Genomic DNA, 60,948 nt, shown 5'->3' on the forward strand with positions numbered 1-60,948 from the left:
TCAAACCTACATCCCCTGTCTCTCCTACATTGACAGCTGGGTTCTTTACCACTAGCGCCACCTGGGAAGCCCCAGAACATTGGGCAAGTTATCTTAAACACTTTATGCCTTGATTTCTACATTTGCAAATTAAAAATTGTAATAGCAATTCCTTTATAGGGTCAGAGAGAAGAAGTGAAATCATTCAGTCATGTCTGACTCTTTGTGACCCCATGGACTGTAGCCCCCCAGGCTCCTCTGTCCATGGGATTTTCCAGGCAAGAAGACTGGAGTGGGTTGTCATTTCCTTCTCCAGGGGATCTTCCCAACCCAGGGATCAAACCCAGGTCTCCTGCATTGCAGACAGACTCCTTACTGGCTGACCCATGAGGGAAGTCCTTTATAGGGCCATTGGAAAATTAAAAGGATCCATTCTGAATGTATCTGGGCCACAATCTGTGGCCCATGAGCAGAGCCTGGCCCAGGTCGTGGCTGAGAAAGTGAGTTGGAGGCTGGAGGTTGGCTGTGCCCTGCAAGCTGGGCAGGCTGGGGGAGCTGGGTGGGTTTCACTAGGGAAGAGGGCAAAGGGCCACAGCAAAGTCTGCACTGGGGGTCGGAGTCGGGGGGTGTCTCATGGGGCAGGCTGCTTGACTCCAGAGGAAATAATTGAAGACAGACCTCAGAGGCTACTGAAACACAGGGTCTGCTTCCCCCGCTAATGGGAACTCTTCACCCAGGACCCCTCACTATTAATCAATAAGCAGCGTCACCCCTGAAGGGGAAGTTGAGGTCTTTGGGGAATCATGGGCAGAGAAGGAAGATAATGCTCTGGCTTTGTGGCCTTACAGGAACCACTTCGCCTCTCTGGCCTGCCATTTTCTCACTTAGGAAAGGAGGAACTTGGTATCTTGGAAAGACTATGAGGCTCACAGGAGTAAGAGACCTGCCTTTAACTGGCTGCATGGCTTCGGGGAAGTCTTTCACATTCCCAGGCCTCAGTTTCCTTATCTGTAAAATGACAAGGTGAAGGAGGCGTACGCCAAAGGTCCCCCACGCTCTGGCATGGGTCACGTGCACCCACATGCACACACACACAGGGAGGTGGGGTCAAGTTTAACCCAGAAAGGGGTTTACAGGAAAGTGAACAACCTGGCATATTAAAATCTCATATCTGAGATTTAAATTAAAAAAAAAAATTACGTGACAGGATGACTTCAGAGAAGCTGCCTACAAGGTATAAGCAGGAAGGCACCGAGCAGGATCCTCCCTGGACAGTCACAACGGCACGGATTGGCCTGCCACAAAACCTGAGACGCCGCCAATGCCCCCATCCACATGCACGGAAAATGCCATGTCCAAAGCGAGGCTAACCCGCTAACCCTGAGGGCATCACCTCTTCAGCTTGGCCCATTTCCCAACCGACTATAAGCTAAATCCTAGGTGGACAGGTCGCAGATGGGACTGAATTTGAAGTGACCACATGTGTGCCAAAGCAAACCACCTGCAACGTGGGAGCTGGTAAGGCCTTCCCAGGTCATCAGTGACCAACACCACCTCATCTCCTGCCTGCTCTTAAGGTAAGACCATCCCTGTTGCTGGGCTAATGGGAAGGATTCACTGACCCCTTCCACAATAATGGTCCAGGGCGGTTAGGTTGCTTATTCAGACTGGTGATGAGGCTGAGACCTGCAGAGATGAGACCTCCTTGCCCTGAGCCCCACAGGGGTCAGGGCAGGGTCTCAACCAGATAAAAATGGTGACAGTAGCCACCTCTTATTGGATCCTTCCTAAGGCCAAGCCCCGTTCTGCCACCGACCCTCACGACACGTGTAAAGCAGGGACTGTTCATACGCTGCTGTCACAGATGAGGAAACCGAGGTAGAGGTGAAGAAAGTATCCCAGCTGCTGAGACACCCAGCGCTGGCTCCAGGCCCCAGGTGCTGCTCTGGGGGCTGGCCCTGGTCCTCAGACCCTAGTCTGGGCCTCAGCCCCATTGCACTGACCCTCAGACCCCGGAGGTTCTGGAAGCTGCCCTTCTTCACCCCCTCAGCTCCTCCTCCCGCTCCACTGAAAGCGAGCGGCTGCAGCAGAAAAAGTGTCAGAGAAAGTGACAAATGAAGGCTGACCCCAGGTCAGGGCGAACACGGTCCAGCTCCCTACCCCCTGGAATCGGCCCGCCTCCCTCATACCGACATGACAGGCAGGACACAGAGCCCCAGGGCGGGAGTGGGGGGCCAGGGCACGTCTCCTGGGGCCACCCCAACATCCCTGGGGCACCTGGGCAGGCACTGCCCTGCCCCACCTATTCCTGCTGCGGGGCTCAGTCCCCTCCCCGCCGGAGCTCCTGGGCCGGCCAAGCCATCCTTCAGGCCCGGATGACACGCGCTCTCTGAGCGCTGGTGACAGGCGCCCCGCTGGAAAAATGATGGACTCTGTAATGGGGGCAAAGTGTGGGTTTTTCTTCATCAGAAATGGCAGCTGCAGCTAAGGCTGGAGGCAGCCGTGACAGGACAGCCTCACACAGGCGTGCGTGCACACACGCTCGTGCATGCCTGCCCTCCCTCATGCACGCATAAACACACCCCTGCTGCATCCAGGCTGGTGCATAGGAGCCAGGAAGATGAAATATCAGCACGTACATAGGGAGAGGGGCGACTGCCACTGTCTCTCTCTGGGACACAAGCAGTAACAGCGGCGGCGCCTTCTACGCAGACTGTCCCCTACAGTTTGCAAAGCACTTCCACGCCCACAGGATCAACAGAAAACTGGATAGTCACTTTTAGGCTAGGAGACGAGAGGCAACCTCTCTGTGTCTCTGTTTTCCCATCTATAAAATAGGACTAATGCTAGCCCTGGATGCAAATGATGGCCGTTGAAGAGTTAGGATGGTTTCATGGAAAGCCCAGGAAAGACCATTCAACTCTGCCCCCACCCACCCGATTCAGCTGCTGATGGATGCAGCTTGCCAACGGCCCAGTACTCTAAATTTATCACCTTCCACAACAGGCACCCTTCTGGGCTTCCTGGCTGAATTTCTGGGCGGAGTGAGGCCAGCCTAGGCAGGAAAGACCATGGTAAGCCATGGGATATGCACACACGCACCACACACACGCGGTCACTGCCGGCTTGGGTGTCCAGTGGTCTCTGCGTGGCTTGGTGCTGGGCAGAATCTCCAGCCTACCACAAGGAGTCATGGGGTAAGACTGGGAAGAAATAAGGCCACACAGCAGGGCTGCCAAGAAGCTCTTGCAAGTTTGCCAGTGAGAGCCTTTAGTGTGTAAAGGTCGGTGAGGGGGTCAGTGTGCTCATTCATTCCAGTGTTTCAGGAGGATGGAGTGGGCAGGTGCTGGGGAGGATGCTGCCCAGACAGACCCAGCTATAGACAGAGGAAACAGAGATCTTCCCAGCATCCACCACAGTGCCTGCAACCATCACCAGGAAAAGCCTGTAGCCATTGTGTCCATGTTTGTCTATGGAAACAATGGAAAAATTCTGCTCCTCTTCATGGAATTATTCCTCTTTTTAGTTGTCTACATGGACAGTCTTAGAATGTCAGAAAGAGATGGAACTTTGGAGAGTGTCTAGCTCTTCCAGCTTCAAACAAATTCTAAGCCAGTGTGTTAAATGCACAAAGGTGGAATAGATGTCCTTAGGCTGGGACAGGAGGGAGTAAGGAGGGCTAAGTTCAGTGTCCTTGGACTATTTTGCCCTTGGTGGCTCCCAAGTTCCCTCGAAGAATTTGAAAAGCACTTCACAAGATGTTTCCTAAGGGTTGGGTTCAACTGCAGGTAACAAAGACTCACAAAACGGTGGCTTAAAGAGGATAAGGGTGTTCTCTCTGACCTAAAAGTCAGATGCAGGTGGCACAGTGCTGATGGGGGTGTCCGTAGTCATCTGTTGCAGACAGCTTGCAGGCTTCTCCTCACAGTCTAAGGTGGCGGCATTTGATTCCAGGCAGCTGAGTGGAGGAAATGACAGAGAGAGTTTCTGAGCACCCTCTACTCACATCCTATTGGCCATGATTTACTCACATGACCATATATAGCTGCACAGGCTGCTGGGAAATGTAGTTTTGCTACTAGGTGGCCAACGGGCTTCCCAGGTGGGGCTAACGGTAATGAACCCACCTGCCAATGCAGAAGACATGAGACAGGAGTTCAGTCTCTGGAGCAGGAAGATTTCCTGGAGGAAGAAATGGCAACCCACTCCAGTATTCTTTCCTGGAGAATCCCATGGACAGAGAAGCCTGGCGGGCTACAGTCCATAGGGTCACAAACAGCTGGACAGGACTGAAGCAATTTAGCATGACCATGGGCTCAGCTAAAAATTCTGTAAGGATGAAATCAGGGGAGAATGGCTATCAGGGTGAGCCGTTCGTGACCGCTATCCTATAGTCCAGTCTTTCACTTAATAAATGAATGAAATGAGGTGCTAAGGTGATTGTAAGATTGGCCATGAGGCTGCTGCTTAGTCACTCAGTCGGGTCTGACTCTCTGCGACCTCATCAGCTGCAGCCCACCAGGCTCCTCTGTCCATGGGATTCTCCAGGCAAGAATACCGGAGTGGGTTGTCACGCCCTTCTCCAGGGGCTTTTCCCAACCCAGGGATCAAACCCAGGTCTCCTGCATTGCAGGCAGATTCTTTACCACTGAGCCTCCAGGGAAGCCCAGTTAGGGCCATACTTCCCAAGAAATCTCTCCCCATAGGGCTTGACTTAGAAAAAATTTTAAAAATGAACTCTGCCTCCTCAGTGAGGAGAAAGGCATGCTGACCAGCACTTGTGGCATGATAAATGATGTCACAAGGCTAAGGGCAAAACAGTGAGATGAAAGCACCAAGTTTATCTGTGAGGTTCAGGGAAGAGGTCAACAAAAGAGAAAGAGAGAGAGAGAGCTTCCCAGCTGAGACTGGACTGGTGAAAAGGTTGTCTGTTGAGTGGACAAGAATGGCAGGGGCAGAACTCAGCAGAGGGAACTGCAGGCCATGTACAAAGGCCCAGAGGCAGGACAGAGTGCTGAATTTGGAAGCTAAAAAGAGGTGCAGTATTTCCAAAGCCTAGAAGGCAAAGGGGGTATGATGATTAATTTTATGTGTCAACTTGGAGGGTGTTTTCTGATATGATTAACATTTAAATTAGTAAACTTTGGGTAAAATAGACTATCCTCCCTATTGTGAGTGAGCCTCATCCAATTGGTTGTAGGCCTGAATAGGACAAAAAGATGAACCTCCCCAAGCAAGAGGGAATTCATCAATGACTATCTTCAGACTTCATCTGTACCTTCAGCTCTCTTAGGCCTCCAGGCTACCAGCCCACACTGTGGATCCTGGACTCACTGGTTTCCACAGTCACATGAACTGAGTCTTTATAATCCCTCCTCTCTTTCTCTCTCTCTCCTCTCCCTCTGTATGTATATATATATATATATCCTATTGTTTCAGTTTTCCTGAAAAATCCTAATATCAGAGTAGATTGCAGAAGATGATTGACTGGGCTCACGTGGAAAATTGGAGATTTTGGAGCAAGAGAGGGATCCTACCTGCATGTTAAACCACACTTAGGGGTGCAGTGGGGTAGTATATTGTGGGCCTACTGCATATGATGAGCACTCTTCTAGGAGCTTTAGACCAAAGGGTCAGGGCCAGCAGCAACGAAATAAATGACATAACCAGATGTGCTGGTGCTGGAAAGGGAGGATGGTGACTGTGACCCCCAGGTCTCTGGCCCAAACAGCTGCATTCAGACAGGGACTGACTCTCTTTCCATCCCCAGCATTTGGCCCTGGGTCTTGGCACGATGTCTGCATATGTTTAGGGAATGAAAAATGAATAGAGAAAGAGATGAAGACTCTGAGAAAGTAGAATTTCAGGCCAAGAATAACATTATAAGCAAATGGGCCCTAATTCAACTCAAATGCTTGTTGACTGAATGAATGGATGGATGGATGGATGGCCCCGGAATGTTAGATGCAGCCCTGTTACTTGTGTTGGCCTGATATGCCTTTTAATCTAAAGGAAGCCCCTGCCAGGAAAAGCAGGCTCTTGGAAGAGGGCATCCCAGATTTCAGGGATGCTGCCTTCCCCTCCTTCTTCTCTCAGCTGAATGGATGAAGTTCCACATCCCCAAGTCTTCATCCAAGTTCCACTAAACGCAAAAATCCCATGGGCAAGGATCCCCTCTAAGCTGTTCTAAGTCATTCACACCCAGTGTTAATGGCAGCTCTGAGAGTAGGAAGTGGCGGGGCAAGCAGGGGTAGGAATTTGAGGGGAAATTGAGGGGAAACAGAGTAGAGAAAGGGAGGCTAAGCCAGTTGCGCAGAAGAACGGGCTGGGCTCTTTGAAGAGAAAGAAAGCAGAGCTGAGAGACGGAGGCCAGGCCCATTCCAGTCTCCGTTGCCCCTTCGAAGGAGACCCAAGAGCTACGGATGGAAAGATTAAATCCAGTGACTAAACTTGGTGGCAGGCCCTTACTGTTGACACAAGGGGACCTTTTCATACCACGTTTTAAATATATTTCTGCCTAGAAGAGGCAGCTGACAGGCTCAGAAAAACCTAATGGAAAACGGTAGCAAATACTGCAAGTCAGCAAAGATTGTCATCCTGGGCACCATCATCCCTCACCTGCTCTTTCATTTTTATAGAGATGGCTCAGAAACAGAGAAGAGAAATTTCAAAAACCAAACAAAAAAATCAATACTGTGGGAGATAACCCAGCATTATCAAAAACCAGGGAGGGCTTTTTTGTTTCCGGCGTCGACAGGGCTATCTATCACACTGGATAGGTTGGGGAGGCCACCTTTGCTTGGAAGCCAGCAGGAAGCATTGTAGTTAGGATGCCAAAGAGAGCTGAGTATGGGTGGAATGGGGTCTAAACCTGGGCAGGAGGGAGAGCCCATGGGCCCTGGGCCCCAGGTTGCCCTCCTAGGATTCATGGGCCACAGTCTCCAGGCTGAGGTTGTAAAAAAGAGGGACAATGAAGGTAGAAACAGACAGCTTTAAGAGATAAGCTAGATGGACAAGGAGAGGTGAAGGAGGAACGCACTGAGATTTAGAGAAGGCATGTGAATACTTTCAGGCTCCAATGCTGTGTCATAAAGACCAAGGCTCCACACCCACTGGACCATTTATTCCAAGACCAATGAGGACCAAACTCAGGCACCCAGTTCTCAGGGATCATGGGGTCCTGGAATTAACCCATCCCTCAGAAGGGACACAGAGCAGGCCTAGCTGGCTGTAAGCCCAGGCTCTCTCTGAAGGCCCTCGCCCATGCCTGCCTCCCTGATCCTCCTCATCCCATATATTCAGAACATAAGTGTGCTGGGTGGTGAGAATTCCATAGGCCTTGGACGTAAAGCACCCAGGACAGAAAGAGGTGCCTTCCTCACTTCTCATTTCTCAAATGTGCTGCCTCTTCTCAAACCCCACAGTCTTGATCAGGGCCTCTCTGACAGTGCCTTTGCTTTTCCATCCAAACCCCACCTCCCATCACTCATGATGATACCCTCATGGACGTGGCTGGTGGGTTGGTTGTCCCTCCCGGGGGACAGGAGTTCTCAGGTCTGTGCCCAGCACCAGCCCAGGCAGAATCGCGTTCCATGAGCAGATCACCTATGACGTGGTTTCCTTCCTGCACTTTCTTCACGGGGCTCAGCCTGGAATGGCTTCCCTCTCCTGACCTCTCTGTTTATAACTACTCACTTCCTCCAGGAGTCATCCGTGGGCTTTTTGTTCTGCACAAGTCTTTTCTTCCCTGATCTTTGAGAGTTAAGGGTTCTGTGGGTGCTGTCTGAAGTCACAGAAAGTATCACAGGACCTTAAACTTGCAGGATGGTCTCATGATCTCTTGGGGAGCTTTACAGAACAATGCCAGGCCGCAGTCTGGGACAATTAGATCAGATCACTGAGAAGGGGGCTCTGGTGTTGGTATTTTTAAAAACTCACCAGATGACTATAATGTGCAAGAGTTAGGAACCACTGTCTAAGCCAGCCCACCCAGGAACTCTACATACATTTGCTCAGTTTGAATGCTGCACAGCTCTGGAGGGTACCATTCATACATCTGGAGGCCGCCATTCACCTGTAATCCTTGCCAGGGGTGCTCTGGGAGGAGTTGTGCAGTGCAAATTTTAAAAGGAGACTGAGGTTTGAGGCAAAGTGCTTTGGCCAAGGTCACAGAGTAGGTTAGTGACAGAGCCCCATTGAAACACATGCCTCCCAGCTCCTCATTCAGGCCAGTCTGCTATCTCCCACCCAGATACCCAACATGTGGTCCTAGGTCCTAGGTCCTAGGTCCTAGGCCCTAAGTATAGCAATGCAGAATCTCAGGCTCCATCTCAGACTGCCTAAATCAGAATCTGCACTTTACCAAGGCCTTCAGACAATCCAGGGCACATTAAATGTAGGAAAACACTGTCATCACACTGCCCACATCTTCATGGAGGTTGGGCTGTCTTTGCCATCCTCATGAACCATCCTTGCTCATAACAGATAATCACTATCTGTTGATTGATTGGCTGATTGACACATCTGTAGTCTGCAGGATATACAGGCCCCCTGAGTGTTGCCATATTGGAAATGACCTACTTTTCAAGTTCCTGTAATCAGCAATTACTGAAACAGGGGATCCCCACTCACCACGCTGGAAGCAACCCTCTGCAACTGTAAAAACAGTCACACTGGTAACAAAATGATGTCTTGCTAAGCACGCCCAGGGTTCAGTGGATGGTTTCATCTGCCCCTTGCCCTTTCTGTAAATAACCTCTAATTATCTTCGCCAGCTTCATTTGGATAATGGCTTCTTTTTCAACTCCACTCAGAAAAAAAAATTAATCCCAAAACAAACAAATGAATAGAGAGCATAAGAGTTCTTCAGGAAGGAAACAGCAATCCACTCCAGTATTCTTGCCTGGGAAATCCCAAACAGAGGAGCCTGGCGGGCTATGGTCCATGGGGTTGCAAAACAGTCAGACATGACTTAGCAACTAAACAACATAAGAGTTCTTCAGGACTTAGGACATCCATTGATTAGAGTTTATTTACTGACATTAACCAACCTGATTAAAGTTAACCTGATGAAGAGGAGTTTCCCTCCTGCGCCTCCATCTCCCTCCCCACTCCTGCAGGCTCCTGCTCCATGTAAGATGTTGACTGAGTCCGCAGTGCTCCATGGTCAGTGGGCTGGACAGCCAGTTAGTGGTTCTGGCCCTTGTCACCTTTAACGGGGTGGTGCCCTTTCTGTTTGTTTGTTCCATGTGCCAGCCATTGTCTTCATGCATGCAGGCCCACTGGATAGTTGACTCTCATTGGAAGACAGAAACTCCTGGCCAATTCAATTACCACCTTAACTTGCAGGATCAAATCTCTGATTTCATGTACTCATCAAATAGTATAGCCCCCAACTCCTGGCCAAATGATACAGATCAAAATGTTGATGGGTAAAAAATAATCTGGAGATAGAATTTAGCCATTCACTGGCTATGAACCTTTGGCAGAAAGGTGTGGGCATGTAATTGTTTAGTCACTAAGTCATATCCGATTCTGCAACCCCATGGACTATAGCCTGCCAGGCTCCTCTGTCCTTGGGATTTCCCAGGCAAGAATACTGGATTGGATTGCCATTTCCTTCTCCAGGGGATCTTCCTGACCCAGGGATCGAATCGATGTCTCCTGCATTGACAGGTAGATTCTTTACTGCTGAGCCACCAGGGAAGTCCAGGCATATAAACTTGCAGTCTAAATTGTGCATGCAGTGTGAGGGGTTAATAGGCCACAGAGAGGCCAATTTAAGGACCCTGTCCCAACAATTTCAAGATGTTGACCTGGGCTGAGCAAAATCATCAGAGACCTTAATGCATGGACCATATGCTTGGGTGTTATTTGGAAATACTCTTTAGTAGAAAAAACTAAGGTATTGGCCATTAGCTACTATTCAGAGGCATTCCAAGATTCATTCCCATGATTTATTGAAATTACATGACTGAGATGATTGTTCATTGTGTTAAACGGCTTCTTCTTTGAGAGAATCCACAAGAAAAGTCTCTTTCTGGCCTCAGGGCCAGGAAGTCTTATTCTTCTCCACTGCAACTGCTTTGTTTTCATTTGATGGACATGACAAGTCCTTTAACCCACCAGGTTTCCGTCTTTGCATGGCCTGCCAGGCATCTCAGAGCCTAACCACGGCCTGAGTATACATGCCTTTTTTGAGTAGTAACCTCATTTGGAGTATTAACCTCATCCAGAAATCAAATTTTCTCATTTATTAACTTTCTTTCGACTGTTGTTTTGTGTGTGTGTTTGTGTGAGAGAGAGAGAGAAAGAGAAAGTGAGAGAGAGTTCTTCTTTGGAACATGGTAGAGTTAAAATAAAACAATTACATAATTATTCCATTTTTGTTGCTCTTGCTCTCAAGGATTAAAGCAAAAGGCAAAAGTGTAAATGGATAAACACATCACAAAGAGGTCAGACCTATATTTGCAATGTGAACAAGACAAGTTTGGAGCTCTGAGGATGGAGAGGCTAAAAATTACATTGAGGGGAGGAGTGATAAAGGAGGACGTCCTAGAGAAAAGACACCTGAACCTTACATGCTGAGCGGGAGTGTTTCAATCAAGACCACTGGATTTTGCTTTTTCCCCTCTATCTGGAGGACACATTCTTTGGGTTGCTTTTCCAATAATTAGAATTACGTTGACAGGAACACAGGAGGGCAGGAAGAGCTCGTGTAGGTCGGGGAGTCTTAGACAAGTCAATTAACTGGCTTGTTCCCTAGTGACCTGAACTATTGAAGAGACTAGCTGCCCTGCCTCAAAAAGAGTTTCTTTAAGGATAAAATGGGGCTTCCCGGATGGCTTAGTGGTAAAGAATGCTCCTGCCAATGCAAGAGACGCGGGTTCGATCCCTGGGTCGGGAAGATCCCCTGGGGGAAGGAAATGGCAAACCATTCCAGTATTCTTGCCTGGGAAATCCCATGGACAGAGGAGCCTGGTGGGCTACAGTCCCTCGGGTAGCAAAAGAGTCAGACGTGACTTAGGAACTAAACAACAGCAACAAAGATATAAGAGATGGATGAGAGTTGTGAACTAAATTGACCTAATGGTGAAGTTACTCAGTTCTTTTCTGTGCAAAAGAGAACACCTGCCTGGAGGCAACCAGGGTTTAGAACACAGTCCTGGGCTGTGAGACAGACATTTTCCTCCCTGCCAAGCCTCTGACTATACATGTGACCAAATGAATTGGGTCTTGACACTTGCTTCTTATGATATCAGCTACATACTCACAAATGGTAGAAGGGAACGGTGCCTTTAATCAGAATGCCAGCAACCTTGGGAGATAGTGGACTCAGTGTCCCCCCAAAACCACCTCTGGAGATTCTGCTTGGCCATGAAAATTTTAAAGGAAAGCAGGAACATAATCTGAATTGATCATTGAGATAAGGGGTCACCGTCCCCCACTGTGTGCAGACTCGTGTGCAGGCTTGTCAACTCCTCCTGCTCTTCCTCTAGATGCTGTCTTGTTCACATAGTCTGAACACAATTTGTTCAAGACGTTACTGAAGGGGAACCTAGAAAAGAAATCTCGCTATCATTTTATCACTTATTCCTCATTTCTACTTGTTTGATCTAAGGAAAGAACCAACAATTTAGGCAAGGTATTGCGTGATTAATAGATTTGAAAGTGTGCTTGGGCTGGAGCAGAGCATGGAGTGGTTGTGGGTTGGTTTTTGTCCAGTTGCTGTGTCTGACTCTTTGCAGCTCCGTGGACTACAGCATGCCAGTTTCCTTGTCCTTCACTATCGCCTGGAGTTTGCTTAATCATGCCTGTCTGTGTATAAAAACTCTGTAACCCCTTTGTTCGGGGCTTCGAGCTTGGAGTGTTAACTCCTCTGGGCCCACTGGCATAATAAACCAGAGTTCTCCAACTCTCCGAGTGTGGTGCTTGGTTTTTCAAGTACCGGTTTCTGCAACAACATAACTAGGGGTTGCTTGGTGTTGTGGGCTTAGACTGAGCATCTCCTTCCCTTTGAACCTATAAGAATGTAGAACAGTCTGCCTGCCACCCAGATCCAACAATAACACCCCCGGGATCACATCACCCCTGCCAAATGCTTTCCCTGGCCATTCTTCAGCTAAGTTCAGCTCCAGCCATCAGACTCCATGGATTTGTCTAGTTTCATGCTTATGCTCTCCTCTGTGGGCCTTAATTCCAGACAATCTTCTCATCACCCCCACACATACCACATGATACTGTTTCATTTAATCCTCATTATAACCCTAGGAAGCAGATTCTTTATTACCTCTATTTTAAGGATAAGGAAATAGAGACTCAGAGAGGTTGAATAATTTTCCTGTGGTCACACAGCTCCTTGGCAGAACTGGGATTTAAAATAAGTGGTGTTGTGTGGAAGCTATGAAATGCATAGCTTCCTGGGTTTTCTGCTTTCTGTTTATGTAGTCACACTGGGTTAATTATGTCCATCTCACAGTTGTGTGAGGATGAACTAGCTCTCCAAAGGTTTAAATTTTTTAAAAGCCCTGATATAGCATTGGTTGATTTGGGTGGGGCAAATACGCAAATATTCCTGAATATTTAACAGCTGTCTCTCACTACCCAACACACTGCTATATCTGCCTCCTCTCACTTTTAAGATTTTAAAGAAAGGCCTGTGTCTCATTTCTCTTCATATCCCTAGCACACAATATTGTGCTTGGTGAGTAGGAGGGCTCAGGAAGTGTTTGAGAATGAATGATTCAGTGAATGCAGAATGAGGAGTTAGTCTTGCCCCTCTGATTGGCATGAATGTCTGCAAGTTATCTCTTAACACATCTAAGTCAGGGCACAACTGCACCCACCTCCAGCCCTTCAGCTGTGACACATCCCCCTTCACGCATTCCCAGAGCCAAAGGTTTTCCACGTGCTATGTAGACACGCATGCACTAAAGACATAAGCCAAATCACTCCTGAAATTGTCATTGACGAGAGCAGGATGTAGATCATTCAGGTGGTGCTATAAAGCAAGTGTTCCCATAGTTAAAGCTTGAGGCATCTGCAAGAGCTGTTACCTTATTGCAATGAGCCCCTTCAGGTGGAGGTGCGGAAGTCATTATGCCTGTTAGGGTGGTTTATAGCCTGTGGGGCATATGTAATGCTCACTATCCAGGATAACCTGAATTACCCTCCGGGCTGGCTGGGAGCTCCCGGTCTTGTTAATTTTCTCTTCTTATGGGGAGGCATTCCCCGAGGCCAGCTTGATGCAAATGGTGATGGTGTGGCTGTTACCCAATATTCCTTCGTCTAAAGCTGATCCTGCTTTGGGTCCTAGATATCTACTTAATGTGTAGATAGCACTTGGTTTATGCAAAGCCAACCAGAAAGTAATATGCAAGTCCTTCAAGGTCAAAGGGAGCGAGACAAAGGTTATGGGCAAACCACCCTATGTGCCACCAACTCTGAGATCTTTCTTGACTCCCAGCCCCCACCGTAGACAGAGTCACCAGTCAGCCTTCATCCCCAGTGCCTTGGTACACATCAGTACACTGCACTGCAGTAACTGTTTGCATGACTGGCCTACTAGGAGAAGGGTTATGGTTTATCAGTCCTTTTAGTCTCATCCAGAACCTGGAAGAGACCTTGGGCTCATCTGCTCTTATGAGAGGGCACAGCAGCTGACAAGTCTTTAGGGAAATGCTCTTGTAAACCTTCCCTTGTGGCTCAGCTGGTAAAGAATCTGCCTGCAAAGTGGGAGACCTGGATTCGATTCCTGGGTTGGGAAGATCCCCAGAGAAGGAAATGGCAACCCACTCCAGTACTCTTGCCTGGAGAATCCCATGGACAGAGGAGCGGGACAGGCTGCAGTCCATGGAATTACAAAGAGTCGGACACAATTATGCAACTAACTTTCACTTTTCACTTTCTTCTTGTAAACCTGAGCAAGTGGGACCTGTGTGGCCCTATGCTGACTGAACCCTTGACTCAGGGAACAAATGCCCTGGCAAGGGTGTTTACCAGGTATGCGTCACCTGGAAGGTTAGATCACAGGATTCTTTCCTGGACCCTATCCTTTTAGAATCTGCTGTTGATCAGAGGAATGGGTACAGGAAATGATATACTTGGGATACCAAAAATACATGGACAGAGCCAAAACTGACAAAATGAAAATTAATAGTTACAACAAAAATATTTGTTCACTGTGCAATTTAAGAGTAAGAGACCTGGTTTAAAAACCATTTCTTGGAAATAAATTTTAAAAGTGTTTTAATTTAACTGACATGAAGATAATAAGACCACCAGTGTAGTTAATTTTAAACCTGAGGTCCACCAAACTTATACTCTGCATCTCAAGAGACGCATTGGTGTGCTCCCCAGAGGAGAGTGGCCAGGATGGTGACATGTCTGAAAACCACAGAAAAAAAACGATGAAGACATTAACCTGGAAATGACACCTGGGGAGAGGGGGCTGTGGGGTGGTGGACAGCTGCTGTCAAACACTTGAAAGGCTGCCAGGGCGCTGGTCCTGCCCCTGCCCTCTGCCCCACCCTCAGTTCCTGAACTTGCCCAGGTGACATAGACCCAAGTGGACTCATTTACCCCAGCTGGGGGTGCCCTAAACCTGTATGATGGTCAGTTGTATATGCCAACCTGACTGGGCTTAGAGATGTCCAGATAGCTGGAAAACATTATTTCTGGCTGTGTCTGTGAGGGTGTTCCCAGAAGAGATTAGCAATTTGAATTGATGGACTGAGTGACGAGGATGCAACCTCACCAATGCAGGTTAGCATCTTCCAATCCCCTGAGGACTTGAATAAAACAGAAAGACAGAGGAAGGGTGAATTGCTTTGCCTGCTGTGTTTTCCGGCCCTCAGCTGTCAGCACTCCTAGGACTCAGAAGCAGACTAATGCCGCTGGCTTCCCTGCTTCTTGGGATTTCAGGTTTGGACTGGAACCTCATCACCAGCTTCCCTGGGCTTCCAGTTTGCTGATGAAAGATTGTATAGCACTTCTCAGCCTCCATAATCACATGAATTAATCCCTCATGCTTGTAGGCATGCTCAGTTGCTTCAGTAGTGTCCAATTCTTTGCAACCCTTTGGAGGCCACCAGACTCCTCTGTCCATGGGATTCTCCAGGCAAGAATACTGGATTGGGTTTCCATGACCTCAGAAAAAATCCCTTTCTGAATATTTATATATCCCATTGGTTCTGTTTCCCTAGAAAACCCTCACTGATACAGTCTAAAGTCTCCTAGACCAGTTCTTCTCCAACTGTGATGTGCACCACTTGAGGGTCTTACTAAAATGCAGATTCTGATACAGCAGCTCTGGGCTGGGGCCTGAGATACTGCACTTCTAACAAGTCCTCCAGTCAACTCTTCTCAAAGAGAAGCCAGCAGGGCAGGATGCTCAACAAATGTTAGATGTCATTATAATTACCACTTTCATTGCTGGATTCTACTCCAATCTGTACAAAACCCCCTAAATCCTGATGCTACTTCCCCTCAATGTTGTGCTCATTTAGCATTTCCTGCCACTATGCCCACCTTGAACCCAGATAAGAGCCATTCCTTTCAAGACCAGCCTAATCATGGTCAATCTTGATTTTCAGGCTACTGAGAGTGGATTTGCAGTTTCCTGTACACACTGGCCCTAACATGGCGTCAGTCTTACCTACCATGACCCACCTAGCCCCTAACTTTGTCCCTGTCTACCAGCCCATGTCTCACTGATGAGTTTAATAGGTTGTGCCAAGCTCTAAATAGCAGAACTAGACCCAGTGGAAGCTGAAGGCAAAATATAACAATATTTCCACAAAAATCTGAGCTGCTCACCCGTAAAAAGGGGTTGACTTATAAGATCATGACCTTCTGTCACCAAAAGCTTCCGGTGGAGGCTAAAAGATCACCTGTCACAGGTGTCCTGTAGGTGCCTCCTCTCCTGCAGGAGAAGGGGAAGTTAAAAAAACTGACAAAGGTTTAATCAGATGACTTCTGTGAGGCCTGGGGCCACGTGGCTTCCCAATCTCAGGAAGCTTATAAGCTGCAAGCTGGTTCCTTCCCTCCCCACATCCGTTTCAATTCTCACTTTCTTTCATGGTCTAGGGACTGACTTCCCCTAGCAAGACATTGCTCAAACCATGGACCACAAACCTGCATCAAAACCACTTGGAGAACTTGTTAAAATACAGATCCCTGACCCCCTAGACAGACCTAAACATTGGGAATCCCAGAGAGTAGATCTCAGGTATCACACATTTTCCCAGTAAGAAGGAAAGTGACTCTCATGGGCTAGCTTTGCTGTCTCTTGGGTTTGGGGCATAGTCCTTTGGACAGACATCTGTCAAGCTGGCAGGCCCCATGGGAACACAGCTGGGACATGTGGAACTAGAAGTCCCTTTGGGATATCGAGGTGTGATCTCGAGTAGATTGTTTCCTTGGAGGTTCTGGCTCAGGACAGAGCTCAATAGTGGAGAGAGAAATCCAGAAGCTGTAGGAGACAAAGGTAAGGAGGGAGAAGCAGGTCCCACTTCTGAGGATGTCAGCCATGTGGAGAAGGACAAGCCTGCAAAAGAGGTGGAGAATGAACAGCCAGGGAGGAAGGAGAAAACAAGACCGTCCTGGGAGAGAGTATCCCATGGTGTTGAAGGCCAAGGAGTCAGAGGACCCAGGAAAATTTAGATATGTGGGTGATGTGGAAATCCATGGTAACCAAGGAGAGTGTTACCTTGTGGAGCATTATTACCACATGTTAAAGAATTTAGACTTTATCTTGAGAGCTTAAGCAAGAGAATCACATGCCCAGAATGGGGAGATGAACAGAGAGAAACAAGACTGAAGAATTGGAGGCCAAGAAGGAGGGGTAAAGAGGAGATGCAGGACTCAAGGAGAGTTCAGGAATAAAACTTAGGAGATTAGCCCCAAAGAAGAAACAAGCCAATGTTCATCATCTGACGGATGGCTAAATAAAATGGAGTGTATCCATACAATGAAATATTATTCCACCAGGAAAGGGAACAAGGTACTGATTCATGCTACCCCATGGATGAACCTGGAAAGCATGTGAAGTGAAAGAAGCCAGTCACAAAAGACTGCACAGAGTATGATTCCAATTACATGAAATGTCCAGACTCGGCAAATTTCTAGATGCATAGAGTATATTAGTGATTGTCTAGGGCTAAGTGAGATGGAGGGGTTGGGGGTGATGACTAAAGGGTACTAGGTTTCTTTCCGGAGTGTTGAAAATATTCTAAAATTTATTATGTTGATGGAGGCATAACCCTGTGAATATATTAAGAAACACTGAATTGTACACTTCAATTCAATGGGTGGATTATATGATATGTGAGTCACGGTTTGATAAGTTGTTTTTCATGATGGCGGAAGAGGAGAGAGACAAGGATGGTTTCCAGGTATGAGTGGTGTCTCAGGCCAGGCTCCACAGCAAACAGACTCAGAGGTAGAGATTCATGGACGGGCCACCCCTGTGGGACAGTGGAGGCGGGGCCTGCTGGGCAGAGGGAGGAGCCTGGCGGTTCAGCGCTCTTCACACAGACCTGGCCCATCACACGTGGAGCACTGCAGCTGGGAAAGACCTTCACATCCCCACATGACCTTCAGTCACTGGCTATTCCCAGGAGTGGATGTGACCTTGGACGAGGTACATACGGTCTTCTTCAGTTCAGTTCAGTTCAGTCGCTCAATCGTGTCCGACTCTTTGTGACCCCATGGACTGCAGCACACCTGGCCTCCCTGTCCATCACCAACTCCCAGAGTTTACTCAAACTCATGTCCATTGAGTGGGTGATGCCATCCAACCATCTCATCCTCTGTTGTCCCCTTCTCCTCCCACCTTCAATCTTTCCCAGCATCAGGGGCTTTTCCAATGAGTCAGTTCTTCTTCACATCAGGTGGCCAAAAGATTGGAGCTTCAGCTTCAGCATCAGTCCTTCCAATGAATATTCAGGACTAATTTCCTTTAGGATGGACTGGTTGGATCTCCTTGCACTCCAAGGGACTCTCAAGAGACCTCTCCAGCACCACAGTCCTAAAACATCACTTCTTCTGTGCTTAGCCTTCTTTATGGAAGGTCCTCTTCTGCTGGGGGCAAAGGCTGGAGAAGGACAACTGAGAGCCATCCGTGGGCAGCACTGGGCAGTGGGGAGCAGATGCTCCGGCCTGAGACGGCCTCTGGGGGCTCAGCACGGCCCAATATACAAATGGCCACTCTGTGGGAGCAGGCAGGGAGACGATAGTTAGAAAAGAAATTAAGTCAGCTACAAGGAGGCACCCAAAGGAAAACGAAGCACATGAGGCTGTGAGAAAGCAAACACAACTGCTTTATCCTCTGCAACAAATTTTGAAGATGTTTTTAATCTTCACATTCAAATTAATATGGTTTTGGCAGACCGATGCAGATCAATAGTGTCCTAAATATAGATTTACACACAAATGGCTCTACTGGCCCATGTGGTCAATTGTGTTATTAAAGCTCCCGAAGTATGCATTTACAGAGCCGGACCAGAAATCCCACCTTGCCAGGGTCCCCTGACACCTGTTGGACCTCAGGAGCCCACTGGCCACTCACACAGCAGGTCTTGGAGAAACGGGCTTTCCGAAAGTCATTTTCCCAGTCAAGCAGATGAGGACCCGACCCCATCTCCTGTGCATGGTGGGAGAATTTGCCCTAACCCCAGTGCTTGTGCAGAAGAGGAATCTGAGGTCTTGAGAGGGGAAGGGAGCTCCCCAAAGTCACAGAGCAGGTGGAGCAGCCCAGACCACGCCTGACCTGCATCTCCTTCTGCACCGTGCCGCGGAGTCAGAGGGCCACAGCTGGACTCTTCTGTCTACCCGCTGCTGGCTGTGTGAGCGAGGGCAAGTTACTTCACCTTTTCACACATTATTTTTCTTTTCGTCAAAACAGAGGTACATGAGGAGGGGTGCCTACTCATGGGGTGGTGGAGTAACAGGGATTCTCTAAGAATTCTCTGACAGTGTTAAGCCGACGCCTGCCTAAAGCATTCAGGAAAATGTAAGAAAGGTTTTATTCCCATACTGTCCCTTTACCAGGGGGCTTGGATACAGTTTTCTCACAGACTGTCACTCCACTTACTATACCAAATGGAGAGATATCTTCAAGTTCCTATGATGTTCCTAGGATAATGAAGTGCAGGAAGTATTTCCCTGGCCCAGCTCTGCAATAGGAAGCACAGACATCAATATTTCTGGTCTGGACCTTTCCTAGTGTCAAATCATGGCTCACCCTCGGCCAGGGGAGAAGGGGTGGGAAGTAGGAGTGGGGCTTCTTGTCGTCTGTCCATGACCATGCCATGGACAGAAACTCTAGGGGGGAATCCACATCCCCATCCATCCATATCACTTCAGCAGTACCATCTCAGGGGCTGCCAAAGACTTCAAATTTCTCCTGCTGGCCTGAATCCAAACGTCCTAAAGATTTCCATCTAATATTCATACCTTTGGGTAGCCTCTGTCTTTTTCTTCCATTTAAGCAATTCTACTTTACATTAATACTAGTTTCAGCTCAAAAGCAAATGGGGTACTGAAACTGTGCAGCCTTTCTTGGTGTTACAGAAGTCCCTCACGGATTCAGAATTCATTTATGTTAACTTTTTAGATTTTCATCTAACAAAAAGCAGTAAGACTTTAAAATTCCTACATGTGGTAGTTTTATTTTTATGTGTAATGAAACTACCATATGACCCAGCAATTCCACTCCTGTGTATTTTTTCCAAAAAAAAAATTAATTCCAAAAGATACATGCCCCCCAATGCTCACAGCAGCATCACTTAAAATTGCCAAGGTATGGAAGCAACCTATGTATCCTTCAACAGACGAATGCATAAATAAGCTGTGGTATATATTAATATATGCAACGGAGTATTACTCACCCATAAAAGAGAATGAAATTTTGCCAGCCACAGCAATGTAGATAGACTTGGAGGACATTATGCTAAGTAAAATAAGTCAGAGAAAGGCAAATACTGTATGATCTCACTTACTTGTGTAATCTAAAAAATACAGCAAACTAGTGAATAAAACAAAAGAGAAGTAGACTCACAGACATAGAGAACAAACCAGTGGTTACCAGAGGGGAGAGGGAAGAGGGAGTGGATTTTTTTTTAAGGATTTTTATGGGATTATATGAAATCATGTGTGTCAAACTCTTGAAAACTGTAAAGCGCTGCAAAATTCAAAGAATTTTCATTCAATTAAAAAGAAATGCCCAAAGTCCAGTTTCTAAAAAGACAATGTCTCTTCAAAAGAGGTCAGCAGCTCTGAGAACGTCGCCCGAGTGTTCTCAAGGGAGCACGGGTGTGGTTGCTCCGGCAGAGTTGAGGGCAGGACTCCCTGCTGGGAAAGAGCAAAGAAAGTATTGTGACCAGTACTCAACACAGAGGTCACACCCTGGAGACCAGGGACCCCCGGAGCGAGGGAGCAGGAGGGGAATATTGGAGGATGGCAGTGGGAGGAGGGGAAGACGGGGGCCGGGAGGACGAAGGAGCCCTACAAACTTGACACCATCTCCCCGGAGTCTCCCACAAGCCAAACTCGCCAGGCCACGGGGACTCAGCCACCTGGCCTTCCAGTGGAAGCCACCCGGACACCATGTGCTCTGTGGTCCCAAGATGGAACCGGGGAGATAAACCCTGCACAGAATCTGTCTTGATTAAGGAACCACTCTCATCACAGCTCAGCCTCAGCAACCCAGCCACAACCAGGACACCCAATTGTCTCTCCAAAAGGTCAATCAATAGGATGTGTGTTTGTGCAGAGTTCAGCCGGCAGCCAGTCCATCACCACCCACAGCTGCATGCTGGGTCAGCTCTCTAACGGTTTCTCCCCACTCTCAGAGCTGCCCCCAGTTGTGGGGTGGCTGAGTGTGGCCGGATCATCACAAATGATAAAGGATGTCAGAAGCCATTAAGACCCCCGAAACCAGCAGCCTCTCCTGTCTTCCTAGGGCTCAAAATCTGGGTGAGAATGCTGCGTTGTCACATCACAGAGGGGCAGCCTTCCTCTTGTCTTTGCCCACATGAGGCTTGCCACAGGGCAGTGGCAAATGGGCCACCTCTCACCTGGTGGTGACAGCATCATCCTTCCAGCCGCACCGTCAGTTAGAATGCTGACCTGCTGGTCTCAAGAGAGGCGAGGGGAGGGGCAGATGGGGGTGAGGCTGCCTGCTCAGCTCCGGCTTTTCATCCTTCTCAACCTCTCTCTCCCTGATAGTAGTTTTAGAGTAAATAATCCCCTTGGGCCCAGGTCATTGGACTGCTAACAGGACCAAATCTGACAACAGAAAATTAAGTGCTTATAAGCATACAACATGTCGGAAGAAAAAAAAGGCCAGAAGTCAGGAGACTATAGGTTTGATCCACATGTTTTGACATGAACTAGGGAAAAGGGGTTTAAACAAGTCATTCGAGTTCTCTGTGCCTCGGTTTACTCATCTGTAAAATGAGACCTGTGGTCCAGATCTCACAAGTCCCTCTTGCTCTAAATGGGCAGAGGAAGCATATTTCATAATGGAGTGCCCAACTCCCCAGCCTTTAAGGGGCTACATTTTAGACAAGATCTAAACGTCCCACATTGCTCCAGATTGCTGTGCTGGAGCCCTACATCCCACGGGTGCCATAGGGTGAGCCCCAGGCCTGGTTTGGCCAACACGGATGTGTAGGTCCAACCACCCTCCTTCCCAGGTCACTTGAAGCCCATACCCCTTCTATTAGCCTGCTCTTGCTCCAAGGGCCTTCTTTTCCTTTCCTCATACTCCCTGCTTCCTCCAGACTTTCGCACATGCTACTCTCACTGTCCACCTGGATCTGGCTTCCCTCCCTGCCCAGGGAATCTCACTTTTCTGCGTCCCTGTGTTTGAGCCCCTTGAGGTTAGATGTTGAGTCCACCTTGTTCCATTTGCATTCCTAGCTCGTAGCCAGCACCCACCACATAGTGTGCATTCTATGAATATTTGCAGGATGGATAAATAACTGAATGCGTGAGTGAGCCCAAACTCTATACTCAGAGACCTGCAAATTAGAAGCTCTACTTGTTGATATCTAAGTCATCATTTTTCACTTTAATACAGTTGAGGAAGGTGATGCACAATATCTACATCTGCATCTGCATCTTCCCTTCTCTGACCAAGAGAACTCAGTTTGGTTCTTCAGACTGCCTTGCAGCTAAGGGTAACCATGTGATTCACTCCAACCAATGATCTGAGAGCAGAAGTCTAGTCAGGAGGCATCTAGAAAACCCACTGTATTCCTGATAAAGGAAAAAGACTTGGCTAGTTCACAGTAACTTTTACCATTTGCAAAAGTTCCCATCTAGAACCTGGACCTGACCTTTTGGGGAGAAAGTACAAAGTTGATGCTAAGGATGAGAGAGAAGAAAGAAGGAATCTGGACCCTAATGAATTGCTTGAATAGCTACATTAGCTCTGGATAGCCTATTCTTGTCTGTTTTTCAAGTGAGAAAACTAAAATCACTCTTGAAGCCAGTGCGCCCCAATCTTTTTGACATCAGGAATCAGTTTGGTGGAAGACAGATTTTTCCACAGGCCAGAGGTGGGTCCATGGCCAGGGGTTGGGGACCCCTGCTCTAAAAAGCAGACAAGGTCGGAGGGGAAGGAAAGCAAAGTCGCATCTTCTCTCCCATGCTGCCATCTTTGTTTCTTTTCCCAAAATCAATCCATTGAGCAACTGATCAATCTATTGATCATTCTCTTGGGATGAGAATTCAGAAGATCAACTCTACCTACAAGATTCTACTGCAGTCCTCTAGGACTTAAAATTCATCTGAGTCATCACTGAAGGTGAAGGTGGAGAGTAAAAAAGCTGGCTTAAAACTCAACATTCATAAAACCAAAACAATGGCATCCAGTCCCATCACTTACAGATGGGGAAACAATGGAAACAGTGGCAGAGTTTATGTTCTTGAACTCCAAAATCACAGTAATGGACAGTGACTGCAGCCATTAAATTAAAAGACACTTGCTCCTTGGAAGAAAATCTATGACAAACCTAGATAGCACGTTAAAAAGCAGAGACATCACTTTGCCAACAAAGGTCTGTATGGTCCAGGCTATAGTTTTTCCAATAGGTGTGTACAGTACTAGGAGTCAGTTTCTTGGAATATAATTTTTCCACAGACTGAAAGGTGGGAATGGTTTTGGTTTTGCTTGCCTGATTACCTTCTGCTGTGCAACCTGGTCCCTAACAGGCCACAGACCAGTACTGGTCCATGGCCTGGAGGATACCACCATGATCAGGCTCTATTACAGACAGCCAAATGGAATCCTGAGTCAACAGCTAAACAGAAATGAACTGTGTGACTATTTGTGCATTCAAAAACCATTCACTGAGTTCCTACCATGTGTCAAATACCATGTAGTACATGTATGATAAATTCATATACATGGGCTGGACAGCCCATGGACAGGAAGCCTGGCTAAGGGAGCCTGCTCATCATTCACTCATTTCTCCATCTACCCATCCTCCTGTCTACTCAGCTGTCCTTCCATCCGTTCTGTTCAAAACGTATTTCTTGAGCACTCACTCTGTGTCAGGCCCTATGCCAAGCACTGGGGATGCAGCCCTGAACCAGTGACACGAAGCCTCTGCTCTCATGAAGCTCTCACTCAAGCATGGGAAGCAGTCAAGACAACAGACAATCACAGTAGCACATTGTTAAGCGCTTCATAAGAGATGGGCAGGGGGTGGTGGGCGTACGTAAGAAGGGCACCTAACGCAGATGTGGGGCTGGGGGGCTTTGGTCTCCTCACCTATAAAACGGTAGCATTGGGAATTGACCAACTGACCTACAGGGTTTCTAGGAGGATCAGCTGAGATCGTGCATGTGAAAGAACTTTACAGAGCACCATGCCATCCCAGGCTTCTTCCGAAAGGGCAAAAGACACACACTAGGCAGCATTTTGGGGGTCTCTGGCAATGACAGCTCTGCAGGCTGAAGCCATAAGCCGATGCTCCATCCAAATAAGACCATCTCCTGACTGGCGGGTGATGAAACACCAGCCCTCCTCTAGCATTTTTACTGGTTTTATTCAACGGTGGAGAAAAGCTGCATGGAAACGTCATGCTCTAGAAATGCCCCAGGTTGGCTATCTGGCCAGCCTTCTGGAGTCACGAGGGGTGGTGTGAGTGCAGAGGAGGAGTTGATGGGCAAGGAAGGCTGAGGCTAAGGATTCAGGCTGTGGCCATAGTAGATGGGGAAGTTTAAGGGTTGAAACTCTGATAGTTGGAACACCAGAAATCCATGTCAATCTCAAAGGATAAGAAGGACGTTTGGAGCCTAAGACAGGGTTCTTGGATGAATGTTGTTTTAAACACAGAGTAAACGCCTTCAAGCTAGAAATCCAGTCTGCTCCTTGGGACCTGCCGTGTAACAAGGCATCGTCCGCTATCAGCAGTGTAGAATCGAGTTTTTAAAACTGCTGTGTATTTTAAATAAAACACACCAGGAGGAGAAAAGAGCAGAAGATCCATCATCATCTCCCTGAGGTAGGCTTCAGCTCCAAGGAAACGAAAAGTCAAGTGGATACAAGAGCCTGGCCTCCAGACTCAATGCTTAGAGCTCTTTCCTCTCCTGGGAAAACTGCATGATGTAGTGAGGGAGGGGCGTATTTTCAACCATTCACTGACCACGAGCAACCCTATGAGCTTCTTAAATCCTTAAATCCTATGAGCTTCCCTAGTCTTTACCTGTAAAAATGTAAGATGGCACTAGCCCATCTCATAAAGTTGTGAGAATTAGCTAGGATGGTGCATTCAAAGGCATCAGGTAAATTTGGGTTCAGCACAAAAAGATGGGCTCACTGATACTCCCATAGCTCCCAGGGATGGTGACTGGGATGATGCAATCTTAGTGGCAGAAGAAACACCTTCAAACTTCCCCAGAACTGAGCTTCGAGCTCTGAAAACTGTAGGCGGTAGCCATTGGCTGGAGCCAGGGCAGCCTAGGTCTACGTGGATCCGGTGGGAGGGAGTGAGAGGGGCTGCTTTGGGCTCTAAGGTCACCACGAATATCTCAAGTAAAGCATGTCCAGCAGTGGGTGCTCTGTGAGTGACAGCTACAACCCCTCAGAAGACCAGCCTGCCCAGCTTTCATCCCAAAAACACACATATCTGTGTTCCGAATCCACTGCTGCCCAGTGATGACTTAGGGCTCATCGCTTCATCCCCCAGCACTCAATTTCTTATTACAAAGTGGACAGTAACTTGCTCAACTCCTACCCAGGGTGGTGACGAGATGTTGTTTCTATCACTACCGAAAATCTATGTAACTGTTGGATCTGCCTCATATGTATTCAGGGTCCCATTGTCCGGATTCTCAAAGTTGGCTAAACACAGCAAGACATCACACAGAAACAACAAAATGCAAAGCTGCCAAATTAAACTAGCAAATCAGAACCAGTGATTATCAGGCCTAAAGATTGGTTTTGGTTTTGTTTTCTTCTTCTTCTTCAGGTTATTCGGATGGGCATTCCCATTTTGTTCTAGATCATGGTTTGGGCTCCACTATGCAACCAGTTTGGAGGTCCTCTCTGAGGCGTGCCCTTTGAAAATTGAACAGAGTGAGATTTTAGTCCACAGCATTTGTTCATTTTTAATATAAGTAATTAAACAAGTGATTTTTTTTCTAAAGGAACTCCATTGCTTTTGGTTAAGCACATTCATATAAATGATTTTTAAAAAGCTAATCTCCTAATGAGTTGAGAATTTGATATCGATTCAGTAATTACAAAGCATATTGCAAAATCAATGATAAATACTCCTGAAATTCCTATTGATTAGCTCTGATAAGATTATATTGAACAGAGATGACGTATTTAAGAGTGCCAATATGCACACAAGTTGACACACTCAGCAGCAATGGCAGAGCAGGGTAGACCTCAGGCCAGTGGGGAAGGAAATCTGCTCAGTACGTACTGTTCATGCTCTTTCCACACACTTGGTTCTGGCTTTTGAAGCTGCTGGTTAATGAAACATAAGATTATTACTCCCTTGTGCATTTAAGTTTTCAGGTCTTTATACAATAATTAATTAGGATTATGTGACAAGAAGAGAATTTCCACTAGGAAAAGAAAAACTAATAGTACTGCTTTAACAAATGATGCTTAAACTCCTATTGACTCAACTTAATTTATTTAATCTTTCTACCTAGACCACCCTGAAGGTAATTATTCAACTTTAAATACTTTTAAACTAGTATCTTTTAAGTCTGGGATTTCTCACGTAGCCACTTACTGTCTAATAAAGTAAGTTTCCTGGGAATGAAGTGTTTCAAATTACAAAGAAACAGGTAAACTCATAAAACATACACATCAGCGGTTCTCCATGTGTGGTCCCTGGATCAGTAGCGTGGCACCACTCGGGAGCTTGTTAGAAATGGGAATGCCCAGAGCCTCACTCCAAACCTGCTGAACCAAAAACCAGGGGTGAGGCCCTGCAATCTGTGTTTTCCCGAGGTGATTCCAATGCCCTCTCAAGGTTGAGAATCATTACTATAGGTCATGAGGGTTTTCCTGAGCATCTACTATATGTCTGCAACTCTGCCACATGTTAGGAGACACAGGAGAACACGAGGTGGCTGCCCTTGGGCACCTGACAATCTGGTTAGGGTGTCAGACTTACATACTCAGTTCTGTCAGTAACTAGCTGCAATATCTTGGCAAGACTTAGCCCCTCCACACCTGCCCTGTGATGTGAAAACAAGGGCTGGCTTCCCTGCTGACTCACCCCCTTGAATGGCATGGTCTTTGATTTCCCCTGTGAAAGTCACTTCTTTGGGATTCACAGCAGGAACCAAACCCAGTCTAGAAACGGGGAATGACACTAAGACAGGGTGGGAAATGCCTCCCCTTCCCACGTGGGAAACACTCTTCCAGTCCTTTCCTGCCCTCAGACCACAAAGCCAGGCCTCATCACAGGAGGGCTGGGGCCGGGTGTTTTCTTTCCAGCTGGTCTGAGGAAGCTGCACCATCAAACCTTGGGTGGTGAGGAGTATCGTTCATTTATGAATACCAAGACAATCCTGAAACGGGAAAGGCAAATTCCACGTGATAACAGGCCTAGGCAAGGGAGAGGGCATTATAACAAACACCCCTCCTACTCCACCGCCGTGCCCAGGACCCTCTAGCTGGTCTTTGCTGATCTCCCGTTCCTCACATCACCCACTCCTCCCAGTACACTGTGAGGCATGACTGTTTTTAATGAAGTGAATGCTTATTTGTGGGTCACTGGCCCTAAAGGTCATCCCCAAAGAGAACTTCCTGACACGCTTTGCATGACAACATCATCACTTCCAAGGACATAGTCATCCAGAAATACAGCACATACAAGAATAAGTCTGAACTCTGTGTCATATTAAATTCAATGGATTATCTTAATAGTCATGGCGTGTTAGAGCTAGAAGGATCCTCAGGGGTTAACGAACTCCCTTGTGTTACAGTCTATAGGGCAAAATTCAGCACTTAATTGTATCTTTATTAATAGGACAATGAATGATTTGTCCATTATTGCTCCATTTCTATTAGTTAAGTTTGGAATCAAGACTTGAACCCAGAGCTTTTGACCTGAAACTGGTTCTTTCTCCATCACCAAAGGAAGATTTCTCACCTATAGCAGAAATGGAAGGAGGGACACAGTAAAAAGATGTTTCTTTATGCACTCCATCTGTTCATTTTCTTCCATGAAAATATACCTTAGAGAAAGGCATTTTTCAACAAATCTTTAAAACTGACTTTGTAAAGCGTGCCATTCCATTCCTAAGGCTTTACCTGCCCCCCACAACACCGATTATCTCCCCCAAAGAGTTGATACCTCCATTTGAGACACTGTCTTCTGGGTTCCCAGCCACGGCCCACCCAAGAAACATCCCCTTGACTCAATCCTCCCCTTCTCTCTCACATCCTTTGGGAAATAGCTATGTAACAATTTTATCCTAAGGGATGATGTGTCGACAATGGTTTCCTTGCCTTACTTTAAAGGTATATGGATATTTACAAAAGGCATGACCCTTCCTCCCTAAGTGGTGATACTCCTGGCATTGGTGGGCAACAGGTTGGAGAAATTTTTCAGCCACTGATGGGGGAGGGGAGAGGGGAGAAGTCACTGGTGCCCCCCAGTCACTCACATAGCTGATCTGACTGCTGGGTGGCTGTCCCCCTTTCGGCAAGGTTTCCCTTTTAAATGGCCCAATCGATATTCATTAGGCATTGCCAGCTCCCCATCTCTCCCTAACTGATTTATCCGCCATGCTATAAAACCCATTAAAAATTAATCCTCTAATAGACAAGGGCTCAAATTGGCTGCCCGGAGGTTCCGGATATAAGACAGATGTGTGTTGCTTCTAAGAGGGAGCGACTCAAAGGCAGCGGCCATGCAGGAGCAGAAGGTCCCCTCTCCAAACCCTTGTGCCCAGGAGAGCCCAGGAGCAGCCCTAGTGACTTCTGTCTTCGCCAAGAAAATAGTGTCCCAAAGAATTCCAAATGGGAAGGGGTCAGTGACCTGGTCTTCCTCCTTAGGACTGGAAAATAAAGTTCCTGGACAACCTCCTGACCCAAATCAGGCTCATCTGGGACAGAGGACGATAGGTTATACTCTCTGTGCAAAAAGCCCATCCCTGACTGCGTGTCCCCAGCCTGCCCCACCCTCCCTTGGGCACCAGGGAACTTTGATGGCTCTCGCCTCTCAGAGAGTGTTTTTTCTGTGGCACATCTTTCCCTTTCTGTCCTCTGCATGCAACTATCCCTCAAGGGCTTCCTCCTCCTCCCTCCACTTCCTTTCTTAGCACTCTCGTAATTCTAGTTATCACCTTTTATCATTCATTCAATCAACAATGAAGTCCATGGTGAGGTCACTATCTGCCCAGTACCAGATAGAATCTCTTGGAGCCAGACATGCACAGGCAGCCCTGCGCCCCTGGCGTTTCCTGTTCTATGCGGGAGAAAGAGTCAGTTACCACTAGTGACCACATCCATCTGGGAGGACTTTCAGAGTGCGGTGGATGCTTGGGGCAAGGGATACCAGCCCAGGGGGCCTGGAGGCCATGAAGTCCCATTGGAGCCCTGGCTGGAACAGTGGGGAGAGTTAAGGACGCAGCACTGATAGGGTCAGGTCCAGAGAGGAGAGAGAGCCCGGGACCCTTCCAGGCCTGGGAGGATTGAGGCAGGAGCAGTAAGAGCTGGGAGTGGAGAGTAAACAGAGGCTGGATTGCCATGAGCTTTGAAGGCAAGAAAGTGTTTCACCTAAGAGAGGAAAGTATTCAGATTTATTTGTCAGAAAACTCACTGGAGCTGCAGGGTGGAAAACAAGAAAGAGTGAAAGATTGAATCTGAGGAACCCAGTAAGGCAACATTTGAGATAAGAGAGAGGCCTGGGCCAGAGCAGAGACAGCAGCCATATCCAGAAGTAGGGCACAGCTTAACTGAGTGGACCAAGAATGTGTTAGACACCAGGGCTGACACACAAGCCCTGGGTCAGCCTGAAGGTGATTAATATCCACTGCTAGATTTAGTAATGCAATTGACAGATCTGAGCTTAAGAATGTGTGTATGTTTTTGTAATGCTCCATCATGTAGCTTAACTTTTAAGAAGCTGTGCATATTCACTCCTGAATTCATTCCACAAATACTCAGTAAGCACCTACTATGTGCCAGGTACTATGCAAGATGCGGGGAATATGATAATAAAAGAGGTACAGTTCAGGCCCTCAAGGAATTCACATTCTTTAGTATAATACTGGTGTAGCATTATTTTCTAGGAAAGGGAAGGTGGGGCATGTGCCACTCCCACTTTTTCTGGGGTTCATGGGTGGGACTTGCCCATCCAACACATCATCAATGGGTTTTCCCTTCCCTCCTGGCATCGTGTACCTGAGGGGAGTAACCAGACCCCCTAACTGAGTGGCAATGCCAAGCCTCCATCACTCTCTTGATAGTTCGCCTGGGATCTGACCTGCCCCATAGGTCAGCAGGCCGTCCCTCTGAGCTTGAGTGAGGGGCTTTCCACTCCCCAGAGCACATCTCATGGCTTTGCCATATCCTGCCTCTGTGAAATCCTGCATCCAGCTTCTGAAATATCCTATTGGGTGGAACAGGGAGGCAAGCACGTGGCCTGGGGACAAGGAGGAACAACGATAATGCTTCTCAGACCCTGAGATCTGGAGACGTGAGAGCTGACAGAGATCAGAGCTAAGCGCTATGAGAGGCATGAAAACAGACGGGAGCTCCATTGCAGGTGGTAGAATTTGACCACCCCCTGCCTCCCAACTTTAAAAGAAGAAAGTCCCAGATTAGTAAAACTACAGTTCTAAGATGAAGCAGCAGGCCATAATTCAAGCAGTTTCAAGAAGGATTTGGATAAACTTATGGAAAATTCTTTATGGCTGATTAAGTGGAATTTGGGAGTGCTGGAGGCAAGTCCAAAATTGTTGACCCGTTAGAGTGATGGCTGTTAAATGCTCTCTTTTGGGGACAGTTGCCAAGACTGGATGAACCAGTGGATGGCCCGTGATGGCATTTCTGATGCCCGCAGGACAATGAGGCCCAGTGCACACCTGAGGCACACCCAAAGGTCTCCGCCTGACTGTTCTAGCCCGCAAGGACATGGGTGGCTCTTCTCATCACTACCATAAAATATGCAGTTGCCAGCCTGTCCTGGGGTTTGCATATTTCCAGATTTACATACACTGGTACACTTCCCTCCAAGAAACTTTTGCTGTGTCCTCCCGTCCCACTGTTGCTCAAGACCTAGGATGTGGCAGATCTCCCCACCCACCCCAGAGCCAGGACCCTCAGGAGAAGACCTGGATTGCTACTTACTCTCTCACTGGGAGCCAGCGTAAGGAGCACTCTGGAAGCTGAAGGTGACCCTTCCTTCCTCTTCCCCGCTCAGAGGGCTCACGCTCCCACCAAGAGCAGCATTCTGCTCACAGTTTCCCGGGAATGATGGTTCCCGAGAGCCCCTGTCAGAGGGGCTGCGACCCTGCATACCCTTCTTCCTCCAGCCTCAGACTCCACCCATCAGCCCTCTGCTCCCCCAGCACATTTCCTTGCCCGAGTCTCTGTCCATATGATGGTTGGCTGGTTGGTCAATTTTCTGAGTGCCCCACCCTGCACACTCTTTCAGTGCAGAAGGAAAGCACCTCCGTGAAGGGCTTTGTTGGGACCAGCAGTCCCCTGCTTGCCATATGGGCAGCCCCTGTGCTGAGCCCATCACTGGGAGAGACCCAGGGCCTTAGTTCTGAATTCCTCACCCCTTATCGTCTTGCCGCTCTCCCCATCTGTTTCTGAAGAAGGAGCCCATCCAGCATCCACCAGAATGACTGACTATATGATGAAGGCAGACTGGCCCAGAGAGACAGGCTGGTTACCTTGCTGCTAACCCAGATGGGGACTGATGCCCAGGGCTCTGCAGGCTCTAAGAAAAAATGGGAAAATAGGTGATTTGAGCCTTCAGATCTTTTCCCAATATTCTCATGCTATTCTCAGTCTCACCTATCCATTCATTTATTCATTCAACAATACTGATTAAGGACCTACTATGTACTAGGTCCAGGAACAAGCGAAGAATAGGGCAGACATAGTCCCTGCCCTTGTCGTGTTAATAGGAAGAAAAGGAATAACTTTACTGATAGATTGATGTTCAGCGTATTGGCAGAGACTAAGTTCTTGGGCTTCCCTGGTGGTTCAGCTATAAAGAACCCACCGACTGATACAGGAGCTGCAGGTTCGATCCCTGGGTTGGGAAGGTCCCCTGGAGAAGGAAATGGCAACCCACTCCAGTATTCTTGCCTGGAAGTCTCATGGACAGAAGAGGCTGGTGGGTTATTGTCCATGGAGTTGCAAAAAAGTCGGACACAACTTAGCAACCAAACAGCCACAGTTTTTAATATTAAAAATGTGGGGCCCCCCAGAACTTTTAGTCCCCTCTGCAGAGTAGATTTTGAATAGGCGGGTCTTTCCAAGATTCTCAAGGCTCACTCCATAAGTAACTGTACTCTGGCTCCCCCAGCGTTCAGTTCTGCCTACACCTCTGACTTCAGCGCCCCCCACTCCCGTCCCAGTCCCTGACCCCTTTCCTTCTCCTGACTGTCCCAGCTCCTCCTCCCTCCCCCATCTCTGTCTCTTTCACACACTTCGCCTTCAGCCCAGCCCTCGCTGCAAGCAAGAACAGCAGGACTAATTTCATTTCTCTCCTTTTCCTTTGGTGAGTCGATCTGTGACAACCCTTTTTATGCATTTAATTCATTCTCAATTTCTCATAATCAGGGGGATGGTATCCCCTAAGGTTAGGTGAGAGCTTGTCAGAAAAAAAGAAAAAAGGCAGGGTAAATTCACTGAGGTAATCAGAGTCTATCTCCACTTCCCACTGCCCATGGAACTATTAACTAATATCGCTCTCTAATCTTTTTTGTACTTATTTATTTTGTGGCGAGAAACTAGTGTTATAAACACCCCTACTGTCAAAACTTGTCATCCCCATTACCTCAAGGCGGGCTTCATCTCTGTTATTCTAATTTCAGAGTTCCTCAAATTCACAGCCGCTGGAAATTGAGTACAAAATCCATTATCATTTGTATATTTTAATTATGCAAATGAGGCAGCTCAGCTGCGATGTCCGGGACCTGCAGGGATGCCTGACTTGATTCTGGGTGATTACAATTTATCCAGTCGAGTCACTTTAATTGTAACAAGCTAATTACATTGTTTCATTTGGCTTTAACAAAGGAAAAAGAGACAGGAAGCTGGATGTGGCTCAGGCCCCCGGAACAGACCGCTGCTGTCTCCCGATTGCCCAGCGGAAATGGCCCAGGGACTGGGTACGAGCGTTCTGTGCCCAATGGAGGGGCTAGTGGAGGACCCCAGAGAAAGGTCAGTGGCCAGATAGTAGAGGCAGCTTCCCCACGCCCCCCGGCAGAGGCCTGCCCAGAGTGGAGTCTGCCCAGCTGATGGGAGGACTGTCATTCCAGCAGGAGTTTATCCACGAGCAAGCCTGACCTTGAAGAGATCAGACCACCTTACAGAAGGGCCTTCTCCACTCCAGCTTTTCACGGCCCCAGGCTGATATCCTGAAGACCCACCAAATTTCCACTGTTGGTGAATCTGTGAGTGTGTGTAATGTTTCTGGCTAAATCTGTGCTTCGGCCAGTGAGGACCCAGTGGAAGTGTTTCCACGGTGACACAGAGGAATCTGCAGACATAGGCAAGGGAAGGAGGGCAGAGAGGAGACAGCCGTTGGGCACACTCTACCAAGGGTTGGGATGCTTTGCAGATTCACTCACTAGGGTCATACTTCAATTTCTTTGACCAATGATAAACATGTATCCATTTGACCTGGAAGTAGCTGTTTTCTCTCCCAGCTGCCAGTAAGCAGAAAGTGCTTAAGTTTATAAGTGTGTTCAAGGTTTCAGCAGAATGAGAGTCCCCTGGAAGCACAAGGCTCATGTATATTTACAAATGACCATTCCTCATAACAGAGTTATAGCAGGCCCAGAATTACACTGTTTGCCACAAAGGACTCATATTTATGGTCATTAACTTGAGGTGTTGCCATGTTTTTTTCTAATGAATTAGTTTGGTTCACCTCCCCCCAGGACCAGAGCTCATGACCTTTCCACCCCTGAGTCTGGGCCAGACAGAACCTGTGACCTCCGCTGCCTACAATAGGCATCAAACTCAACATCAAAGCCCAAAGATTAGGCTAGTGTCATTAGCCCAAAGCCTAGTGACATCAGCAAATCATTAATAACTGATATGTATGGAGGTTTATTGAGACTCTTCTGATTACAGTCTCCACTTCCAAGATGTTTTACTCTAAAGACAGAAACAAGGCTTACATGTTTTTAATAGAGACAACACTGGGAGACAGGAGGTGATCTGAGGAAAGAGACATCCACAGGGCCTGAGACAGTAGTCATAATAGCCAAGTTCATGGTTGAAGGGGCCGGGTTCCCGATGAGGTGAGCACGGAGTGGGGTCAAGGCAGTGATCCTGATGTTATAAAGGATGCCTGATCATTAGCATAAGGGCTTGCAGGTATAACGGGAATGACGTGGCCAGTCTCCTGTGGTGGGGGAGATTGCTGGACAGTGGGAAAGGTGGGAACAGACTCTGATGAGCCAGGAATGCCAGGCAGAGTGTAGTGCCAACCTCCTAGAGCTAAACAAGTGAAGCAAGGGGCATGGTCTTCCCCATCAAGCCCACCACGTAGTGGCATGTCTATCTGCCAGACAAGCCTGAACGCCAGGGAGCCAAGGGAGCCTGGGGGATGGACAGAACGGACAACTGAATGACACCATCTGCTGTCAGCAGGATTCAGGATGAAACGCTTCTTGGTGAGGCTGGGGTGAGGCTGGGGCGTGCCTTGGGAAGATTTTTGGAAGGACAAGGTTGTGTCCCAGTGGATCAGCAGGAGGAAGAGACTTGTGGATGGAGGAGCAGCATGAGCAAAGATGCCAAAGGAAGAGACAGTGGCAGACGCTGGAAGGAGAGAGGTGGAGACATGGCTGGTGGGTACACGTGAGGCCAAGGCTGCGTGACTCTGTTCCGGGAACAGGCTCTGTGCCACTGAGTCCTAGACTGTCAATTTCTTTTCCTTCCCCTGCTGCCTGGACACCCAAAGAGGAAACCTGGTGTCATGTCCAGCCTGGGACTGCACCGTTGGAGGGAAGTGGAAGGAAGAGGAGAGAAATAGGGGAGTTTGAGAAAAATGGCACATGGCTGGAATGAACATTTATTCAACCACCAATCAGCTAGGTGGTTGATACTATGTCACTGAAGTGCCCAGAACCTGTTTTACCTAATCCATCAAAGGTGAGAGGGCAGGGGGTAGACAATGTGATCTGCAATCAACAGGATATGGAGGTCTCCTGAATCAAGAATTTGGTACATTTATATCTCACTAGGTGATGTCAGCCTCTGTTCAGAAATACTGCTCTGCATTGGGAGAGTGGTTGGTACAAAAAGAAAAAAAAATTGAGACTGCCGCTTCTGCGTGAATTCTCCAGCTCTAAGTAAATTAGAGCCAGATGCCCAGTTCCTCATCGCTCCATCAGATGACTCCATGGAGTAATTATGATACTTTATGGGCATTAACTCACTGATTCTCATCATGCCCTGAGAGGGAAGCGCTCCGATCATTATCTTCTCTGTACCCAGGGAGGGGGGAACATCTCATTCTCTCCGTGTGTGCCTCCCGACAGCACCTGTCCCCCGCCTGCTCTGGTAGGAGAACGCCAGGACCAGCCACACTCTGGGAAGATGGATGAGCCCGAATCAAGGTTCTGGGAAAGAGAAAGCAGTGACGGTGGGGGAGGACGGTCCAACAGCAGAGGGCTCAGAGAGAGGCATCTAGAGGGAGGGAAACTGGCTAAGCTCGACACAGTAATATCTGAGGGAAGCAGAAGACAGCTCTCAGCACTGGAACCATCTAGCCTTGGAAGAGGGAGGAAGCACTGAGGCTAACCTGGGGCGGCAGCTTGAAGTTGAAAGGAGGGGATAGTCATGATGAGGAGATGGGATCAAGGGGCATCCCTGGGACGTGCCGAGTAGGGACCTCAAGAAAGTACCCACTAGCTCTTCTGTCCCTCTTTCAAAGACTCCTCACATGGGGGCACATCTTAAGTGCTTCTTCATTCCAGAAATCTTACAATTATTAAATCCTAGAGTTTACACTAACATAAACTATCTTTTTTAATGATCAGGTGACTGAAGCCCAGAGAGGCGAAGCAAGTGACCTAAGGTCACACATCAAATGGGTGCTGTCTCTGGGACTGGATCACACATCTCCTAATTCCCACAGGCTTGGATGGCATCACCAACTCGATGGACATGAGTTTGAGTAAACTCTGGGGGTTGGTGATGGACAGGGAGGCCTGGCGCGCTGCAGTCCATGGGGTCGTAGAGAGTCAGACACGACTGAGCAACTGAACTGAAGTGAACCAATATCATCTTCATGTCTCTTCTCTGAATTCCTTCCCTCACTTAAGGGAACCCTGCCACCTGGCTCTCAATATTATGCTCTCATACAATTCACTCCTTCTCCCTCCAAATAAATCAGAAAATTGTCACAGGCCAAAACCATGCCTTGGGCATCCCCAGTGGCACCCTCTGAGTCTAAGCCAGGATTAGGCACATAGAGTGAGGAAGGACAGGACCTGTTCGATGAGAGCATGTGTGGATCCCGACCAGAGGTGCCAGGCCAGGAGGGAAGATTGGAAATATTAGTGGGGGAGCTGGGGTGGGGGAACTCGGAATTAGCCAACAAATAAGCCAGGAGGGAGGAGATAGTCATGAACATCTGCCATCATTGAAACCACCAGCCAAACAGCCCTCAAAGCCCATGAGGAACCATGAACAAATGGGGTCTCTGGGCTTCTGAGAGCAAGTGACCTCCCACAGAGCATGGGGCATGGTGGGGATGAACACCCGGGGCTGTGCAGGCATGGGAAAAGGAAACATGGGCTGAAGGCATGGCAAGGCAGGATTATCCACCCTGCACACTGCCAAGGGCACAGGTGTTGGCGGAAAGGTGAACGAGAAGGGGCTCTGTCCACCCTTCGGCTTGTTCTGCTTAAGCAGATGGCTTTAGCCTGTCTATACATTACCATGTTCAAGACTGTATTATTGGGGTGATCTTTCTTTGTCTTCTACCTATACATGGCCCTAGAGCCACTGCCACTATGACAGAATGTCAGAAGTCTCCAAGATGGGGAGTCTTGCAGAGCCTGGTGCCACCCCTTGCAGGGACCCCCACAATGGGGCCACCCCCAGATTCATCATCCAAAGACTGGCCGGGGCAGCTCCACCCTTCCGTCTCTCTGTGTCTCAGAGATAAAGGCAGGCATCCCATCCTGCTGTCCACACCTGCCATACGATAGATGGCAGGCTCTAAATAATTAACGAGAATCATTTTGTAATGCGCTGACCCCTGAACATTGCACATCACTCATTCTGATACTCCTGCTCTCCTCTGCTCCCTCTCCGTCTCTTTCATTCCAACAGCTCAGCCTTCTCTCTTGGGCGTCCACCAAACACCACATCAAGGGCAAGTGCCCCTCTGCATTTAGTATAAGATGCATCATGTCAGCAAGAGTGTCTGGCCTCTGAGATTCCTTTGATAACACAAGTGATTGGCATAGGTGGCTGGATGGGGAAGGTGTTGAGGCCAGGGCTGCTCCTGCTTGGGTTGAGGGGTGCCTTGGATTCCTGGGACTCACCCAAACGTTCTGGCCTGGGGGAGGCCACCCTGAAGAGCCATGGGCCTGGAAGAAGAATCTGATGACAGTCTGGGTGACTCTGCCCTCCAGGGCCTCATCCTCTATGTGAGACAAAAAGCCACACACAGGAAGTACTAAGATCTACACAAGTTCCCTGAAGAATTTCCTCTGTCCCTGAATTTCATGCCAGCCTATTTGTACGGATATCTCCTGTGTGCCCAGGTCAGTAAGGCTGATGTGGAAAAGTATGATAGAAGACTAACCCCCCTCCCCCTTGTCTGGGTGCTTGTTATCCAACTGGGAAATGGGGACTCAAATACAAAATTATTAGGAAAAACTCAAAAGTCTGAAATGTTCTAGGAGACATATAAGACATTAATGTTCCCAATTACCTCTGAAGAGTAGAAAGAAGTGTCTTTTTTATTTTTTTACAGTTTCATTAAGATATAATTAACAGATAAAACTGTATATATTGAAAGTGTACAATGTGATAATTTACTATATTAATGTATATTTTGTAACATGATTACCACTATCAAGATGGTTAACCCATCCATCCCCTCTTCACCTAGTTTCTGGTGTGTGTGTGTGTGTGTGTGTGTGTGTTGAGAATGACTAAGATATACTCTCTTAGATTCATATTCATCAAGGATATTGATCTTAATTTTCTTTTCTCTAATTGTCCTTATTTGTCTTTGGAATCAGAATAATACTGGCTTCCTAAAATAATTTTGGAAGTGTTCTTTTTTTTCTCAATTTTTTGGAAGAGCTTGAGAAAGATTGGTATTAATTTTTCTTTAAATGTTTTAGAGAATTCATCAATAAAGCCATCATGTCCTGGGTTTTTCTTTGTTGGAAGTTTCTGATGAATCATCAATATTCTATTCAGATTTTCTACTTCATCATGATTTAGTCTTGGTAGGTTATGTTTCCAAAATTTATCCATTTCTTTTGGTTGTCCAATTTGTTGCTCTGTAATTGTTCAGAGTATTCACTTATAATCCCTTGTATTTCTGTGGTATCAGTCGTAATGTCTCCTCCCTCATTTTTTTTATTTGAGTCTTCTTTCTTTTTCTCTTAGTCTAGCTAGAGTTTTTTTCTATTTTGCTTATCTTTTCTTTAAAAAATCAATTCTCTTTTTTTAGTATTTTATATCATTTTTCTAGTCTTTATTTCATTTATCTCTGTTCTGATTTTTTTTTGACTCCTTCTTTCTGCTATGCTTGAATTTCATTTGTTCCTTTTTAATTCTTATATATTCCAGGATAACTTTTGTAGATTCACTGTGACTTTCTACATAAACAATCATGTCATTATACCAGTTCAGTATAAAAGGATATAATTCAGAAACAGCCAGATGAAAGAGATGCATAGGACAAGGTAAGCAAGAAGGAGCGTGGGGAGTCCCTGCCCTCTCCAGATGCCTCTCTCTCATCACCTCCACGTTTTCACCAACCCAGAAGCTCCACAAAGTTGTGCTTTGCCTTGTCACTCTTTAGACTCTATACTGCCCCAATTTTTTATTAATATATCAATGTATTACATTTTATAATTTTTTAAACACTCTTATAAAAAGAGATCAAATCAAGACTCAACTGTAAGCTTCTCTGAGGATCTGTGTTGGGCATTTTCTCTTTCTGTTATCACCTGGAACATTCCCTGGGCAACAGAAACACTGAATCAAGAATTGCTGAGTGTGGAATAAAGACAGTGCTATTTGAATGTTGAGCTGAGAGTAGAAAAGAATCTCAAAAGAAAGGGCAGTGGTGGGATGATGACCTTGAAAGTTTCAAAAAGGAACCAGAAGCAGGATCAAGATGGCAGAATCAGAAGACTCTAAGCTTACCTCTCCCAAACACATCAAAGCTACAGCTACATGTTTAGCAACTCTCACTGAGAATGACCTGAAGATTAGTGGAATGGCTTTTCTACAACGAATGCTATAAAGAAAGACCCACACAGATCCTAGTAGAAAGGAAGGGCAAGCAATATAGTCAGGACCCATACCCCTAGTGGATGACCCAGAAGAGGAGGGGCATATCACAGCCTTGGGGAGCTTCCCTAAGAAGCAAAGGGTTTGAAGCTCATATTAGGCATTCCAGTCTTAGCATCTGGCTCAGGGAAGACAAACCCCCACAGCTGGTCTGAAAGCAAGTGAGGCTTACTGAAAGGCTTGAAGAGCATGCACACAGATTTGATGCTTCCAGTCCCAACACAGAGGACACAGATTGAAAACTGCCTTGTGCTCTGGTCAGCTTGTTAAGATGGCGCCAACACATACCCCAGCCTGTTCTGCACTCCTGGCTGCAGCCCCTCCTGCTCCAGCATTGCTTCCCTCGGGATGAAAAGTTGGACACTGTCATCACTTTTGCATATGTATGTTCAATTCAGTTCAGTCACTCAGTCATGCCTGACTCTTTGCAACCCCATGGACTTGCAACATGCCAGGTTTCCCTGTCCATCACCAACTCCCAGAGCTTGCTTAAACTCATTGAGATGGTGATGACATCCAACTATCTCATCCTCTGTTGTCCCCTTCTCCTCCTGCCTTCAATCTTTCCCAGCATCAGGGTCTTTTCCAATGAGTCAGTTCTTTGCATAAGGTGGCCAATGTATTGGAGTTTCAGCTTCGGCATCAGCACTTTCAATGAATATCCAGGACTGATTTCCTCTAGGGTTGACTGGTTGGATCTCCTTGCAGTCCAAGGGACTCTCACCTCTCACATCCATACATGACAAAACAAAAAGGCAAACTACTGAACGGGAGAAGACATTGGTTAAATGACATGTCTAACACAGAATTAATAACCGAAATATGGGCTTCCACAGTGGCTCAGCAGTAAAGAATCCACTTGCAATGCAGGAGACACAGGAGACCTGGATTCAATCCCTGGGTCAGGAAGATCCCTGGAGGAGGAGATGGCAACCCACTCCAGAAATTTTTCGTGGGAAATCCCATGGACAGGGGGACCTGGAGGGTTACAGTTCATGGGGTCACAAAGAGTCAAGCACGACTGAAGCGACTGAGGACACACACACATAGAAAATATATAAAGAATTCATACAACTTAATATTTTTTAAAAATCTGGATTTAAAATGGGTGAAGGACCTGAAGAGGCATTTTTATAAAGAAGACATACAGATGGCCAACAAGCTGATGAAAAGCTGGTCAACATCACTAACCACTGGGAAAATGCAAATAAAAGCCACACTTAGATATTGCTCCACAGGTTTCAAAACGACTATCATCAAAAAGACAAGTGTTAGCGAGGATGTAGAGGAAACTGAACCCTCCTGCACTGTTGGTAGGAATGTAAATTGATGCAGACAACAGTTTGGCAATTCCCCTAAAATATTAAAAATAGCAATTTCACTCCTAGGTATACATTCAAAGAAAATGAAAAACACTAATTGAAAATTATATATGTACCTCAATAGTCATAGCAGCATTATTTACAATAGCCAAGTTATGAGAACCATCCAAACGTCCATCCAAGATAAGATAAGAGGTACAAACTACTAGTATAAAATAAATAAGTTACAAGAAGGTAATGTACTGCACAGAGAATATAATCAATATTTTATAATAACTTTACATGGAATATAATCCATAAAAATATTTAATCACTATGTTGTACACCTGAAGCTAGTATAATATTGTAACTCAACTATACTTCAATTAAAAAAGGAACCCCCCCAAATTGTAACTATATGTGGTGATAAATATTAAATAGGCTTATTTAATATTTAATATTGTGGTGATCATTTTACAATGTATACAAGTATCAAATCATTATATTGCACATCTGAAACTAATATAATGGTATATGTCAATTATATCACAATTTTTCTTTAATTTGGTAGAGAGGCTGAAGAAGTTTTAAAAATCTAAGTAAATTTTGAACTTTTGTAAACAATTTAAATAGTCTTAATCTAAAGAAAATAAAAATTGAAAAAGCAAAAGAGTACAGATGAACCTATTTGCAGGGTAGCAGTGGAGATACAGAGTTAGAGGACACACTTGTGGACACAGTAGGAGAAGGAAGGAGTGGGACAGATTGGGAGAATAGCATGGAAACATATATATCACCATACATAAAATAGATGGCAAGTGAGAACTTGCTCAAGTAGTGTTCTGTGACGACCTTGAGGGGTGGGACAGGGCGGGAGATGGGAGGGGGATTCAAGAGGGAGGGGATGTGTATACCCGTAGCTGATTCGTACTGATGTGTGGTAGAGGCCAAAACAATATTGTAGAGCAATTGTCCTCCAATAATTGTATTTTGTTCTATACTTAATACCGTACAGTTATAATCTTTGATCATTAAAGGGAAAAAAGAAAGAGAAAGAACCAGAAGGATAAAGATTTACACAAGGAGAGATGCAGGAAATGATGTCCAGGTTACAGGAAAATGTTAGCATAAGAACTTGGGGATGAAGAAAAGGAGGAAGGAAGGAATAAGCAAATGGAATTCCATAAGCCAAGGCAGGACGGTAGAGAGGGGAAAGAGGTGCTGCCAGTGAACGAAGGAGCATGGAGATAAACCAGGGAGGCAGCATGGAGCCCGCTTAGGGAGGCCTTGGCTCTGCCCTAAAGGTTGGAAGGACATGCATGTGGTTGGTCTGCTGCCTGGATTACATGCAAGTGGAATCCTCCTGGATATGTGAAAATAGGTGAAGAGAGGAGATAATCCAACAGGACAAGCTGGCAGCACAATTGTGTCAGCATAATTTGGTCAAAACAGGAGTGTCCTAGCTCAGTTTTGGGTGTGTAGCTGGCACCCAATAAATCCCTGCCATGGAGGTGCTTAACTGAGTCAGGAGCTGGTTCAGCATAAGTTCCCGAGGAACAGGTTGTGCATCTTCTGCCTCTCCGATGTCCGCTTTGGCCCTGACTCTGCCCACAAAAGCCTTGCCTCTTGTACTGCCGTAAGCCTCCTGTCCTTCCTCATGCCTCTTTTAGGAAGCAGGAAGTCACCTCCCCAATCCAGCACCCGCCCCCTCCTTCGCAGGAAGTGGGGTCTATAAAACACGAGGCTCCTTGGGGTTCAGCCCAAGTGTGATTATGAACCCCATTTGGTAGACTTTGAGTAAAACAAACAGGAAAAGCAAACTATGTTTTCTCCAGTTTGAGCCCAAGTAATGCCAACCATGGGACTCAAAAACTCCAGGCTGTGGTGAGAGGCTGGGATAATTACACTGATGGGCTTCCAAAGATTGCAGAGAAGTAATAAACAGTAAACAACACAAGCAACATTCTTTTCTCCCAGGCTCTGGTTGATTTTGGTGAGACTCTTAGTTGCATTTTTGTGGATCCCACCTTTGGCAAGATTGTAGTGCCCAAAAGCTTGAACTTCAACATTTGTCTTGGCCTTTGTAAACCAATTCTTGTCTCCCAGCCCCGCCCTGTCTCCCCAGCACCCAGCACATTTCTCCTGCCCCAGCCTCTCTTGTAATAAGAAAATGATCATAAAGTGAAGAACACTTAGTTATGATTCATTTCAGTATTTATCCAGCCTGGGAAACTCTATGCTCATCATAATTACAGGGCAGTAAAGATGAGCATGATCTAGCTCATGTTCTCAAGAAACTATGGACCTAGTGGTACAGGATTACACTGGCTAACATGGGAGGATAAAGTGATGCTCATTTGGGATGCGGAAGAGGGGCTCTGAGTACATCAGCTGGGAGATGGCCCATTATTTGCGGTCAGTCTGGAAAGATTCATAAAGGAGGACATGGGCCTTGATGGCAGTCTGGGTTTGACAAGCAAAGACAGGGCAGTGTTGAAGGGAGTACAAGAGAGATGGGGCTGGAGAAGAGGGTTGCCAGGAGAGAGAATGAGCTGGGCCAAAGGCAGAGAGATGGCAAACCTGAGGACTTGTTGAGAGAGCAGGGGGTTGTTCCTCCTGGAAGGCTATAAAGAGCAGTGTTCTACTTAACCCCACAAGCAATGGGAGACATTAAAGGTGTTGGGGGCTCAAGGGTGGTCCTCATCCTGGTTCTCCACCAATGAAGAGAAAGGTAAGGTTATTTAATGGGGAGGAAAAAATGTTTAACCTCTTCAAATGCATCTCTACTGAGGGAATTTCCATAGTGGAATTCTTAAGGCAGCTCAAGGGGAAATTGGAGAAACATAATTATTCTTTAAATCCAAGCATGTTTTGAAAATTCCACTCACATTTCTTCAGTGCTTATAAGGAGCTGAGCACTACGACAAGTATTTTACATAGTTGATTTCATTGATGCTGAAAGGTTGGGTTCTCTTCCACAATTTTACAGAAGAAGAAACTGAGATTCCAAATGGTTCAGGGTCACAGAGCAGCAACTGGTGGGGAGAGAATACACGTCCACTTTACTCTAACGCCTAAGGTTTCCCCATCACCCCATGCTGCTCTGGGGACCTCCTATATGTTGCATGCATACAGTCAAGCTGCCCTTCTGCAACAAGTGCCAGCCAGGAGCAAGGCACTAGCCAGAAAGGAGCTTTTTGGGGGGTCAAGAGCAAGGTCAATGGAAAGTTGCTGACTCGGGAAAAAGTCATGGCCTGGGGGCCTGGGGTGGAGGTCTCCTTGAGAGTGGTAATCCACTGTGTGATCCTGGGCGAGTTACTTGACCTCCCTGACTTTCTCATCTGGAAAATTAGGACTAGAGTGATGACTGGGGAATTGTTTCAAGCAGCAAAATCATTTTCTTCAAAATGAAATTATAAATGAAATCAATAAAAATGAGACTGCCTTTGTTGACGCTGGCGGGGGGATGGAGAGGTCAAGGGTCCAGACGCTACAAACAAGTTTTTAAATTTTAATTTTAAAATTACATACTACCATTGAGGAAACAAGAGTCCAGAGAGCTGAGTAAATTGAGCAGGACACATAACTGCTCAGGGGGGCAGAACTGGGATCCTAACCCAGGCAGTCCTGCCCAAAGTTTATGCTCCCGTTGTCTTCCTGGCAAGAGCCAAGCTAATGCTTCATTGAATACTGCACATTTACAAGCTATCAGATACAAAAGTTAAGGTTCATAATGGCAGTAATCCTCCACATTGGTCCATGCTAAATGAGAGACTGCTAGGTAGGCAGATATAAATATAGACTTTATTATACCACATCACGAGGCAGGGGAGTTAATGTTGCTGGGAGAACATTCATTTCCACATTTCCTTACTTTTGCATGTCTTAATTTGCAACTTAATGTGGCATTATCATAATTTTTTGCATTATGTAATGATTAAAATGAAGCGTATCATATTTATTGATTTATTTGATTTATTTAAAATGTAACTATTGCCCCAGGGCAGGTACATGTACAAAATATAAATGCAACAGTTAAATTGAATCCAGCAGATAAATTTCCCATTAAGAAAAGACATTTCAAGACTGTCAAGACAACGAGAAATGTCTTCCCAGAATCATCAGGAGAGAAGAAATCTTGATAGGTCATCTGGTCCAACCCTCTGCCTCAGGCAGAATTGCTCCTAATCCCCCAAGACTGAGCACCAATCAATTCAACTTTCTGACAGTCTCTTAGGAGAGGCACATCCTACCATACTGTCCTCCCTCTGGCTTCAACCCCAGTATCTCCTTTCTGAGTCAATCCAGACTTTTTGTTCCTGGACTCTGTGACCCCAGATAACTCTCTCCTTTAGTTCATAATCACCCCATTCTCAAAGTCTATTCCTCATTCCATTTCTTGCTGACTCATTTCTCATTCCACACCTCCACCTCCTAAAAAGACCCATGTTAAGAGATCAGCTTCTTTTCATAGCATCCAAGAAACTTCCAGTCAACAGGAAAACCACTCCAGCATCCCATGCAGAGCAGGAGCCCTGTAGACACACCCCGAAACTGCTGGACATCCAGTGTTTGCCAGAGCATTCTGACGCTGAGACACCCATCGTTGAGGGGAGACTCTGAGTCTGACACTGTGGGGACACCCCTCCAGGTAACTTTCTCCAGTCCAGCCTAGGATTTCACTCTTCTTTCCATTGTTTCAGTAGAATTTAGAATATTGGGTTGAATTACATTGAGAATGTATTTCAAAGCCTTCCCTTCATTCAAGAGCACAAACAGTCAAAACATTCTGGGTAACAAAGATCCCATTCACCTTCCTCATCCTTCCCTCTCACGATTCTCACTATTCCTTCTATGTGCTTCTCCTGCTAGGTCACTGAACATGGTCCTAAATACCTATGCTTCAGTTTCCACCCATCCTAATAATAGTATAATCTTTATCACTGATAACAAGACTATTAAAGATGACATTTATGGAATGACTCCTAGGCAGGAATCAGAATTTAGTCCAGTACTATCAACTAACAACTTGTCTTACCCTAATCAACCTTTTCATTTACTGAATGGGTGAGTTGGACTGGAGCAGAGGTTCTCAAGCTTTTACTTTTGATCATAGACTCCTTTCTTTAAATGAAATCTGTCTTAGCCTGCTTAGACTGCCATAACAAAACACCACAGATGCATGACTTGAACAACAGCTGTGAATACTTTGCTGAGCCCCGGGGATGCAACAGTGAATGAGAGGGACAGTCGTGGTACAAGCCCTCACGGGGCTGATGCACTAGAGTGAGAAGCTAGTAAGAACCAAAGCTAAACACATTGTTCAATGGATTACATAAACACAGTTGTGATAAGAAACAAAAGGAGATGTTCACAGTTCAATAAAAGCATAGAGTTGGGAGCCTTGACCTAACACGGAAGTACAAGGAAACTCTTCTGGAGGAAGGGACATTTGAGCTGGGTACTAACATATGAGCAGGAATTACCTATAAGCTAAGGCTGGTAATGAAGGTGTGGAGAGAAAGAGGAGAGAGGCTTCCAGAGGAGGAAACAGGAAAAGAAAGTGCATATCAATACAAAAAGTGGAAGGATTTGAGAATTTAAGACAGGAAATTAACAGAATTTCAGTTTACCTTGAAGGTCAGACTGAGGCTCCTGGCCAAAGTGTTCAAGAAAAAATTAAACAAATGAATGTGTAAGTGTTGCCATTGCGCTAAAAACAGTGACGGTTGCCCAGGGGCCAACTGGGAAAGACAGCAGCCGTTTCAACTGAAAGTTCGTGTCCCCCTAAAATTCTTACGTTGAAGCCCAGCTCACAGTGTGATGGCAGTCAGAGGTGAGACTTAGGTGCTTAGGTCATTAGGGTGGAGCCCTCGTGGATGTGATTAGTGCCCCTACGATAAAGAGACCCCTGAGAGCTCCCTTGCCCCCTTCCACAATGAGGACACAGCGAGAAGGACAGCTCTTGATCTCTAGCCCAAGAATAGACTCTCACTAGACATTGAATTTGCTGGTCCTTCGATCTTAGGCGTCTCCGACTCCAAAACTGTGAGAATTAAATAACTGTTGTTAAACCCATCCAGTTGAAGGTAGTTTGCTACAGCAACACAAACAGACCAAGATAACAGTTTATATTAAGACAAGAGGTGGGTGGGTTTTTCAGGTCACCATAAACTCAGTGTGAATTAACAAAGCTGCAAAAAAATAAAAGAAGAAGAAACAAATTAAAACATTTATGTGATTTTAATTTCCATATCAAGGAAGGTGAAGGCACCACTGTGCTGTGTATTAGAGAAACCACACCTGCACTTCTATTGCCTTCTTCTGGCCTCTAGATTTTAGAAGGAGCACTAAGCCTAGTGTGTTTCCAGAGAAATGGGGATGAGAAGATGCTAAGAGTTTCCTTCTGTGTGAAAGAGTGGAATTATAAATTCTCAAAGGTTCCTTGCAAGAACTTCAATATTCTTTGACTGAACTGATTACTTTCCACGTAGCTATCAGTTCCTGCTAGACTCGTCACTCCTCTTCTGAATTCTGGGGGCTTTGCTGAGGTGTAAATCACTCTTGTAGAGAATGCAAATGGTCAGAATTGCTTGGAAGACCAGGCCTTCCTCCCTCCTGCCATTTCTCTCCTCCTCCCCAGGAGGCCCTGACACAGAGCAGTCATCCTCTGAACATGGCTTTCAAAGCTGCATGCATGATTGAGTCTTCCTTGCTTCCAACTTCCTTCCAACTTTCTGGCTTATTGTGTGGAAATGTCTGGTGTGAGGAAAGGACCAAGATCCACATCACTGCAGTGACAGGAGCCTTCTCCAAATGAATTTCCACTGCAGGTGGTTAATACAGACATCAGGAAACCAGGTCTCAGTGATGGGAGCACAGCCTCTGCAACCAGGACTCAAACAACAACAAAAAAGAGCATGTTTTCAACAGCTAAAGTGGATTCCTGCATCCTCCGACCACAAGGAGACTGAGGTCCTGATTAATCCCACCTATCTCAGGTATGTAGATAACAGCACCCTTATGACCGGAAAACAAAGAGGAACTCTAGAGCCTCTTGATAAAAGTAAAAGAGGAGAGTGGAAAAAGTTGGCTTAAAACATAACATTCAAAAAACAAAGATCGTGGCATCCAGTCCCATCACTTCATGGCAAATAGATAGGGAAACAATGGAAACGTTACAGACTATTTTCTTGGGCTCCAAAATCACTGCAGATGGTGACTGCAGCCACGTAATTAAAAGATGCTTACCTCGGAAGAAAAGCTATGACTAACTTAGCACATTAAAAAGCAGAGCCATTACTTTGCTGACAAATGTCCATTAGTCAAAGCAATGGTTTTTCCAGTAGTCATGTATGGATATGAGAGTTGGACCATGAAGAAGGCTGAGTGCTGAAGAATTGATGCTTTTAAACTGTGGTGTTGGAGAAGACTCTCGAGAGTTCCCTGGACTGCAAGGATATCCAACCAGTCCATCCTAAAGGAGATCAGTCCTGAATGTTCATTGGAAGGACTGATGCTGAAGCTGAAACTCCAATACTTAGGCTACCTGATGTGAAGAACTGACTCGTTAGAAATGATGCTGGGAAAGATTGAAGGCAGGAGAAGGGAATGACAGAGGATGAGATGGTTGGGTGTTGGGTGGCGTCACCGACTTGCGGGACATGAGTTTGAGCAAACTCTGGGAGGTGGTGATGGACAGGGAAGCCTAGCATGCTACAGTCCATGGGGTTGCAAAGAGTTGGACATGACTGAGCAACTGAACAACAACAATTTCATTCATACATGTATCCTTGAGTCCACTAATGCCAGCACTCGAAGAAAATCCTTCCCTCTTTACTCATCTAATGAGCATTTCTTGAATACCCCATATCTCCTTTTCCCTGTGCAAAGGGCATAAGGAGAAAAAAAAAAAAAAACTCTTCTCACATGTGCCGATGAGAGTGCGATGATGTTCCATTGCTTTGGAGTTTGCTCTGTAACTCTTTGTACATAAAGTACAAAATCAGGCAAAACTTGTATATGTTAGGAGTCAGACTGGGGGCTGGCAAAAGCTGGAGGGTGGCATGGAGGGGGCTGCCTAGGTGCTAGTGACGTGTTGTTTCTTGAACCAGCACTATCATGTGCTGTGTTCCATGTGTAAATGTTCAACAAACTACATACCTATGATATATATATCCTTTTATGTGCATTTTTAACTGCAAAAAAAAAGAAAAACTATGCTGGTCTAGGATGGCAGTTTGAGGGGGCAGACAAGAAGTCAACATGCTAACATGTGTTCTTAGTCTGCTCTGGTTGTGGTAACGTAATACCATAGACTGAGTGGCTTAAACAACAGAAATTTATTTTCTCACGGTTCAAAGACCAGCAAGCCCAAAGTCATAGTGCCAGGATGGTCAGGTTCTGGTGAGGGCTTGCTTCCTGGCTTGTTGACTGCCACCTTCCCATGATGTGTTCACATAGCCTTTCCTCACTCCTTGCACACAGATGGAGAAAAAGAGAGAGACAGAGATATCTCTCCTCTTCCTCTTTCAATAAGGCCACCAATCCTGTTGAATTAGGGCCCCACCCTTATGATCTCATTTAACCTTAATTACATCCTAAACACTTTACCTCCAAATACAGTCACACTGAGGCTGGGACTTCAACATGTAAATTTTGAGGTGACACAATTCCATCCATAGAATTGTCAACAATAAGAGTGTTTAATAAGATATAAAAGTTGTCACCAGACAACATGGTATATAGGCCAAATGAAAGTTATAGAGAGTAAGTGGAGAGAAAGACAAGCTTACCCAGGGCTGCTGCAGCATTCACCTGGAAAAGGAGCCCTTGAGAGACTTGTCGGAAGAGCAGAGAGAGGAGGGATCCATATGGAAGCAAAGATACCACCTGGGGAAGCATAATAAATACACACCATGGGGAGATGGGCCAGACAATAGCAGTGTGTTTGCAAAATGTGCCATCTCATGGAAGGGTGAGTGCCATGAAAGTTGGAGGAGAGGCCAGGAACTGGAAGCACATGGGGTTCTGGGGAGGCAGAGCAGGTCCAGCTGTCATCAAAGGAGAAAATCCTCTTGGATGGCCAAGTGGTCACTAGGCAAGCAGTAAAGGAGGTCCTGGATGACCAGTGGGCAGAGAGCATGAGGAGAGAAGGAACAGAAAGAGTCTGGAGTGTCAGGTGGGGAGGATAGACAGGTGTGCAAAGAGGCAGTACCAACACCATTCAGCAGAGGGAGGCTGGGGCCACACTGAGCTGCCACACCGAAGGACTTGATCTTCATCTCATGGATAGTTTTTTTTTAAAGGATGCATAGATGGTCAGTTCACAAAAAGGTTGCCTTTTCCATGCCTTGGCCTGCAACCTCACCACTTTGATGAGGTAGTGATGACTGATTCTGCTGATTAAGAAATCCTGTGCCATGGCTGCATTTATGAATACTTACCTGGTCATCATTCAATCATTCTAACCAGGAATTTATCACAGGATCTTGGGCTCCCAAAGTTGAAAAAGCCTTAGAGTCATAGTCCAGCACCCCCCCAGCTCAGGCCTGCCATTCTCTCAGGGGTTGAATGAATCAAATCTACATTTGAATTTCTGTAGAAGTATTTATAATTGCATTTGGCATTGTTTTCAAAAGTCTTGTTATTCATGTTGGACGTTTAGCTGGGGAAGATGTCTGGATGGTTAGTTTCCAGTCCGATAGGTGGACAATGGCACATGCTGACACAGAAGCAACACAGGTGCTACAGGCGAACTTCCCAAAAGACAAGGGGTAACCCTCTAAATACCCATATCACAGGCTGAGTTCCATTTTTTAAATGATTATAAACATGGCATCCTGAGCTCCTCTCTGCCAATCTGATTCAGTCTCCTGATGCTATCTCAACACGCTCGCCTCAGAAAGGTCAGAAATTGACATGACAAAGACCCAGAGTCATGACGGGAAAAACTTCTCTACAGTACTATGTTCACACTGCAACTCTCACTCAAGGTTTTGATTCCTCCCAAAAACATTCATGGGGAGACTTCACAACGCAGAGGAATTCATTCATCAGCAACTCTCCTTATCAGGAGAGGTGGGCAGACAAAGGCTGACCACTCCCCACTCTTGAGATAGGCTCCTCCCTCTCAGTTTCCTTCCTGCCTTGCCAACCTCTCCTTCTCTGTACCTTCTCTGAGACTTGCTCTTCTACTCAAGCTCTAAATATCGGCCACTTGGATTTCAGTCAAGGAATTCCTTTGTATCTCCGTCTCTGCTCCTCAGATGAGCTTTTTCAGGCCCAAGTCTTCAACTACTTCCAGCGTGTCTGTAACCACCAGATGTATATCTTCAGAATCCCCTTCAGGGTTCTCCAGAGAAACAGAACCAATGGATAGAGAAGAGAGATAAGAGATGAGTGGTAGTCACATAATTATGTCCCAGGCTTTCCAGGTGGCTCAGTGGTAAAGAACCCGCCTGCCACTGTAGGAGTCACAGGCAACACAAGTTGGATCCCTGGGTCAGGAAGATCCCCTGAAGGAGGAAATGGCAACTCACTATAGTATTCCTGCCAGGAAAATTCCATGGACAGAGGAGTCTAGCGGGCTACAATCCATGGGGATTGCAAAGAGTCAGACACAACCAAGCAACTCAGCACACACAAGTCCCAGGATCTGCCATCTGCAAGATGGAGATCTGGGGAGGCCAACGGTGTAATTCAGTCCAAGTCTGAAGGCCTGAGGTCCAGGGATGCTGATGATATAAATTTCAGTTCAAAGGCCCAAGAATCAAGGGACCGATGGTCTGGAGTCCCAGTCTAAATTCAAAAGCTAAGAACCAGGAGCAGCATGAGTGCCAGTGTTTGAGAGCCGAAGGATGTCTCAGCTCAAGTAGAGAGAGCAAATCCATACTTCCTCCACTGTCTGTTCTAGTCAAGCCCTCAGTAGATGGGAAGGTGCCCACCTGCCCTGGGGAAGGGAGGGGGATCTTTGTTCAGTCTACTGATTCAAACACTAATCTCTACCAAACACACGTCACAGACACACCCAGAAAGAATGCTTCCCAGCTGTCTGGGCATCCCTTAGCCCTGCCAAATTGACACAAAAAATTAACCATCACAGCCCCTGAGGACCACGCTCACATACACATTTGCCCCCAACATGGGCATCTGTTATCTGCACACCCGGGTGAGCCTCAGCTAATACAACCTCCTGGCTCCTGTAGAGTAAAAACCTAAGTCTTAAAGCTGCATGAGCTGGCCCCTTCCTGCTTGTCCAATGTCATTCCCCCTCACCCAGTTCCCTCTCTCGTGTGTATTCCCTTAGCTCTTCCCTGCACAGGGCTTTGGCTTGAGTGTTCAACCCCAGAATTACCCACGCTGAACTCCTCCTTGTCATTCAGATTTTCCTCAATACTACCTGGCTGAGACATCTTCTAGGGCCTCCCCATATAAACTCACTCACTTACTATTCCATCACCTTGTGTCACTGCCTGTGTAGCGCTTCTCACTGTCATAAATTCTCTTGCTCACTTTTTATCAATTTTTTAAACTGATTTACAACTTGTATTAATTTCTGCTGTACAGCCAAGTTATTTATTATTTGTTCACTTGTGTCTCCTCTCCGTCTCCTCCCCTAAAAGATAAGCTCCAAGGGGACATAGACCTTCCTGTCTTGTTCAACACTTTATGCCCAGTACCTGGAACAGCCCATGGTGGAGCTGAATAAATATCTGCCAAGTAAAGGAGAGAAATTTCCTGAAGAGAGCAGAGAGAAAGGACCACTGAAAGAAAGTGAAAACTACATCTCTCACATAATGATTTTCCTAAGGGATCAGATTTGCCCCCAGAACATGCTGGGAGGGACAGGCATGAGCGCAGACCATGAGAGGCCAGGAATCAGAGAGCTCTAGTCTGTCTGGGAGAGTCCGCACCCTGAATGGGAACAGCCTAAGAATCAGCCAAAACACTGAGGAGGGCCCACCTGGGCAAGCGAAACTGAGAAGGAACCTGTCCCTTTTCTTCACATCAGAAGGTTGCTCCTTTGGAAGAGAGGGCTTGCAGGTTTCATGCTGCTTCCTCCATGGAAAGAAGACTTTATACATGCTGATGCCTTCCCTGGAAGGCCTTCCTCTCCTTCTCCAGGCCATTCCCACTGCTCTGTTGCAGATTAAATAACAGCCACCCAAAGATATCAGGACCAAATCCCTGGAAAATGTAAATGTTGCTATTTAAGGAAAAAAGATCCTTGCAGATGTGATTCAGGATTTTGAGATGTGGAAATTCCCCTGGATGGTCCACATGGGCCCTGAATGCGATCACTTGCATCCTTATAAGAGAGGCAGAGGGAGACTTGACCTACACAGAAGAGGACAGGGCAAGGTGAAGACAGAAGGAGACACTGGAGTGAAGTGGCCACAAACCAAGAAACATGGCAGCCCCCAGAAGCTGGGCGAGGCAGAAAGTGGGCTCACCCCTCCAGCCTCCAGAGAAAACGCTGCCCTGACAACTGATTTCAGTCCAGAGAAACTCATTCCAGGCTTCCGGCCTCCAGGATTGTGAGAGAATAAATTTCTGTCATTTAAGGCAGGAGGGTAGTGGCAATTTGTTACTGCAGCCGACTGAAGCTGATACAGATTTCTTAACATGCTGCTGAGTATCTCCTCCTCTGGGAGCATGGTGTTACCCTCACACTGCTTCCCACGCTGGGCCAGGGGTCCTGCCACTAGGCTCCCTTCACACTTAGGTTAATCTCTTGTTCAGTCCTTGTCACAGCTGACCTGACATTTCCACTGTCTCCAACAAGCTGTGAGCTCCCTGAGGACAAGGGCTGTGCCCTCACCAGTCAGTCAGTTCCTAAGACGTGACAGGCACTCACGAAACATTGACTGTGACCGAACTGAACCACTGGAGTCATCTGACAATGGAATGGACTGCCACAGGAAGTGGTCAGCTCCTCTTGGATGACGGCAGTCAGGCCAAAACACTGTGAAACACTGTTGAAGGGGTTCCTGCCTAGAGGAGGCAGGCCACCTCTATATCGGCTTGCTAGAGCTGTTGTGACAAAGTGCCACAGCCTGGAAGACTTAAAACAACAGAAATTTATTTTCTCACAGTTCTGGAGGCTGGAAGTCCAAGACCAAGGTGTTGGCAGCTTGTTTCCCCTGAGGCATCTCTCCTTGGCCTACAGGTGGCCGCTGCTCTCTACATCCTCACATGGTCTTTCCTCTGTATCTGTCTGGGTCCTAACTTCCTCTTCTTTTAAGAACACCAGTCATATTGGATTAGGGCCCACCCATATGGTCTCATTTCACCTTAACTCTTCAAAGGTCATTTCTCCAAATACAGTCATATCTCAAGGTACTGAGGATTAGGACTTCAATGTAAAAATTTGAAGGCGGGGAGGGAGACAATCCAGCCATAATACTTTCTAACATGAGTATTTTCTGACTCTAAAAGCAAAAGGAAGCCAACGTTACATGGGTAGGTGGACAGGAAGAGAGGCTTGAGGAGGAAGAGGAAGAAATACAATCAGGTTACCAATGGGCCCAAGCCCTCTGTGAGTAGTCATTTTCAGTATTTTTCACCAGAAGCATCTTCACCACAAGCAGTTTGTCAGGCAATTTTGCGGTAAATATTAAACTAACTGGTTAATAGTTTGGTTTGACAGTTTGGTCAAATCAGTCAATATATATATCAACTGGATAGAAAATATGATGATGAGAAAATTACCAGAAATGTGAAATAAGAGAGTGTAAAGCCAACCTGCACACAAGACCAGAAAATGGTCACTTGCCAATTTGCAGATCTTTCAGTGCCCACAGTCATCTCTCCCACCCATCGGAACCAAAAGTTCATCAAGCTATTACAAATCCTAAAAAGCAGCTGTTACTACTAAATTCATCACACAGTATTAGAAGTTGGAGGCCTCCTATTCCCCCCAAAAAGAAATGGCTGTGTGATTCCTGATAAATATAATTTTCTTAAAAAATGGGAGTTCTGTTTGTTTTGCAATTGACAGTGGAGAACATGATGTAGACAGAATTTGGGTATTTGGTACATAATCTGGCTTACATGATATTGGTGAAATAAAAGGACTGGGCATGTGATGGAACATTGAAATGTAGTCCAAATATGTATGACCAGTTACAGATGTTACATGTATTGGTAAGAAATAGCAGCATCCCTCATCTGCTTGTATTTTGCTGTTGTTCTGTCACTAAGTCCTGTCCAACTCTTTGCAATCTCATGGACTGCAGCCAGGCTTCTCTGTCCTCTATTGTCTCCCGAACTTGCTCAAGTTCACGTCTATTGAGTCAGTTATCTAACCAGCTCATCCTCTGCTGCCCACTTCTCCTTTAGCCTCTAATCTATCCCAGCATCAGGGTCTTTTCCAATGAGTTGGCTCTACACATCAGGTGGCCAAAGTATTAGAGCTTCAGCTTCAGCATCAGTCCTTCTATGAATATTCAGGGTTGATTTCCTTTAGGATTGACTGGTTCGATCTCCTTGCTTTGCAAGGGACTCTCAAGTGTATTTTCCAGCACCACAGTTCAAAAGCTTCAAATCTTTGGAAATGGCAATCCACTCTAGTATTCTTGCTTGGGAACTCCCATGGACAGAGGAGACTGGTGAGCTATATACAGTCCATGGGGTTGCAAAGAGTCAGACATGATTGACTCATTTTCACTTTTTTCAGCCTTCTTTCTGGTCCAACTCTCACATCTGTACACGACTATTGGAGAAGCCATTGCTTTGACTTTATGGACCTTTGTTGGCAAAGTGATGTCTCTGCTTTTTAATACTCTGTCTTGGTTTGTCATAGCTTTCCTTCCAAGGAGCAAGCATCTTTTAATTTAATGACTGCAGTCTCCATCCACAGTGATTTTGGAGCCCAAGAAAATAAAATCTGTCACTGTTTCCTCTTTCTCCCCTTCTATTTGCCATGAAGTGATGGAACCAGATGCCATACTTCCAAGGAAATCTGGAGACACTTTCAGTAGATTTTTTAATATCATGAAGAAGACCCAACATTATATCTTAAATTCTTAATGACTGACCCAAATACAACTATAGCCATGAATCTATACACATTCGAAATATATTCAAATATTTTTTTGTATTTTCATCTTGTGACAATAAAATCTTCTAAAACTTTTTCTACTGATTTTTTGTATTTCATTATGTTCCTGTTAATATCCCTCTTTTAAAATATTTTCATTATTTTAATTTTTATGGCAAAATTGTCATATGGCCAATTGTACAGTGAAATTACCTCTGTTTAAGCAGCTCATGGCAAAGATTCTTATGGCAAAAATACCTGGAATCATAATACCACACCCCCCAGACTTTACAACAATAACAAGAAATGGTTCGTATCCCAGGGAGCCTACACACAAATCCCAGGCACACACAAAAGGTTAACCGAAAATACGGGGCCATGATGGGAACCAACAATAGACCTTATAGTAGGTCACAGAGAGGCCGCCCAGAAACCCTTGATGGAGGAGGTAAGAGTTGGTCAGCTTTAAAGACTAGAAGAATACCACAGGCACAAAGAAGGAGGAAAGGGACTTAGGTGAGGAAGACAGGCTAATCAAAGTCTCTCTAGCAACAGAAGCATGTGTAGATGCTTGTGTTCATTTCCTGAGGCTCCTGGAACAAATGATCACAAACTTAGTGTCCAAAGAAACAGGCATTCACTCTTTTACCCTTCTAGAAGCCAGAATTATGACGTCAGCACCAGGGAACCAAAAGCAAGGGGTCTTGATTTCTCCAGAGATTCTAAAGGAGAGACTATTTCTTGCTTCTTCCTGTTTCTAGTGGCTGCCAGGGTCCTTGGTTTGTGGCTGCATCCCTCCAGTCTCTGCCTCCATCTTCATTTGGTCTTCTCTTCAGGGCCTCTCTATAATCTCCCTTTGCCCCTCTCTTATAAGGATACCTGTGATTGCATTTAGGGCTTATCTGGATAACCCAGGTTAATCACCTCCATTCAAGATCATGAATGAATCTCACCTTTTGTCATCTCAGATAATATTCACCTGTCCCAGGGATTGGGAACTGACCGTACTTTAGAGGGCCATTTCTCAGCCTCCCACAACTGTCCAGGAAAGGCAGACAAAAGACACCATCCTAGCTGACCCACATGGCTAATCTGGGTTCAACAGATAAGAGTTTTTTCTACATTATAATGACCTGGAGAATTTTCTAAAAACTCTAAGTCTCTGAGAAGTTCAGATTCAATCAGCCTAAGGTGGAGCCTGAGAATCTGAATTTCTTGAATGCCCCCCAGATACATCTGTACCTTGCAAGTGGAGTGCAGAAGTCCCTATGTGCTGATGTAAAAAAAAGTAAAATGTGGAACAGTGTGTACAGAATGCTGCATTTTGTGCAAAAGCTGGGTAAAAGAAAGTAAAAATCTATTTTAATATTTGTTTTTATGAGAAACTCTGAGAGGGTCCCATAGAACCACTAACAGTGCTAACAGTGAGGGAAATGCACTGATGGGGGATGGGAAAAATTGGTCACGGCATAGCGTTTTACATTTTTTATATTATATAAAATTAAATTTTAAAGCCCCCTGGTAATTGCAATGGACTCTGTTAGAAAGCAAACAAGTGAAATGTCATTTATAGTGTCCATTCTGGCAGGTGGATCATAACGGGGAACTGACACTTGCACCTCTGTGTGATTGATGCCCCAAGATGAAGTTCATGCTAAAATATGAAAGGATTTACTAAAGGCCTGTATAAATTCCCAGATAGTATTTCTGTATCTAAGACAGCTAACCAAAGGAAGCACTTCCTGGCCTCATGTCATAGCTAACTGATGCCGGAACCAGGGAGACCCATTCACAAAACCATGAGGAGGAATCTGGGGCCTCTGAACAGTCCATTGTGGTCTTTCCCATGTTCTAGTGGGAACCCCTTTTCCTTTTTGGTGTCAAGGGTATTTCTCCCAAGTGACTGTTTCATGTCCACTTCCTCCTGGAGATACACAAAGACATGTCACCGGGTCATTGTTCCTCCCTACATCTTGTGTGAGGAGCTCTCCTCTCCCTCCCACCCCATCGGTCACCCCAGCGAGTCCCCATGGAATCGCCCCAGCTGGGGTCAGGGAGTGAAGTGGTGTAGCCCCGAAGGAGAGGAGCTGGCGATGACTCTACATGCTGGGTCTGCAAGAGCCTGACCTTTCCCCTTGACCAACCTCAGAGGTACTGTTGCCATGGATCTTGAGTCTATTCTCCTTCTCCAGCCTATTCCTTCCCTCTTGGGAGGCACCCTCATCCTTTGTTCTGGATGTTTCCCCCAGGAAGCAGAAGATATTATTTACCAGCACAATTCATTGGAATCCATTGTTCCCGCTACAGAGCCAGTTAAACAAAGACAGGGCAGGGTAATAATTATCTCATCCAGATGGCAGCTAGCAGCCAACCCAGGGGGAATTAGATTTCTCAGCTCGACCCTACTGGACTCCTAGGAAACATTTCACCCTTCCACTCAGACTCCCCAGATCAACTCAAGATAACTGTGATCACTGAGAAGTAATCATGACAGGAGGTAGTTAGGTGGGGGGAGAAAACTCACCCTGGAGTCAAAGACTATTGTTCCCCCACTCTTTCGGCCACAAGACCTGAGGCAGCTCACCTACCTTTTCTTGCTCAGTTTCTTCATTTGTAAAGAAAATAATAATGGATGGCTGTTATAGTAAGGGGAGGCTTTAAGCTGCAAGTACCAAAAACCTCAGTTCACATTGGCCTAGGTCATAAGGAAAGTTGTCATCATACCTAGCGATGTCAGAGGCTCCAGGTTTGGCTCAGTGATGCCGCTGAGGCCCTAATTTCTTCCCCTCTCTCAGCTCTTATTTAGTTCAGTCCTTGCTCCCCTCATGTTCACAACATGGCTGCCAGTGGCAGGCAGGGCTACATGCTTCCTTGTTCCCAGCCAGTAAGAGAGAAAGAAGTACTTGTTCCCCAAGCAGGACTCCAGCTTTTGCCTTCAATGTGATTAAGCCAGTTTGCCCATCCTTGAACTTGTAACCACCACCAAGGGGCTGCCAAGTTCCTACTGGCTCAGAGTCACAGGAGTCCTCCTCGTATGCTGGGTATGGTGTCAACCAAAGTTCAGTTTGAAGGAAGAAGAATGAATGCTGGGTAGGCTGCTAACAGAGTCCTCCACACAACCCACCTACATCACATAGACTAGTGTGGTTTCTTTAATAGACTAACAGTCTGACATCACCAGGCAATGTGCCGAATAAAGTTGTGATCACCGTCTCTAACTGCAAGGTATTATTATGAAGAGCAAAATGAGAAGAACTGAATAAAAGCCAAGTCATATTGGAGGATGTGCCTTATTTATTGTTTTTCTTCTGAGGCACTTGAATCTTCCTTCCTATGAATCTGATTTGGGAGATTCAGTGTTCCTGTATTTCAGGGTCATTATGTGATTTTCCTGGGACAACCAGCCAATTGCCCCTAATTCCACACACACACACACACACACACACACACACACACACATACTTCTTAGTGACTGACAGAGCCTCAGTTTGGTTCAACCGTCACCCTCTGCTGGGTCCTGTATTCAGGAAAGGTGACCCTCCTCCGCAGACCACAGAGAGTCAGTCGTGATTGGTCTGGGCCTGTCCTAGTTGTCTTAGCCCTTTCAACAATGACTGATTTAGGATGGACATGCCTGCCATTCTTAGCCAGTGGGACCTGAGAAAAAGTCATCTAGGGAAATCCAGCCAATACAATAAAGGGAAAGAACTCCTATTGCAGCTTGTTTGTCAAGGGGATGCTCTTCTCCAGGAGCAAGCCCCTGGGATGCTGTGTTTTCAGGGCATAGGACACCCATGGGCTTTCTGCCATTCTTCCTCTGACCATCACTTCTCAGGAAGTAAGGATCCTGGGATAAAGCCACAAGTCCCTTCGCTAAAACCAGAGTCCACTTCGGGATTATCAGATTCTTTGTCTTACTCCACATTGCCCCATCTTTATCTATAGCCTCAGGTATGAGTGAGAATGATGGAAGCAGAGTACATTCTCATTAGGTTTTGTTCTCACAAGCTGAGAACTAATAATTACACATCCAAGGTAAGTTGCCTTAAAGACATCCACAAAGGTCTGATGTTACCAAAGAAAAAATTCAAGGTGTATTCTGGATCACTGGACATGCTATCTCTGAAGGAAACAAAAAGGAAATCATCTAATAGGGAATCATTTCACAGGCACTAATAAAGTGCCCCCACCCCCAGCTACATTCTCTGGATTCCTGCTCTCCAGGCCAAATCCAACCTTGGGAACTTTCTAGGCCCAGCAGGCTGTAATGAGCCCAACTGAACTTAATGAGCTCGTCATTATTCATTTCTGCCAACAGCCAAAAAGAAAAGCCTTGCATGGCAAAATTTTACGTGCACACATACACTAACTAAATAATAATAAATATTTCTTGACTCAGATGTTATCCAAATCAACCAATCAATAGAACACAAACCCTCCTGGAGGCATCTGATATGAATACAACTACGAAGGGGGAATGGCTTCCCTACCCCCAAAAAGTGGGATACAATTGGAAATGTTCCATTTTCCTGGGCTCAGCATCACCAGCCCTAATTTATCATCATCTTCATATATTCTTATATAAGTAGTAATACAGATCACCCCCAGCCAATTAATCAATCTGTAATTAGGAACTGACATGAACATTTACTACCATCAGGCATAATTTATATGATTACAGATGATTAAATAAAATGTAATTGAGTGAACAGGCAATTTGTTAAGCACATCTAGACACAGCCATATCACCTAGGGCTGAAGGCACCCTGACTCCCTTCCTACAGAGGATCAGGAAGCATAATCCTGGGATCTGGGCCCTTAGGGTGGTCAGAAGCAGGGTGGGGGAATAATTTAGACTCCCGAGAGGGCCCCAGATAGGAGCCAGGGCTGGGAACCAAGTCATGCGGTTCTTGGGGCACTTTAACACCAAATATTTTCTGCAAGAGATCACCCAGATTTTTAAAATTCCTCAGACTACAAAGAAAAAAAGACCAAAAAAATGTTTAAATTACATTCTTTGAAGCGGAACTGTGCATAGTATCTCCCTTTTGGTCCACTAACCCTAGGACTAAGCCCACTATTCCTCTTGAGGGACCTCAATCACCCCAAAGCCTATCCAGCATCATTCCAGGAGCATTTCTAACCATGAAGGAGGACTTATTTCAACACAAAGTTTGCACTTGGCAGGAAATGCCCTCACTCCTGAAAAGAAAATTTTCAATAACATCAAGGGCCAAATTCTTTATTATACTTTATAACTCCTCCTACCTATAGCTTTATTCCTCTTCCCCCGTTACAGAGTTAAAGAACTTAAAGTTAAATCGAACATATATTTATTAGGTGTCTACTGTATATATTGGGGCTTCCCAGGTGGAGCTAGTGGTAAAGAACCT

The 60,948-nt window shown here is 46.2% G+C and overlaps 1 long non-coding RNA gene across 1 annotated transcript; it reads right to left on the minus strand.

Moving 5' to 3' along the window:
* Window positions 1-25,387: 25,387 nt before the first annotated feature.
* On the minus strand, window positions 25,388-58,239 carry LOC110139385 (uncharacterized). The gene is made up of 6 exons (XR_011482709.1): window positions 58,144-58,239; window positions 32,487-32,544; window positions 31,255-31,418; window positions 26,318-26,413; window positions 25,926-25,969; window positions 25,388-25,552 (listed from the first exon to the last, which is right to left on the minus strand). It is a non-coding gene; the product is annotated as an uncharacterized lncRNA (long non-coding RNA).
* Between the last annotated feature and the right edge of the window lie 2,709 nt (window positions 58,240-60,948).

This window comes from Odocoileus virginianus, chromosome 22 (genome assembly GCF_023699985.2).
Source record: "Odocoileus virginianus isolate 20LAN1187 ecotype Illinois chromosome 22, Ovbor_1.2, whole genome shotgun sequence".
NCBI lineage: Eukaryota > Metazoa > Chordata > Mammalia > Artiodactyla > Cervidae > Odocoileus > Odocoileus virginianus.